At 43.9% G+C, this 72,089-nt stretch overlaps 2 protein-coding genes across 4 annotated transcripts in view; both read left to right on the top strand.

The window, feature by feature from the left end:
* The first annotated feature begins 24,440 nt into the window (after positions 1-24,440).
* slc6a20 (solute carrier family 6 member 20) lies at positions 24,441-52,982 on the top strand. Its single transcript, XM_042489881.2, has 11 exons — positions 24,441-24,670; positions 29,531-29,671; positions 30,895-30,986; positions 31,132-31,359; positions 33,519-33,629; positions 39,075-39,316; positions 40,135-40,297; positions 44,281-44,482; positions 45,212-45,371; positions 45,526-45,691; positions 51,507-52,982. The coding sequence occupies exons 1-11, from the start codon at positions 24,547-24,549 to the stop codon at positions 51,678-51,680; spliced, it is 1,803 nt and encodes a 600-aa protein (XP_042345815.2). The 5' UTR covers positions 24,441-24,546; the 3' UTR covers positions 51,681-52,982.
* A 17,232-nt stretch (positions 52,983-70,214) lies between these two features.
* Positions 70,215-72,089, top strand: part of LOC121945491 (importin subunit alpha-6) — a 14,603-nt gene continuing 12,728 nt past the window's right edge. Inside the window, exons 1-2 of one of the 3 annotated variants that reach the window (XM_042489690.2) lie at positions 70,224-70,373; positions 70,642-70,748. The gene's annotated coding sequence lies outside the window, so the exon portion shown is untranslated. Of the gene's footprint in view, positions 70,378-70,641; positions 70,749-72,089 lie in introns of all 3 variants that reach the window. The other 2 variants (XM_042489689.2, XM_088084940.1) reach the window with 2 other exon arrangements.

The raw sequence follows: 72,089 nt of genomic DNA, 5'->3' as shown, positions 1-72,089 counted from the left end.
GTGTTATTCAGGGACTATTTTCGTGCGTATGTTTACATGCGCATTGATCGGGTTTCACAGTAGGTGTTACAGAGAGCCGTTAGAAAAGTAGTTCTAGGCAATATAGCTGTACTGTAAGGTTGCTTTCACGGGAGCTAAAATAAAAGAGCATTGACAAGAAGCTATGCTGTCCGTTATTCAACACAAGGAATAACTTCCACATGGTGTCAGAAGTAAAGCGACTTGGACGTGGATCATGGCCAAGTTTAATCCTCCCGAAAACTTGGACTTCACTCGACCGGAGCAGTGGCCAGAGTGGCAGCAACGGTTTCAACGGTACCATATGGCTACGAAGCTAAACCTGGAGGCTGGGAATGTACAGGTTAGCACGCTGCTCTATGTGCTTGGCAAGGAGGCTGAGCAAGTTTTCAACACTTTTGTCTTCGCGGAAGGTGAAGCTGATGATGACTATGAGACTGTGCTGGGAAAATTAAACACCTACTTCATACCGAAAGTTAACGTTATCCACAGAAGGGCTCGTTTCTATCTCCGAGCGCAAAAGCACGGCGAATCGGCGGAGGAATATATTCGCACCCTCTACGAGCTAGCCGAGACCTGTCAGTTTGGTCCGGCAAAAATAGAGAATGTTCGGGATAGACTGGTCATCAGGATTGTGGACAAGGAGTTATCGGAAAAGCTACAGTTGACAGCGGACCTGACATTGGAAAGAGCAGTGGATATTGTGAGACAGTCGGAGCAGGTTAAGGGGCAAATTAGCCAGCAGGCTAAAGCTGGCTCGGCCGATGCTAACTACCTCAGCGAAGTGGCTCGGGCACATGCACACGCAGCTCCCCCTCATCAACACAGAGGAAGAGGGAAAAGACACGGCAGTCATCACACCGCGGGCCTGGGGCACCGCGACGGAGGGGGGAAACAGACCAAATGCTTCAGGTGCGGTAAGGATCACCCCAAACATGCAGCCTGTGCAGCCAGAAATGCACAGTGCAGGAACCGTCAAAAGACTGGACACTTTGCTGTCGTGTGTCGCTCTGCTAGAGTGAATGAGATAACCACAGTGGAGGAAGAGGCTGATTACAGTGGCAGACATTTTCTAGGTTAGATCAAAACAAAGTACACATACATTACAGACTCCAATACACCGTGGACTATAAAACTAACCATCAGAGACACTCCTGTGACCTTTAAGATTGACACGGGTGCTATTACCAGCGTGATATCGGATGAAACTTACCACAAGCTCAAACACCTGCCCCAGCTAGCAAGTGACGACATGGACTTTGACAGTCCCGGAGGAAAACTAGACGGTCTAGGACAGTTCACGGCTTTAACGAAGTATAAAGGCCAGCAATATAAGTTCAACATCCACGTGGTCAAAACAGCTAGCTGCAGCAACCTCTTAGGCCGAGCTGTCGCAATGGCCATGGGACTGGTGAAAAGAGTGGATGAAATCCAAGGCACGTTTGGTCCAGATGTGGGCCTCTTGAAGATAAAGCCTGTAAAAATATGCCTGCGAGATGACGCTGTACCATACAGTGTTAATACGGCAAGGAGAGTATCTGCTCCCATGCTCCTCAAAGTCAAAGCAGAACTGGAGAGAATGGTGAAGTGTGGCGTCATCAAGGAAGTCACAGAACCAACAGAGTGGTGTGCTCCGATGGTCCCAGTCCCTAAAAGAACAGCTGATGTGAGAATCTGTGTCGACCTCAAGAGACTCAATATGGCCGTAAAGAGGGAAAGGTTTGTCTTACCCACTATAGACGACACACTGCCACGGCTGGCAGAATCCCGTGTGTTCTCCCTGCTCGACGCGGCTAGTGGCTTCTGGCAAATCCCGCTGGAGAGGGAAACAGCCAAGCTGACCACATTCATCACACCCACGGGGAGATACTTCTTCAAGCGGCTCCCGTTTGGAATCTCCAGTGCACCGGAAATTTTCCAGAGGGAAATGTCGGTGCTGTTCAGAGGCCAGAATGGGGTTGAGGTGTACATGGACGACATTCTCGTCCACGGCAGGGATGAGAAGGAACACGAGGAGAGACTCCAGAACGTCCTGCAGATCCTGAAGAGTGCAGGCTTGAAGCTGAACGACAGAAAGTGTCGCCTGCACCAAAAGCAGCTGAACTACTTGGGGCACCGCATTGATGGAGACGGCATCCGGCCTGACCCCTCAAAAGTAAGCGCCATCACCAAGCTGCAGCCACCAAGCGACGTGCCAGGTCTTCGGAGGTTCCTGGGCATGGTTCATTATCTGGGGAGCTACCTGCCCAACCTGTCGGAGGTGATAAATCCCCTCAATGACCTGCTGAAAAGTGACGCTGCATGGATCTGGGACGCAGCACAAATCGAAGCCTTCAACAAGGTAAAACAACTCATCTCCACAGCACCCACACTTGCATTCTACGACGTAAACAAACCCACAATAGTGAGCGCAGATGCAAGCAGCTACGGGCTGGGTGGTGTACTGCTACAGCGCCATGTCGAGGGTCTGAAACCAGTAGCCTTCTGCTCCAGAACGCTGACTGATGCAGAAAGGCACTACGCGCATATAGAGAAGGAGTGTTTGGCAGTCGTTTGGGCCTGTGACAGATTCTCCACTTACCTGTACGGGCTGGACAGCTTCACAGTGCACACAGACCACAAACCACTGGCCCCACTGATCAATAACAAAGACCTTGACACGGTTCCCCCAAGGTGCCAACGTCTGCTCATGCGTCTGATGAGATACAACCCTGCTGCAGAGTACATGCCGGGGAAAACACTGACAGTAGCTGACACGCTGTCCAGACAGCCACTACCTGCAATACAGAGTGAAATATCAGAACTGACCTGCGATGTTTCAGTGTTCGAGGATGCAGCTCACACAGCATGGCCTGTGTCACCCTCCAAACTGGAGCAGATCAAGCAGGAGACAAGCACAGACTACGACCTGCAGGTGGTGAGCAGACTGGTGACCCAGGGGTGGCCAAAGCATGTGAGGAGCGTTCCAGTACAGGCCAAAGCATACCACCAATGGGGCAACAGCCTGTCAACCTCAAAGGGACTCGTGTTGTATGGAGACCGTATCGTCGTCCCACACAGTATGAGAGGTGACATACTCCACTGTTTGCATGATGGGCACCAGGGCATCACCAAGTGTCGCGAGAGGGCACGCACGAGTGTGTGGTGGCCCGGGCTGGAGAGTGAGATCCAAGAGCTGGTGACCAAGTGCCCTGAATGCATGCAAACCAGACCAACACAGAGGAAGGAGCCTCTGATGACGACACCGCTACCACAAAGGCCCTGGCAAAAGATCGGAGCAGACATCTGTGAATATGCAAAGAAAAACTATCTGATTGTCATTGACTATTTCTCTTGCTATCTGGAAATAGCCCACCTACCTGACATGACTAGCGGGACCACCTGTGCACGACTGAAGAACATCTTCGCCAGGTGGGGGTGTCCAGATGAGCTACACACAGACAATGGGCGACAGTTTTCAAGTAAGGAGTTTCAAAGCTTTTCTGTGGCATTTGATTTCAAACACATCACCTCCAGCCCTCACTATCCCCAGTCCAACGGTGAGGCTGAGAGAGCTGTCCAGACGGCGAAAAGGATTCTCCAGCAGGCTGACCCGTTCCTGGCCCTCATGAGCTACAGGGCCACACCGCTACAAGCCACGGGTGCCAGTCCTGCACAGCTGATGTTGGGCCGTCAAATCAAGACAACTGTGCCCACAATCGACAAAGTCCTCTGTCCTCAGTGGCCCGACTTCACTAAGGTGCGTAAAGCTGATGAAAAGGCGAAAGAGAACTACAGACGCACTTACAACAACCGCCATGGCGTCAGAGCACTCCCACCTCTCAGTCAAGGAGAGAGCGTGGTGGTGAAACTTGACGGGGAGTCAGGATGGAAGACAGCACGGACAGTCCAACAGCCACACACAACACCGAAGTCCTACCTGATCCAGACGGACCGTGGAACACTGCGGAGGAACAGGCGTCACCTTCGCCCAACCTTCCTTCCTGTTCAACAGCCAGATAAAACAGAGAGCACACAGGCGAGTGAGCAACCTTCATCACCTTTGTGCTCACCTCCAGATTCACCTGTCAGAGAGACTGTTCCAGCAGAGCCTGGGAGACACCCCCATGATCAGGCTCAGGTGACTTCCAGAGGAAGAGTCATCCGTCCTCCTGACCGATTTAAAGACTTTGTGTTAACTTAACATATAGCTTGCCAACAATGGAGCAGAATAATCTCCGGTAGCTATGGAGGTGAATGGGCAGTCTACCCCATAACCTCAGGAAAAAAAAAAAAAAAACACCAAAGAAGGAAATGAATGCTGATGTGCACTGCTAATGTTATTCTTCTTGTGGTGTTATAGTATTTTCCTGCTTTGTTTACAAGAAGCTGACAAGTGAAGCATCATTTTATGTGTTGTTTAAGTTACTGAGTGTAATACCAACCTACACAGTTAGTACATCAGACCTATGGGTTAATTGCTATTTTCTCTTATTGTTACCTGCTTCTGTTATGTAGCTACTTGAAGAAGAGACACTGCAGGTTTTGGTTATTGTTTACATATGTTTATGTCTTCAACTCAAAAGAGGGGAGATGTCACGTGAGTGTGTTATTCAGGGACTATTTTCGTGCGTATGTTTACATGCGCATTGATTGGGTTTCACAGTAGGTGTTACAGAGAGCCGTTAGAAAAGTAGTTCTAGGCATAGCTGTACTGTACGGTTGCTTTCACGGGAGCTAAAATAAAAGAGCATCGACAAGAAGCTATGCAGTCTGTTATTCAACACAAGGAATAACTTCCACAGTTAGCTAAATTAACATGTGCTTTAAAGCATATATTAAATTTGTAGATTTACAAAGCAATAACAGATATGCTAACAGAGTAAGCTAACGTTAGTGCACTGTACTCTATATACTGAACACCATATTGTTAGCCGCTAACAGCCTGTTAATTTAAAATGTCCTGCTCTTGAGTAATTTCATCTAACATTAAGGAGTTAAAGGGGAGAAAAGGCTTGTGTGATTTATTTTACAGCTGAGTGTGAGTTACATGTTTGCTTTGTTAAAGATAACATGGTGCTTGATAGCAGAGTGGTATTTTATAGTACATAAGTTTTGATATGGACTAAGAGTGCATATTTGAGACTAATAAACAATGTAAAAAAAACTTTACCGTAAACAGAAACATAATTTAAGGGTGACTGTTTTTAGCTTTGGGATTCTGTTGGCTCCATTTGTCTATATTATGTTTCTGCTTAGCTGATTTTCCATTGATGGCAAAGGGAGGGAAGCTGGAGGACCTGAATGAGATCACAGGGTAAATCATTTAGAAAAATGAAAGGTACTAGGCTTAATGGGGAATTATTCTAAACACTGAAATTGTTACACTACTGCATTATATTATTTGTTATTATGTTGTTATATATCTAATCATGTTATTGTATATTGGTAACTTACAATAGGAGCACTGGTTGCTCGAGGAACTATTTTGAAGCGGGTTATAAAAACACAGAAGTCTCTAGTTTAGTGCAGTTCATTAACGTATAAATCCAGTAGAGGGCAATATTACACAGCCTGATGAAGGCTCTCCTCTAGAGCACAGATCTGACTAATTCATGCATTCACATGCAGTGGTTTACACTTTGTATCAAAATAACTCACTTATATTCACAGTAGCGTAACGACATAGAACAGTGAAGTAGCCTAGACTTTTTTAAACAAAGGAAAAAGCTTGGACACAGGGACGGGCAGGCTGACAGAGGATCAAAGGCTGATAAATTATTAAAAAAGGATCAATATTTGTAGACCTTTCATATGAAACACCATAGACAAATGCTGAGGTTAGCACAGCAAAAGCTAATTTCCAAGTGAGTATTTCACTATGAGAAGCGCAAACTTAACACAACTAACAAAGTTCCATAACTGAAGTTGGGGAACAAACACGCCTCATCTCCCAAAGTGGTTTCCCACCCAGGCCTATAAAGGTATGTCTAACCCTCCTGTCCTTTTCTCCCTCCCTCTTTCAGCAAAAGAGCTACACAGGATTCAATAGAGCCTGGAGACTCCCTGCACTAAGACAGCACCCTCATCCTGAGTATCAGCTCCCTGTCTTCTGCAAGCCTTTCCCTTTTCCTTATTTTTACTAAACCATATACAAGGCTTCCCAATGGTGTGCTCTTTGTTTGGGTAAAATGTTCTAATGCAGTTTTTGAAAATGATTACCTCATATTTTTTTGTAGTTGTAATCTTTGGTGAGTGTAAGACTACTTCTGCTGGCATTTATCAACAACATTTTCCTCATCTGCGTGTCAGCTTGCCTTTCTCTTCATGCCTGGATCGTCCCTGTGCAGCACAACAAAGCATGGTGGAGACTATCTGAGAGGACACCACAAAAGAACAAAAGAAGGACATATACCAACTGCTTGATGTGCTATTTATGTTTTATTGTTTATTAATTAAATTAATTAATTGCAGTAAGTAAGTCAGTAGAAAGACAAAGATAAATAAATTACACATGTTTATATATAAAAGCAATAAACAGTAACCTGCTCCTTTACCATGGTAAGTCTAAAATATGTCAGCATAACCATATATGTTCTATCCACATCACTCATATTTATGCTATGTAATTATACATTTTATATTTAAAAGTACGATACATATATATATTATATATTTTGTGTTTTACAATATAGTTTATTTTTTGTATTTTAATCATATTTTAACCCTTATTTAGCACTCGCTTTTCTTCTACTGCCTCTGACTCTTGAGAGGCTGAAATGTGTGAATCTCCTGAGTGTGAGATGTCTAATCTAACCCTAGCTGTTAACATTAATCTTCAAATATTAGCACATTTTATTTAAAAAAAAAACCCATATAATAATGAAACTACATAAAATGCGCTCCGTGTATATTGTAAATCAATGCAAATCTATTTAGCGAAAGTCTGAGTTTTGTCTCTCCATATAATGTCCGGGGACTTTTCGAAGCCTCCATGTGTAACGGGTGTGGTGTGGACCCAGATGCAGTACACCGGTAAACAGGAATAGTTGGTAATGACGTTTATTTAACCCAGCACAAATAATGCACGAAGCAAGGTAAAGCAGCAATGCACAAAGTTCGTTCTTCGAATGGGAATCCCAAACAAAGTCTCTGGAGGGTGAGCGGTGCGAAGAAACGAAGCTTACTGCACTCGGCGGCGATGACGAGGAAACCCGTGAGACGGGTCGGGTCGGCGGCCTGCGTGGAGGTACCGTCGAGGAGAGAGCGGAAGAATGGTCGGGAACAGGAGGTTTCGAAGCCAGCAGAGCAGTCCGTGAATGCAGCGGTACCAGTGGGGATCAGGCAGCAGAGTCGTCGGAGCCAGGCGGAGGAGTCTTTACCAGCGGAGCAGATCAGGAACGCCGAAGCAGAACACGTGGTCGGGGACAGAAGGCGGGTAGGTTTACCGGGGATCAGAACTCCTCGGAGAATTCCGAAACACTCCCTCCATCCTCGGAGAGGGAACCATCGGCCCCCGAGGCAGACCCCACGTCATCATCCCCGGGCGGCGTGGAAACAGGGGCAGGACGGGGGACAGAATCGGAACCCCCCCTGTGCCAAGGTGAGTCTGGAGGGCTGGTCGGGGTGCAGACGGTGAAACTCCTCCACGAGTTGGTCATCCAGAATTTGGCGTGCCGGAACCCATGACCGCTCCTCCGGTCCGTACCCCTCCCAATCCACGAGGTACTGGAGCCCCCTCCCACGGGCGGGCGAGGCCGTGCAGGCGGTGCACTGTAGTGGCAGAAGTCCCATCAATGATGCGGGGAGGAGGAGGTGGCCGGGACGCCGGTTGTAGGGGGCTCTCTCTGAATGGCTTGAGTCGGGAGACGTGAAAGGTGGGGTGGACCCGCATAGTTCGGGGCAGCCGTAGTCGGACCGCCACCGGGTTGATCACCTTGTCGATGGGGAACGGACCGACGAACTTGGGAGCCAATTTCTTGGAGTCCTCTCTCAGGGGAAGGTCCCGGGTCGACAGCCAAACCTTCTGCCCCACCTGGTAGGCGGGGGCTCGGGAACGGCGACGGTTGGCAGCTGCAGCGTACCGTTCTGCGGACCCCAGCAGTGCGGACCTGGCCTGGGTCCAAGTCCGACGACAGCGACGGATGAAGGCCTCAACTGAAGGATAGGCAGTCTCTCTCTCTCTTGGTCTGGGAACAGGGGGGGTTGAAACCCATAAGCACACTGAAATGGGGACAGGCCAGTGGCAGAGCTGGTGAGAGTGTTGTGGGCGTATTCCACCCACAACAGTTGTGAGGACCAGGAGGCAGGGTGTTTAGACGCCATACATCGGAGTGCTGTCTCCATCTGCTGGTTCTTTCTCTCTGTCTGGCCGTTGGACTGTGGATGGTAACCGGAGGACAGGCTGGTAGAAGCACCCAGGAGACGGCAGAATTCCTCCAAACGAAGGGGAGTGAACTGAGGACCCCGGTCCGAGACCACATCAGAAGGAAGGCCATGGAGTCGGAACACGTGCTCCAGGAGCACCTCAGCAGTTTCTTTAGCAGACGGGAGTTTGGGCAGGGGCACGAAGTGGGCCATCTTACTGAACCGATCTACCACTGTCAGGATTGTGGTGTTGCCTCCTGACAGTGGCAGACCGGTTACAAAGTCCAATGAGATGTGGGACCAGGGGCGATGAGGCACAGGTAGTGGCTGAAGATGACCGGCAGGAGCCCCCCGTGGTGTCTTATTCTGATTACAGACCGGGCAGGCGTTTACAAAGTCTGTGGTGTCTCCGTCCATGGTAGCCCACCAAAATCGCCGTTGCAGGACCTCCTTGGTTCGAGCAATTCCTGGATGACAGGTGAGACGGGAACTGTGAGCCCACTGCAGGACCTTGGATCTTAGTCCCTGAGGAACGAAGAGTCGGTCCGGAGGGCATGAGCTGGGCCCCGGCTGGTCCTCCACCGCAGCCTTAACTCGTTCCTCAATCTCCCAGGTGAGGGCGGCCAGGAGACGAGAGGCAGGAATTATACTGTCCTGGTTGGAGGAGTCCTCCTCCCCAACCAGAAACTGACGGGAAAGAGCGTCAGGTTTGATATTGCAGGAACCAGGTCGGTACGACAGGGTGAATGTGAATCTTGCAAAGAACAGGGCCCACCGGGCTTGACGGGAGTTGAGTCTCTTGGCTGAGCGGATGTACTTGAGGTTTTTATGATCTGTCCAGACGAGGAAGGGGGCCTTGGTTCCTTCTAACCAGTGCCTCCATTCCTCCAACGCCAACTTTACCGCCAACAGTTCACGGTTGCCAATATCATAGTTTCTTTCTGCTGGGGATAAACGTCGAGAGAAGAAAGCACAGGGATGAAGTTTCTGGTCCTCAGCGGAGCGTTGAGAGAGGACAGCCCCCACCCCCACATCAGAGGCGTCCACCTCCACCACGAATTGTCTTTCAGGGTCCGGGATCAGGAGGATGGGGGCCGAACTGAAGCGTCGTTTGAGGAGTTGGAACGCTTCCTCCGCGGCCGGAGACCAACGGAAGGGGATCTTACAGGAGGTGAGGGCCGTGAGGGGTGCCGCCACCGCACTGTAGCCCCGGATGAACCGCCTGTAGAAATTAGCGAACCCCAGGAAGCGTTGCAGCTGCTTGCGGGAGTCAGGAACAGGCCATGAGGTAACCGCTGAGACTTTGGCAGGGTCCATCTCCATATGATTATGGCCGATGATGTAGCCCAGGAAGGAGACAGATGAGGCATGGAACTCACATTTCTCAGCCTTGACGAAGAGGGAGTTCTTTAGCAGGCGTTGCAGGACAGTCTGGACGTGGTGTACGTGCTCTTGCTTCGAGCGGGAGAAGATCAATATATCATCCAGGTACACGAACACGTATGGTGATGTCATTAAGACCCCGATAATCAATGCAGGGCCTCAGGGAACCATCCTTTTTTCCAACGAAGAAGAACCCCGCGCCGGCGGGAGACGAGAGGGACGAATGATGCCGGATGCCAAGGCGTCCTTAATGTATGTGTCCATCGCCTCCCTCTCAGGTGCCGACAGGGAGTACAGGCGCCCCTTAGGAGGAACAGAGCCTGGAAGGAGGTCAATGGCGCAGTCGTAGGGCCGATGCGGAGGCAGCGACGTGGCCCTCGTCTTGTTGAACACCTCCTGGAAGTCATGATATTCAGGACGTACCATGGAGAGATCTGGAGTAGAGCAGGAACTGGCAGGCGGCAAGGGCGTGACAGTCTGTTGAAGGCAGATCTGGCGACAAGAGGGGCTCCAACCCAAAATGGACCCCGTGGACCAGTCAATGTGGGGGTTGTGACGGCGCAGCCAGGGATAACTAAGGATCAGAGGAAGGTTTGGAGACCTTAGAACATGAAATCTGATGGTCTCGAGGTGTGTGCCAGACAGGAGCATCGAGATGGGCGTGGTCTGGTGAGTGACCCTTCCCAGGAGGTGACCATCCAGAGCGCTGGCCGGTATGGGACGGGGAAGAGGGTCCAACTCGATCTCCAGCTGCCGAGCGAGTTCCTCATCAATGAGATTAACATCAGCTCCAGAGTCAATGAAGGTGGCGAGGGTGTGAGATCCCTCAGCCAACAGGAGCTGGACATGAAACAGAGGCCGTTGAGCAGGGGCAGAGTTCAATGATCGGCTCAGCAGGATGCCCCCGTCTACCGCTGAGCCCTCCCTTTTGCTGGACACCGTGATACAAAATGGCCGGCCTGGCCACAGTAGAGACAGAGATTCCCTCAACGTCGTCTCTCCCGTTCCTCGGGTGGCAGACCGGTGCGACCCACCTGCATGGGCTCAGCTCCCGGGGTGGTTTCAGAATGGAGACTGGGGTTAGCAGGTGGTCCATGCTGATGGAGGGAGGCCCGATGATCAGCTCCCTCCAACCGTTGCTCTCTCCTTCTGGCCTGAATTCGTCTGTCCAACCTTGTAGTCAGTTCAATGAGCCCATCCAAAGAACTGGGAAGGTCGAACGAGACCAACTCGTCCTAAAAGTACGGGGCCAGCCCATTGAGGAAGGCGTCACACTGAGCTGCCATGTTCCAATCGCTCAGCCGGGCCCGGGTTCTGAAGTCGATGGCAAAGTCTGCTACTGTCCGGCTCCCCTGTCTTTGGCTCAGGAGACCCCCAGTGGCGTCAGGTCCTGCTGGAACAGGTCCGAAAACCTTTCGTAGCTCCTCTGCGAAGGTCTGGAAGGAGGCGCAAGCTGGCGTGCCTCTCTCCCACTCCGCTGTCCCCCACAAGCGTGCCCTGCCGGTGAGGTGATTAATGGTGAAGGCGACTCTGGCTCCCTCTGTGGCGAAGGTATGTGGCTGCAGGGCAAACAGAATTGAACAGTTCGTCAAAAACGGATTACAGCCCTCAGGATCCCCGGCGTATCGTTCAGGAACCCCCACCCGGGGTTCGGATACCGGGCTAGGCGTTAGCATCTGTGGTGGAGCAGGTGAGGCGGGGGCCGGTGTCGGCGAAATGTGCTGGGTCAGCGAGGAAGCCATCTGCTGCACTTGGGTGGCTAACAGAGTTAGCGCTCGTTCCAGCGCCGAAGCTGATTGGCAAGCTTCGGCTGCGTTAGAGGTGAGCTGAGCCTCATGTTGCTGTAACATTCCCTCAACGCGGGCAAGACGGGACTGGAGAGCGGTGTTATCTGCTGGGTCCATGTTTGGCCAGATTGTACTGTAACGGGTGTGGTGTGGACCCAGATGCAGTACACCGGTAAACAGGAATAGTTGGTAATGACGTTTATTTAACCCAGCAAAAATCATGCACGAAGCAAGGTAAAGCAGCAATGCACAAAGTTCGTTCTTCGAATGGGAATCCCAAACAAAGTCTCTGGAGGGTGAGCGGTGCGAAGAAACGAAGCTTACTGCACTCGGCGGCGATGACGAGGAAACCCCGTAGTCCGACGGGTCGGCGGCTCGTGTGGAGGTACCGTCGAGGAGAGAGCGGAAGAATGGTCGGGAACAGGCGGAGGTTTCGAAGCCAGCAGAGCAGTCCGTGAATGCAGCGGTAATGCAGCCAGGCGGAGGAGTCTTTACCAGCGGAGCAGATCAGGAACGCCGAAGCAGAACACGTGGTCGGGGACAGAAGGCGGGTAGGTTTACCGGGGATCAGGCGATGAGAGCAGGTCGGGGACAGGCAGGGTCGGCTTTGGAAGATCAGGCAGGAAAACGCTGGAAAGTCTTGCATGACGCGGAAGAACAATCTGGCGACGAGTGTGTGTGTGGAGGAGGCTTATATCCTGGGTTGATTACTGATGAGCTGCAGCTGGGAGGTGAGAGAGCAGAGCAGGCAGAGTAGGTGGGCGTGGCCAGTAGGTAGAGTGAGCAGAGGGAGAGTGAGTGGAAAAGTACTGGAGGGAGGAGAAAGGCAGGGATCGTGACACCATGAGTCACGTGATGTCAGAGCATTTTGAACTTCCGTTGTCATTACTCTGTTTATTCCAGTGCACTAATTAAAATCAGAAACTTCTATGAAGATTCCATCCGGTTGTTTAGTGATGTTGCTGCTGATGGCATCATTCAATTCCTGCTGTGCATTTTTTGAACTTGCATCAGAGTACCGTGTCCAAATGGCCCCCTCAAGGTCAGCCCATCCACTGCAACAACTTGGTCCGGGATGTCAGGTGTTAACCATGTCGCTGTGAAAATGTGCGCAGAACAGTCCCAGATCTCCCTTTGCTGATTGAGCCAAAATCACATCTCATCCACTTCACTTTCCTGCGATCAGACACTTCACAAAAGACATGAAAGCTTGGTAGAGGAACAGCTCCTGCTCCGAGTCAGGCCAGCCTCACCGTGATACCAACACTTCTCCCTTTTCGTCTGGCACTTTCAGTTTCGTTTCTCCCCTTCGGTCTGACAGGCTTGTTGGCATATGCCATTGGTGGGGACCCTTTTGTGGTCCACTGCATTCAGTCCAAGCCCCACACAACTTTTACTGATGCTGATAAATGCCACTCTATTTTAGAAAAGTCGTGCTTCAGCAGAAGGAGCCATGGTGTTGAAAACCGTTGCTGAATGAGCCTTAATTGCATCTCATACACTTTTTTCTACCGCAAGCAGACATTAGACAGAAGAAAGTTTGGAAGAGGAACAGTTCTCGGTCCAAGCCTCTCCCTGATACCGACTCTCCTCTCTCTCTTTTTCTGGCGCCTATGGTTTCGTTTCTCCCCTTTGGTTTGACTCGCTGTTCGGCACAGACCACTGGTGAAGATCCTCCCGTGGTCTGTTGCATTCAGTCCACACCCCACACAACTTCTCTGGATGTTGAAAAGTGCCACTCTATTGTAGAAAAATCGTGCCTCAGCAGAAGGGGCCATGGTATCAAAAAATAGACAAATATAACAAAAAAGTAGCAAGGATTTGCAGAGCTACTGACTCTACATACATCTACATGCGCTGCCATCATCATAGCAAGTATGAGACAGTGTCCCAACTTTTTCAGAATTGGGGTTGAAACTGAGGCACATACCTCTTGTACCATTCTTTGTTTATACTCCTCTGAAGATAGTGATGGGATGTGGCTTGCTGAAAGATGGGAGAGAGTTAGGGTCTGGCCCAATGGTCTTGAGTGCTGATGCGGCATCAGGTAGTAGGCAAGTAAGTCCAATGTTAAAAAAAAAATTACAAGCACAGTATACCTTTAAATCAAGAAAGCCTCACGACACCCAAGGAAGCTTTGGCCACCTACAGTGGGGTCAGGACCCCCAGGTCGGGAACGCATTGTTGTGGTCCATACACAATACACTTAATGTTAGACACCGTCACTGTCAAGGGGGCTGCTTTCTCTGGAGCTGTATTAACACATCCTCATCCTGTGACCGGTGGAGGCTGTCGCCTTTTGGCTGCTATCAGAGCCAAGCTCCACTGATGGCAATCGTTTGTGGACTGCCTTATTGCCACTCATTAACAAACTGAGATTTCTGTCATTGCAGCAGCACCTGGTCCAACACTGCAATACATAATATTCTGTTTCAGTCAGTGTCTGATTTTCTTCCTATGTTTCTAATGGAAGCGCCACCTGTTCTGACACTGTAACACGTATCGCCTTGAATTCAGCAAATGCACCTTAGTTTTTAGCAGATATTTAACTAACTTTGATTTATCATGTTCTAACATTTCCTTGCGGAGTTCTGGTACCTGTAGATCTCTGATGTTACCAACAAGCAGGATAAGCTAAATGTTGAGATTCAACAACAGCATTGAACCAGCAGCCTGAACAGATTGTTTCTGAAATAGAATAGAATAGAATAGAATAGAATAGAATAGAATAGAATAGAATAGAATATATCTTTATTGTCCACCAGGGTGGAAATTTGTCTATTAGTCTCTTTGTCAAACAGTTTACATCACTGACATTCAGAGAGGAACAGGTTACCACCACAGACTATATACAGTCTGTGGCTGTCATCCATACTGTGTAATGCTAATACCAGATGGTTATGTGATGACATATTAAATGCACTGTCCCTGACTGGATCAAAACAGAACATGTTGTATTTTTATAGTGTAGAGTGGAGAAGTATTAATTAAATTTCTCAAAGAGAATGACACCCAGAATTATAGATCTATCACCAAATGCTAGCATATGATATCCCTGTCTGTCCCTAGGAAATGAAACATTTTTTAAAAAATATGTTATAGTTTCTGGTCTTTCCCTGTCTTGCTGCAATCTCAACCCACATTATAAAATTGCCCGTTATAAAATTGACGCTATAGCAGACCTTATATTACAAGTATAGTCTTCTAGGTGGAGTAATGCAACATTAGGCAAATGATTTACCAGACTTATTTCTATTCATATAAAATGAAAACATAAAGTTATGGATTTAACTATGTTATATTACTGATATTACTGAAGTCTGCTGCTAAACTTGGCTTTATATTTCAGTCAGCAGAAAGTAAAAATTTATAAACTGCCATTAAGGCAGACAAGGGGAGCATTTTACATGGAGCTAGAATCATCTCAAAAATAATAGAAAACGTCTGCCATGAAACAATAAAAGAAGAGGGAGTGCCAGACATTCTAACACTCCTATCAAACCAGAGTGGAACACATCGATGACTGTAACAAGTGCTTTATGTGTTGAAACTCAAAAACTTCACATCTTAAGTTGTAGAAAATCTAGGCGATGTATTAACATGACCATTTTTTTTTCATGATAAGATGTAAAGATATTGTGTGTTAATACTACCAAAATGTATGTGTTAGCATTTTAGTGAAGTGTTATTATATAATTTCCTCAAGTAATTAAACTGGGGCTGCTGTGGCTCAGGAGAGAGTGGGTGGTCCAATAATTGGAAGATCTGTCATGGTTCCTGCATCTCCTCCCCCTCACTGCCAGTAAAATTCCACTCACCTTCCTCTGACCTGTTCTACCTGCAAGCCCCGCCCACTGCTGCAGCCTGCTCTCCCCACAGCTGCAGCTCATCAGCAATCAACCCGGTATTTAAGACACTCCAGCCCACGCACACATTGCCAGATCGTCCTCTGCAGCATGCATGTCTTTCCAGCACTCTCCAAACAGATCATCCGTTGCCGACTCTGCCTGTCCCCGACCTGCTCTCCTCGCCTGACTCCTCGTGAACCTACCTGCCTTCTGTCCCCGACCACGTGCTCAGTTTCGGCATTCCGGAAATCTGACGGATTCCCTGGTAAAGACCTCTCTGCTCTGCTTCGACGATTCTCCTGCCTGATCCCTGCTGGTACTGTTGTTTCCGTGGACGGACTTCCCGGTAACCGAACCCCTGCCTGCCCTCGACCACCTCTCCGCTCGATCCCCGACAACGCTCACACACGTGTTGTCGGCTCACGGAGCTACAGGGTTTCCTCGTCACCAGCCACAGTGGGTACAAGCTTCGTGTCTTCGCTTCGTGTGATTCCCAGAGACATTGCTAGGGCTCACAGTTCAAAGAACGAACTCTCAGTCTATATCGTGTTTTCCATTCGTGTTGGTTTTAATAAAAGTTATTACCAACTGCCAGTGAAGTGTACTATACTGCATTTGGGTCCTCCATACACCCGTTACAGTACGATTTGGCCAGAAATGGACCCAGCAGACTCTGGTGCTCTTCAGTCCCGCCTAGCCCGAGTTGAGGGAATGCTTCAACAGCACGAAGCTCAACTCACCTCGAACGCGGCGGAGGCTCGCCAGTCTGCTTCAGCGTTGGAACGGGCGCTAACTCAGCTAGCCACGCAGGTACAACAGATGGCAACCACGCTGACTCACCACGCCGCTCCAGCTCCGGTTCCTGCCCAGCCCGTTCAAGCACCTACGTCATCATCCAGCGCCGCTCCAGAACCCCGGGTGGGGGCTCCTGAACGCTACGCTGGAGATCCTGAGGGTTGCAATCCGTTCCTAACTAACTGTTCAATCCTGTTCGCATTGCAACCCCACACCTTCGCCTCAGAAGCAGCCAGAGTCGCCTTTGCCATTAACCACCTCACGGGTCGATCTCACCTATGGGGAACGGCAGAATGGGAGAGGGGCACACCAGCCTGCTTGTCGTTTCCTGCCTTCGCTGAGGAATTACGCAAGGTTTTTGGTCCGATTCCTGTGGGTCCAGACGCCACTGGGGGGCTCCTGAATCAACGCCAGGGTAATCGATCCGTCGCTGACTTCGCCATTGAGTTCCGTACGACGGCTCGCCTGAGTGATTGGAACCCAGCTGCCCAGTGTGACGCTTACCTGAACGGTCTCGCCCCATACATCAAAGATGAATTGGTTTCGTTTGATCTTCCGCCTTCCCTGGACGGCTTGATCGAACTCACCATTCGTTTGGACAGACGAATCCTGGCAAGGAGAAGAGAACGGCTCCGGGAGGGGGAGACTCGTCGGACTCTCGCCATTCAGCCTGGTCCTTCCTCCAGCCCTTCCTCGAACTCTGTACAGGGGACTGAACCCATGCAGGTGGGTTGCACCCGGCTGACAGCCGAGGAGCGGGAGAGACGACGTCGGGGCAACTTATGTCTGTACTGTGGTCAAGCCGGACACTTCGTATCCAGTTGCTCGGTAAAAGGGCGGGCTCAGCAGTAAGAGGGGCATTCTGCTGAGCCGATCCCGGAACTCTGCCTCCAATCCACGTCCTCTGTTCCATGTCCAGCTCCAGCTCAAGGAGGGACTCCACACCCTCGCCACATTCATTGACTCTGGGGCCGATGTTAACCTGATTGACGAGGAGCTCGCTCGTCAGTTAGGGGTGCAACAGGTTCCCCTTCCTCGTCCTGTGCCAGCCAGCGCCTTGGATGGTCATCTGTTGGGGACCGTCACTCATCAAACCACTCCCATCGCCATGCAATTAGCGGGGAGACATCACGAGACTATTCAATTTCACATTTCACTCCGAATCTGCCCCTAATCCTGGGGTATCCCTGGCTTCGCCGACATAACCCTCGCATAGACTGGTCCACTGGCTCGATCCTGAACTGGAGTCCATCGTGTCAACAGCTCTGCCTCAAACGACCGAGCGAACCCGCTCCATCCCTCAGTTCCGGCTCTCCCCCGGATGTTTCCATGGTGCCGCCAGAATACCAAGACTTCAGGGAGGTATTCAACAAGGCACGGGCTACTTCTCTCCCTCCTCACCGAGCCTATGATTGTGCCATCGACCTCCTTCCGGGTTCTACTCCACCCAAGGGGCGTCTCTACTCCCTCTCCGGGCCAGAGAGGGAGGCCATGGAGACCTACATCAAAGACTCTCTGGCTTCTGGCATCATCCGGCCTTCCTCGTCTCCGGCTGGGGCAGGGTTTTTCTTCGTGGGGAAGAAGGATGGCTCTCTCCGCTCCTGTATTGATTACTGGGGCCTGAATGACATTACGGTAAAAAACTGTTATCCTCTCCCTCTCATTGCCTCCGCCTTTGAACTGTTGCAAGGTGCCACCATCTTTACCAAGTTGGACCTCCGTAATGCATTTCACCTGGTCCGGATCAGAGAGGGAGACGAGTGGAAGACGGCGTTCAACACACCCAACGGGCATTACGAATACCTGGTAATGCCGTTTGGACTCACCAACGCCCCAGCAGTCTTCCAGGCGTTAATCAACGATGTGCTGAGAGACTTCCTGAACAAGTCTGTTTTTGTGTACCATGACGACATCTTGATTTTCTCTCAGTCCCGGCAAGACCATGTTCATCATGTCCTGACAGTCCTGCAACACCTGCTACAGAATTAATTGTTCGTCAAGGCAGAGAAATGTGAATTCCACGCCGCCTCCGTCTCCTTCCTGGGCTACATCATTGGGCACAACCGGATGGAGATGGACCCCGCCAAAGTTTCTGCCATCTCCGCCTGGCCGGTTCCTGACTCACGGAAACAACTCCAGCGCTTCCTGGGCTTCGCGAACTTCTACCGGAGATTCATCCGGGGCTACAGCACTGTGGCAGCGCCTCTCTCTGCACTCACCTCACCCAAGATCCCGTTTTGCTGGTCCCCGGCCGCTAACGAAGCTTTCCTGCATCTGAAAAAACGCTTCAGCTCGGCACCTATCCTCCTCATCCCTGACCCTGAGAAGCAGTTCGTGGTGGAAGTCGACGCCTCAGACGTTGGTGTGAGGGCCGTCCTTTCTCAACGCTTGGCCGACGACGGGAAGTTGCATCCCTGTGTCTTCTTCTCAAGACGTCTATCTCCGGCTGAGCGGAACTATGACATCGGGAACTGGGAGCTGCTGGCGGTGAAGCTGGCCCTGGAGGAATGGCGCCACTGGCTGGAGGGTACCCAGGTTCCGTTCTTGGTTTGGACTGACCACAAGAACCTGGAATACATCAAGTCGGCCAAGAGACTGAATTCCTGCCAGGCCCAGTGGGCCCTGTTCTTTGCCCGGTTCCTCTTCACGCTCTCCTACAGACCTGGTTCCCGGAACGTCAAACTGGATGCACTGTCCCGGCAGTTCCTGGTGGGGGAGGATGAGGAGGTTTCCTGTTCCGACAGCATTCTCCCTGCTTCCCGTCTCCTGGCCGCTCTCACCTGGGAGTTGGAGGAGCGGATCAAGACAGCACTGGAAGAACAGCCGGGTCCCAGCTCCTGTCCACAGAACCGGCTGTTTGTGCCACAGGAATTCAGGTCTGAGGTTCTGCAGTGGGCCCACACATCCCGTCTGACCTGTCACCCAGGGGTCGCTCGGACTAGGGAGGTCCTGCAGCGACGCTTTTGGTGGGCAACTCTGGATCAAGACACCAAGGACTTTGTATATGCCTGCCCGGTCTGCAACCAGAGCAAAACGCCTCGCCAAGCTCCTGCAGGCCTCCTGAAACCTCTCCCGGTCCCTCATCGCCCCTGGTCCCATCTCTCCTTGGACTTTGTCACCGGTCTGCCACTGTCAGACGGCAATACTGCCATCCTGACGGTGGTGGACCGCTTTAGCAAGATGGCTCACTTCATCGCTCTGCCCAAGCTCCCCTCCGCTAAAGAGACTGCAGAATTGATGCTGCTCCACGTCTTCCGTCTGCATGGCCTGCCTACTGACGTGGTGTCGGATCGAGGGCCTCAGTGTATGTCTGCATTCTGGAAGGAGTTCTGCCGCCTACTGGGGGCGTCCACCAGCCTGTCATCCGGATACCACCCCCAGTCCAACGGCCAGACAGAGCGAATGAACCAGCATATGGAGACCACTCTTCGCTGCATGGCATCCAGCCAACCCACTTCCTGGTCCTCCCAGCTCCTTTGGGTGGAATACGCCCACAACTCGTTGGTCAGTTCTGCCACTGGACTCACACCATTCCAGTGTGCTTATGGCTTCCAGCCTCCCCTGTTCCCGGCCCAAGAAAGCCCGTCAGTGGAGAACTTCATCCGCCGCTGTCGCCGAACCTGGTCCCAAGCCCGGTCTGCACTCCTGAAAATCGCCGCCCGTTACACCTCCTCTGCCAACCATCGCCGCTCCCAGGCACCTCCATATCAGGTGGGACAGAAAGCATGGCTCTCCACCAAGGATCTTCTCCTGAGGGTGGAGTCCCGGAAGCTGGCTCCCAAGTTTGTTGGTCCCTTCCCGGTCGAGAAGGTGGTGAACGAGGTCGCGGTCCGCCTCAAGCTGCCCCACTCCATGCGCATTCACCCGACCTTCCACGTCTCCAAGCTCAAGCCTGTCAGGGAGAGCCCTCTGCAGCCCGCCGCCCGGCCTCCTCCTCCTCCTCACCTGATCGATGGCGCCCCAGCATACACCGTTCGGCGCCTTCTTCGCTCTCGTCGCCGGGGACGTGGTCTGCAATACCTGGTGGACTGGGAGGGATACGGTCCGGAGGAGCGGTCCTGGGTCCCGGCTTGGCAGATCCTGGACCACCAGCTGATTGAGGACTTCCACCGTCGCCATCCTGATCAGCCCTCCCGTGCCGCCCCTGGAGGTGGGTCTTCTGTCTCTTCTCCTCCTCCTTCTCCAGTTCCCGGTCCATCTGGTTTGGGGTCCGGCACGAGGGGTCCCGACTCGCCGATGAGGGTTGTTCCGTCCTCGGATGATGACGACGGCGACGTTGTTTCCATGGGGTCCGAGGAGTTCTAGCCCTCCTCCTGGCCCCCTCTGCCCGCCCGGTTTCGGTGACCTTGGTTTGGGACGTCATGGGCCGTCCCTTGAGGGGGGGGTTCTGTCATGGTTCCTGCATCTCCTCCCCCTCACTGCCAGTAAAATTCCACTCAGCTTCCTCTGACCTGTTCTACCTGCAAGCCCCGCCCACTGCTGCAGCCTGCTCTCCCCACAGCTGCAGCTCATCAGCAATCAACCCGGTATTTAAGACACTCCAGCCCACACACACATTGCCAGATCCTCCTCTGCAGCATGCATGTCTTTCCAGCACTCTCCAAACAGATCATCTGTTGCCAACTCCGCCTGTCCCCGACCTGCTCTCCTCGCCTGACTCCTCGTGAACCTACCTGCCTTCTGTCCCTGACCACGTGCTCAGTTTCGGCATTCCGGTTTCCCTGGTAAAGACCTCTCTGCTCTGCTTCGACGATTCTCCTGCCTGATCCTTGCTGGTACTGTTGTTTCCGTGGACGGACTTCCCGGTAACCGAACCCCTGCCTGCCCTCGACCACCTCTCCGCTCGATCCCCGACAACGCTCACACACGTGTTGTCGGCTCACGGAGCTACGGGGTTTCCTCGTCACCAGCCACAGTGGGTACAAGCTTCGTGTCTTCGCTTCATGTGATTCCCAGAGACATTGCTAGGGCTCACAGCTCGAAGAACGAACTCTCAGTCTGTATCCTGTTTTCCATTCGTGTTGGTTTTAATAAAAGTTATTACCAACTGCCAGTGAAGTGTACTGTACTGCATTTGGGTCCTCCATACACCCGTTACAAGATCGTCCAATCTCTGGCTCCTCTAGACTGCATGTTTAAGTGTCCTTGGGCAAGACACTGAACCCCAAATTGCTCTCAATAGCTATTCCATCTTTGGTGAGTGTGTTTGTTAATGTTGAAGCTGAGCAGCAGGTGGTACCTTTAACGGTGGCCTTGGTCACCTTTGTGTGTGTTTGAATGAGTGAATGTGACTGTGTTGTGAAAGAGAGCTTTAAGTGGTCAGAAGCCTAGAAAGGCGCTGTACATTTACCGACTCCATAAACATTTTATGATAGAGGAACCATTTAAAATTAACCATGTAATCTCTCTTTTGTACAGTAGATATGCTATGAGCTTTGAGATAATTCAGTTTAGTTGCTTTAGTAACTGGATCACTCCTCCCAGCTCCTGAATGTTTTTTACTGTTATCTTATATTTAATGATGTGGCAACTGTCTTATCTGGTTTTGCAAAGTGTCCTTGGGTGACTTGAAAGGCCCTTATGAATGTAATTTATTATTATTATTATTATTATTATTATTATTATTATTATTATTATCTGATTGTAACTGTAATTTATGGTCAATCCTAGTTATCTGGTGTGAGTTTCATGGTGCCATGTACAGTAAGTATTTGTATTTTTCCTTATTAGGTGTGCCCCAGGGAGCTCTTTTACAATTCACAGACTCGTGGGCACTGTGGCAGCCACTGTTGAACATTGAAAGCACGGATATTGAGAAAGCACGGATCCTGAGAGGGAAAACATACTGCCAATTGATACTGAAATGGCCCACTGCAAACATGATATTTAAAAGGCCAATACCACAGAACCAGCAGTACTTTAGGAAAAGACCGCTGTTGAGGCAAAAATTTAGTATATCACAAATACACCCGATAATTTTCTACACAGTTCTGTTTGAGTAATGTTATATGAAAGTCTAACACCACAGAACCAGCAGTATTTTAGGACAAGGTCGCTATTCATATGAAGGCAGATACAAGTTTGTATACTTTACAGATACCCCCCATTATTTTTATTTGAGTATCCAGTAATATTACATATGGGAGATGGACAGCTGTTTTCTTCACCATGTCAATTACGTACTGTTGTTAGGAGCTCTATCTATCTATCGGTATCTATCTATCTATCTTTCTATATACACAAATGAATGGAGTCACTCAGTTCACTCAGCTTGATTGTGCCATTGTAATTAAGAGATTGAAAAATTTAATTTTGTTTGATACTGTCAACTATTTGGGGACAACATTTTTTTTCTTTACTCTTACTGAAAGGCGTAATGGGTAGCCTAATGTCTAATGTCTACTTAATCTTCATCATCACAGTAACACTCAGACAAATTAAGTGTAAACATATAAATGTATATGTATTACATGATCATACTGACCAATTAAAAAGTTTCATTACAATTTTTCTCTGAGGTCCACCCTGAATACAGCCCTCTGCTGGGATCGGGACAATTCAGTTCAGTGTTTTTTTTCCGGATCAAATGTATCCTTATCTTACTAAAAAGGTTTGAACAACACAAACTGAAGGTTTGATCCAGATCAAAACCAAGCTTGGTTAATGTGATCTAGTCCAATTTCAGAATCCTTTTCTTTCTTTTGAATAACTCATTTTCAAGATTTGATCTAATCCAATAGCTGAAATTGGATCTGATTATTCTGATTTTTCAACCACTGGGCCCTGAGGCTCAGTATGAGAGATGGCTCCCAGACAGGAGCTTATACACACAATACTCATCGTGTACTGGTTTATATTCAACCTGCTGTTTGTTATCTCTGCAGAGGTCTGCAGGGTCATCACAATCTACCTTAAAGAAGGTACCACCAGGAAGTATTAACTATTTCATTAATGGTTAACCAATGGAGCAAAAATTGGCCCTGGTAATGAATCCTGTTAGATATCTTGTTATCTTGGAAAAAAACAGGACTCATCAAACAGTTGTGCAATTGAATTGTTGGTGGGACAAAGAGAAGAGAAAACTGCTCTGCTGTGAATAATGGGGTAAACCTTAATGATGTGCTTCTGTAAAAGGACCATGTACCTTTTAACACAACTCATTAGCACATTAGGTCCAAGAAAATCAGGCCAATCAGAGCTCCTGCTATCGGCTCTGGGGGCTGGAAAACAACATGGTTAACCTTATGAAACCTGGATCGACATCACTTTCCTTGTGCTGAGTACAGACACCTTTTCAAACACTTAAACATATGAAACATAATCACATTGGTTACATTTCTTTTAAAAACATGGGGGGAAAGGCAGTGGGCAAACTGGCATGAAGTCCCCTGCAAATTGCAAAAAATGAGTAAAAGATGACAGGAAAATAAGTCAGAGAGAGAGAATGATATAATATTATATTATATAACATTTCAGTGAGATTGCTACTGTAATTCTTACTGAATTACAGTAGCAATCTCACTGCACATATGAATCTATTTGACTAGTCTGTGTTGCACTTTAATTGGAGGTTGTGCTTGCTCTTTGTATTATGTGAAAGTTATATTTGTTTGTTTGTATTTATTGTTGAAACAATGTTTCATGCTGCCCTCTTGGTCATGGAGCTATGGAATATATATATGGATAATAATATAGTTGTTTACAGATAATAACATATTTAATATCATCATTTGAATTTTGTATTTTAATTTATCGGGTAATTTCTTTCTTTCTTTCAAGTAATTTTCTCGCAGCTTTTCATTCATTCTTGTTAGCTGCTTGTTGACTTCTTTCCATGTTATTGGAAGAAATCAAGCCAATTTGCCAAAGGTTAATTATCAATTGGAAAATGTAAATCTATTATTCATTTTATTATTTTACTTTGAGTTGCATGAAACATAGAAATATAACTTTGATCAATCAATCCTTATAATGATCAATTACTTGACTTCATTTAACACTATAACTGTTTATAATTATTCCAGTGGCATGCTTCAAGCTCCACACCATGATGGTTACATGACCATGAAATTATAATGAGTTCATGAAAATAGTGGTTTTCTGTCAGCTCAGGTCCAGGTATGGAGGGCAGACACAGCACAGCTGGGTTAATGTGTACAATTAAACATTCACCGAGGTCTCAAGTCAAAGGCTCATGGGAGGAGTGGTTATGTAATAAGAGAAAATAAGTGTGTGACCACATCATAATCACAGCAAGCTTATAAAAAGCAGCCAGGGTGCACCACCGCACGCACTGATCCACTTGTTATTGTTCCGCTGACTGGCTGAGGCTTGGAGCACTAAGCTGGGGACCTTCTCAGGACGCAGACATGGAGAAAGAAGCAAGACCCAACTGGGACAACCCCATACAGTTTGTTCTGGCATGCGTCTCATATGCGGTCGGACTTGGAAATGTTTGGCGTTTTCCATACCTCTGTCAAATGCACGGTGGAGGTAAGTGACTGACTCCTGCCTGGAGACCAGTTATGTAATAATATTTCATTTCTTAACAAGGGCTGTGCTTCTCAGTAGCCTGGTCAACTGTTATATACAGATACCAGGTTCACTTTCAGCTAGACAGATTGTCATGAGAAACACAGCTTGAGCTGAATAACCAGCTTTTTTCATTCCACTAAGACACAGCACTCATCCAGTTTGATCTCATTATAGCATATACACTATTATGTGTTTTGTCAGTGTCAGTAATTTACAGTACTGTATTATCCTTGTCTGAACCATGGACTTTGCACCACAAGGTACTTCTGTCTTTACATATTGCACAAAATTTTAAATAAATAGTTATAAGTGGTACAGGGGAACATATTATTCACCACTTTATTGACTTGTTGCCAGTAATCTGAGTTATGCAGAGGGGCTGTTTCTGGCCTAAATATCCAAAAGACTGAATGAGTTATAAACAGTTAGTTGACCCAAAGTTGAGACCAGCAGTGAACTTATTGCAGGTCATAAAGGAGGGTAGAACCGGAATTAGTTGACATACAGCATGCAGTGTTATCTACAGACTTTACACTCTAATTGCTGCTGTAGCACCACAGTCAAGTGATAAGAAACAATAATAAAATAACATGAGTGAGTAAAAGTACAGATTTCTCACCAGAAAAGGACTTCTGTAAAAGTTAAAATAACCTCTTTGACTATTACTTGAGTAAAAGTGTCTGATATTTACTCTACATTTACTTTTCCTAAGTAAAATGTTGAAAGTAAAAGTACAAGTTAATTCTGTTAATAAAAAAACACTCAGAATTTTGAGAATTATTATTTATTTCTTCATAACATAGACCACCTTAAAATGGAGTGTAGAAAAACAACTTTAATTCAGTCTATATAAAACCCTGTATTACAGTACAATATAACACTGTGGTACTGTGAGTAGTACAGTAAAGCCATATAAGCCACTTTTGTCACTTACAACAAGTGTGTTTTTCCGAGCCTATTGCAAATAGTGCAGAATCCTCAAATCAAATGAGTGCTAAGGATATCTGAGCGTCTGAGCGATGGATTGTGAGCAGCACAAGGAGCAAAGTGAAGGAATAGCACTCAATTAATTATTCATAGGTGCTTGTTATATACGAGTCTTAAATCAAGACTGTTTTTTTCCAAGTGCACCTCTGCCTTTAATTTTTTATTTTCTTTATTAAAATACAAAAAAGTTAAACAAAAATACAGGATGCAGATCCATTTATTTGGTTAAAGGTTTGGACGTTTTATCTTCAAGGAGGTCCTTGTGTCCTTAAGTGTGTTGCTGCCATGCTAGAAAAAGAAAAACATTGTTTCTTGTTAAAATAACTTGTATCAACTTATCATCAACAAAAGAAGGATAAGGTGACTGAGGGGAATTCTTAAAAATTGTAATGGACATTTTTTTCCCACAAAATAAAAACCATAGATTTAACAATTTCCTCAGAAGGCTAAATAACAATAACATAATACTACTGAGGGGGCTACTAATTGTCAAAAAAAAAAACCCCAAAAAAACAGTACACAGAAATATTGAACTGAACTGTTTGGAAAAACAGTAAGGAACTGTACTTTATTTATCAGAGTAGGGGTATGGCTGGGGCAAAATGCCGCCCCTCCCTTCACCATAAATTACCACATTTCTCAGTTTCAGACTGTGATAAAGAAACCTTTTAAACCCAGTTCTGAGTACAAGGCCAACACAAAATGTAGATTTTTTGGTGAGACATTTTGACTTAGCTAACAGAGTCTGGCTGCAGTTTGCTTAACATCTTTACATCAGCAGCGCATGTGACTTCTGTGCATTTCTGGCCCATGCTGTCAGATGGACTGCTCCATTTCACAATAAGTGAAGGGGGTGGGGTAACAGATGAAGAAGTTGAAATGTGCTTAATTGAAAAAAATCCTAAACAATATTGCCAGTGATATAAGTCAGTAAATAAATTGCTTCACTTGGGCCCACTTAAAGGTTATACATATAACCCCCCACCCCCACCCCTTGGCCTTGGGGGGCCCAGGGTCATCTGTATCCTTTAACCCCCACTGTTGGCAGGCCTGCTCATTAGGTTCTTAAGTGTCCTGAGGAGACAGAATGTGTGCAGATGACAGAGTTGGTGTGTTTTTATTGGACCACTGCACAATGAGCACACATCTGCTGTAATTACTGATGAATTAGCCTAATGTGTAACTTCTGAGCAGGAACCAGCAAGACATGCGGCTGTCTGCTCTCAAGGTTGGATGAGGATGTTTAAATACATTACTTTGGTTCAGCAACACCACAAAATGTACTTACAGTATTTTGGGTGCAGAAATTGCAAAAAAGCAATAATAAATCCAGTTTGCATTTCCTGAAGAAAGTCTGTGTGGAAGCTGGAGGCTGCTTGCTGCTGCTGTGTTCAACTGTGGCTGCTGCCAGCTGCAAACTGCGGCTACAAAGGCAAAATCTTTTAGCGCCACCTACAGGTGACGTACCAAATGCTACAGACCTGATTAGCATTTCTATCTGTACAGCTCTGCTGGAATCTAGTAATAATGTCATGAATAACATTATGAATACCAAATTACATTCATGTATATTTTTGCAGAAAAACTGTTGGAGGTCAATGTGTGCTCTGTTGCTTACTAAAGCCAATAATATGGTTGTATGCAATTAATATATGTCTGTGTATCAGATCTCAAGAATTTTGGTCCAGACCAAAATGTGTATGTGGCAGAGTACCTTAGCTGCATCCCATAAAATCGCAACTTCCAGGGTTTGATTCCAGCCTGCAGATTTTTGTTGCATTTCAACTCTCTTTCTCTATCTCTCTGCCTCCCTGTCAAGCTCTCTCTCTCTCTCTCTCTCTCTCTCTCTCTCTCTGTAGTATGGATGCCACTGGACTCTTTGAGTGGGAAAATACTAAGTCAAAGAGCTAAATAAGAGGAAACTTAAAGACAGAGTAGACACACCATTGAGAGGTAATTTAAAGGTCTAGCATGATGAAAACCCTGTATGGTGCATGCTATACAAACCACCATTAACCAAAAAGACTGGTGATTTATTAAATTCAATCAATTCAGTTTTATTTATAAAGCACATTATCACAATTTACAATTTGGCTCAGAGGGCTTTACAGCATACCACATCCCTCTGTCCTCAGACCCTCACATTGACTAATGGAAAAACTCCCCCAAAATAACCTTTAACGGGGGAAAAATGGCAGAAACCTCAGAAAGCGCAACTGATTAGGATCCCTGATTTATAATGGTGTGTTTTACATGGGACGGTGAGTGCTTTTGTGTCTGTGTTCAATGCTTTGGTTTCAGGTGGCTGCCCATTTTGCTCAGTTAGACTATTTTTCATTGCTTTATACAATATTCTCGATTAATATCCTCATTTGGAACACTTAGTGCTTTATTGTTGTCCTTCAGAGAGAAGTTAACTGAACAGATGTTTATATTTGTTTTTTCTTATGGTATAAAAAAAAGGAAAAAAGGTCAACTGCTGAACTTCCGTTTTGGTCAAGACAAATTTGTAATTAACCTAAGTAGAGACGACAGAGGGCAGAGGTGATGCCAATTTCGTTACTTTTTGATTAATGGTGGATAGTGGTTTTTGACCAATCTTGCGTAATTTAACAGAGATGAAAAGAACTGTGTATCTCAGGCTAACAGTGTTGTGTACAAATTGTAGTATTAATAGAGTCCAAAACCAAAGACATTACTGTTTTTCACATCATGCAAATTAGCAAAAAATGCATCATGATGGACTTCTATGACCCAAGAGGCTGTCTGGAAGAGCACATTGAGCTGTGTGTGCCAAATCTCAAGTCAGTTATTCAGGGGGTGAGGGGCATGGCCTTACCAAAATTGCAGTTTTGGGGCGGTCATTCTAGCTCCAGCATTAGGCTGATAGGGGTCATATGTCTTGGGAAGCATTTTTACTTAATTTTCAATTATTGAACCAGCTTACATGTTTTTAGCTCATTCCAGTTCAGAGCAATCTGAGCCATGACAGATGCCACCACCTCAAACTCAGTGGGGTTCCATCACTGTGGGGCTCTAACCCTCATGATTGGGGTCCGTGCAGATTTTTGAGCATTTGGATACTCCAGTTCTCATGTAATGAGAAACAAAACTCTTAATTTTCTCGCAAATAATTTATCATGGTTCTGCTGTTTTTGTTTTGTTCAGATCTGGAATAAATCCCATGTCTATCATTGTCTGTCACATAAATGGTGCTAATAAACCAGACATGTCAAAATGCAAAGATCCAGATCACCTACAGCATGACAAAAGTGGAATTTCAACTCTAATCTTTGCATTATAAGACCTGGGGCGTCTGGTGGCTCAGTGGATACAGCAGCGCCCCATATACAGAAGTTGTATCCTCGCTGCAGCGACCGCTGGATTTGACTCCAGCCTCGGCCATTTGCTGCATGTCAACCCCCCCCCCCTTCACACTCACACTAAAATTTAAAACTGGTTGTAACGGTGTTCTCGATTTAAGCTTTATTTATATGCTGTTGCTATAGCACAGATATATATTGAAACTCAGGAACTTTACTGGCACCAGTATTTCAACATTTTGACAACATTTTTAACAATTACAGATGATTCAAGTGCCAGTCATGACACAACCCATTAAACGTACCAAAAATTCACTATGCTGCCTAATAAGCATAAAAACAACCTCAGCGTCACCACCCCATCCATCTTCATGCACATCGGTTTTCTTGGAGCCAGAACAGGAATCACCACACAATAACGTACAATAAATTGAGTAGTTATAAGCTACCATTATGACTGCTATTGATGGAATATTATGTTTTATGTTGTTTATATTTCTTCCTTTAGGGGGGTTTTTGATTCCATATTTCGTCATGCTGATTCTGGAGGGTGTTCCCTTATTCTACTTGGAGCTTGCCATTGGTCAGAAGATGAGTAAAGGCAGCATCGGGGCATGGACGGCCATCAGCCCTTATTTGGGAGGAGTAGGTGAGAGCTGACTAAACTAACTGATGCAGCTGTGCATCATTGCAACTTTGGGACTCTGAATCCAGATAGGGCAATGATGACAGAGCCTCCTCACCTCTCTGGGGGCAAACAAAACCCCAGCATATTGGATTTTATGAAGCTTAGAATTGCAGCAAACATGGTAGAAAAGTGGGACACAAAGTGTTACCACTTCATACTGATCTGTCAGTGAACTGCCAATGCTTCTGGTAATTTGTATGGTTACAATTTCTGCCTGAAACCCAGTTTTGTCTTTTCGGTTAACTAAGCTGGCTTGATTTTATTGTACCATTGCAAATGGTCACTAGGCGAGCTTTCGTTAACCCTCACCCTTAACCCTTGTGCAAAGTGAAATTGCAAATATAAAATATGTCTAATGGAAACATGTCGATTTAGAAAAATCATCCCATTTATTGCAAAAAAGTTTTTACCCTTGTATGAGGTGGTATTTCAGGTGATTAGAAAAATCCATATTTTGCAAAACTGCAATGGAAAGACTTGAGCTTTTCTAGGTTACATGATGGTATGGCTATGTACTTGTCAGTAGGGACTGGCTTGACGGGCATGATGCTGCAGGTGCTAGAAGAAGTGTTACTACATCAAATAACTCTTCAATAGTTTAGCGGATCATCCAGAAGTTTTGAATCCACAATTCCTCTTTGAAATCATGAACTATCACCTCTCAGAAATCCCTCATACATGGCCGCAAGGGGCTTGCCTTTCCATTGTCGCTCCATAACATGCTGATGTGGCCTTGGATAGGATATAATGATGGCTAGTGCGGTGGCTGCAATAGAAATAAAGGTGCTAATGTTTTGAACATCCATCAACAAGCTTCTCAGATTGTTATCACCAGAGGAGAAGTCACAGAACATCAGTCAGTGAAAACGCAGTCATCTCACAATTGTGTTACATTGACATTTAGAAAATATTGCTTATGTTTTGCGCAAATCTGTAAAGGAAACCTGCCTTTACAACATCTATTGCACGTCTGTCCATCCTGTAAGAGGGACAAACTATGGAAACTTCTGACTTTCTTGGGCTGTGCTCAGGACTTTGTTTCTTCACCACTGACCTCTGACTCCATTATAGACTCAAATGGATAACTTCAACTGCTAGAAATAGGAGTTAATATAACTTGTTGTCAATTAATTAAAATGGGAAACAAAAAATCCTTTGTAATAATTGTTTTTCTCTCATTTTAGGCCTCGCTAGTGTTGTGACATCCCTGTATCTGTGTCTCTATTACAACATCATCAATGCATGGAGTTTCTGGTACCTCTTTCATTCATTTCAAGTGAGCTGCTAATTAACCAACTACTGTCATTTTTCAGTAGTTGATACTATGTATATATGTACATATATATTTATATGAAGTATTAGATCTGATTTCCACAGTATGATAACATGCCTATACTGTTGTGTGCTCACTCCTATGCCAGTCAGTCCTGCCATGGGCAGACTGCCCCATCAATGCCAACCGGACAGGACCTATAGAGGAGTGTGAAACGGCCACGGCCACGCAGTACTTCTTCTACAGGGAAACACTAGACATCTCTGCGTCTATTGAAGAGAACGGAGGCGTTCATACAGGCCAGGCACTGTGCCTCTTGCTTGCCTGGATGATCACCTACCTGTTCATTGTCCGAGGAGTCAAATCAACTGGAAAGGTAAGAGAACTTTATGTTCCTACATACTATACACACTGATGGGTATTCCTTATTGTACATGCTCAGGTCTAGTCTGCTAATGCAAACCGACAACTGTTAAAAAAACTCTTCAAAAAATCAAGGACTGTCCATCCATCCATCCATTTTCTTGCGCTTATCCTGGACCGGGTTGCAGGGGCAACATGCGGAGCAGAACATTCCAGACGTCCCTCTACCCAGCAATGCTTTCCAGCTCATCCTGGGGGACCCCAAGGCATTCCCAGACGAGATATGTAATCCCTCCAGCATGTTCTGGGTCCGGGGCCTCCTACCAGTAGGACATGCCCGGAACACCTCCAACGGGAGGCGCCCAGGAGGCATCCTGATCAGATGCCCAAACCACCTCAACTGGCCCCTTTCTACACAAGCTCTACGCGGCTCCACTCCTCCCGGATGTCTGAGCTCCTCACCCTATCTCTAAGGCTGAGCCCAGCCACCCTGCAGAGGAAACTCATTTTGGCCGCTTGTATCCGTGATCTCATTCTTTCGGTCACTACCAGGAGCTTATGACCATAGGTGAGGGATCAAACATAGATGGACTGGTAAATCGAGAGCTTTACCTTCCGGCTCAACTCCTTCTTCACCACAACAGTCCGGTGGAGCACCCGCATTACTGCAGATGCTGCACCAAACTGCCTGTTCATCTCACACTCCTTTGTACCCTCACTCATGAACAAGACCTCGAGATGCTTGAACACCTTTGCTTGAAGCAACAACTTTCCCCCCACCCAGAAGGGACAATCCACCGTTTCCCAGAGAACCATGGCCTCAGATTTGAAGGTGCTGACTTTTATCCTGACCGCTTCACACTCGGCCGCAAACCGCCCCAGTGCATGCTGAGGGTCATGGTATGATGAAGCCAACAGAACCACATCATCTGCGAAAAGCAGACATCCAATTCTGAGGTCCCCAAACCAACCCCCTTTCTCCTCCCCGGCTGCGCCTTTAGATCCTGTCCATTAAAAATCACGAACAGGATCAGAGACAAGGGGCAACCCTGGCGGAGGTCAACACTAACTGGGAACGTGTTTGACTTCACTCCAAGTATGCGGACACAGCTCTCACTTTGATGATACAGGAGCCGGATGGCATGCAGCAGTGAGGATGACGGTACCCCATACTCCCGCAGTACCCCCCACAGGACTCCCTGAGGGACATGGTCATAAGCCTTCTCCAAATCCACAAAACACGTGTAGATTGGATAGACAAACCCCCATGCCCCCTTCAGCAGCCTTGCAAGGGTAAGGAGCTGATCCGTTGTTCCACGACCAGGACGGAATCCACATAGTTCCTCCTGAATCCGAGGTTCGACAATCAGTCGGAGCCTCCTTTCTAGCACCCTGGAGTAAACTTTACCAGGAAGGCTGAGCAGTGTGATACCCCAATAATTGGAGCACACTCTCCGGTCCCCTTTTTTAAAAATGGGAACCACCGTTGACAGCTCCGCTCCAAGACATATGGCCGCAGATCCACGTCCCCAGAGCTAGCCTACGAAGCCAGGGGTCAGCACGTCTGGGGCCCCACCCCTGCCTGCTGCCCAGCACACAATGCACCCGGCCCTAATTTCCAATCCCACAGGTGGTGGGCCCACAGGGTGGTTCCAGGGCGGTGGTGGGGTGGGGGGGTGACCCTTTACTGGGCAAGGTGAACTCTGCTTGATTTGGCCCTATCATCAGGGTCTTCAAAAAATCAAGGACTGGGAATACATTATATCCAATGTAAAAAAGAAATACATCAAAACAAATTAATAATACATTCCAGTACATTAACTAAATTCTACATTAGGGAAGTAATAACTGTCATAGCATTTAGTTTATAGAAGTGACATTTATGGAATGGAACTTAAGGCATATTCATGTTACCAGTATCAACTGTCTAAAATACTGCACATTAACATTAGTTAATAGAATAAAACAACTATGAGTACACCCAACAGACTAACTACAAAATATGTGCATTTTAAAAAATGGTGTAGGAACAAGTGTTTTCTTTTGACCAGATGAGAAGAATGAATGATTGTTGGGACTGATGAACTGTCCAACATATAGCACCCCCCACACACAGATTTACTCACATATTTGAACGTTTCCCCACACTTTGCTGTTTGGCTCCATCTCTAGGTGGTGTACTTCACAGCCACTTTTCCATATGTAGTCCTCCTCATCTACCTGATCCGCGGTGTGACACTTCATGGTGCCATCAATGGTGTCAAATACATGTTCACACCAAAGGTAAGATTGTGTTTGAAAAAATAAAGGTCTCTTTTGATAGTAAAGTGTGCCAGTCTCTGGCTGAGAGGTTAACTAACAAATGACTGTATTAATGATAGAATTACAAGACATTTGTGCCTTATTTGGTTTAATACCATGGACAAGTAAATATCAGTACTGGCCAGACATTGTTTTTAGGTGACAGGTTGCTTTTAGATGTTGTCCAGGGCCCTATGTATTCTGTTTAGATTTTTTTCAAGGTTCCGTTTGAGCACATTTAGTCATCCGAAAGAGTGTCTTATCATATAGTGGATAAAATGAATTTGAACAATTCAGAAAGAAAATATTCACATTTTAATGAGTATCAATGGATTTGATCACTTATGTTCCAATTAATTAATTAATTTACAGGTCAGAATACAGCGGCACTTTGCAAGGGCTGGTTTGACCATGGAGATAAAGTAATGGCAATGTCACTGCCATCACTCATGTCTCTTTGGTCACACCAGACAACATTAAAATTTAAAACAGACACAGAGCAGAATGAAGCATCAGAGAGAAGACCACTACAGAGTTAGATCAGTCTCTGTAGCACTGCCGCCAGCCCTGACTGATGTGCTCTCTCTAGATGTGGTTGGGGCAGAAGACAGCTCTCGGGCCAATAACTGGACAAAAGTCCGGGCTGCTACCTCAGCTTGAGGCGACAGTCAAACAGTCATTATATTTACTATAACTTCAACTTAATTGCAAGATGTTAACGTAACCTTATTAGCATGTGGAAACGCTAGCATAGCCCGTTGGCATAGTGCGTTAGCATACAATGCTAGCTGACGCTATTATAGCTCGTTAGCTCATGACGCTAGATACACAGTTAAACCGCGTAACTATATGCACATTTCATACAATTCTCTAACTATCTGAGCAAACCTCACAACTTAGGAAAATGAAGTAAACCTGTATAATGTTTCACATATGCTAAGCGCATCATCACCACCGGATGCCATGTTCACATTGAACGGCAACCTGTCTGTCGAAGCAAAATTTACATAGTGGCCAAAAGTGGAACTACAGCGTCACGTGATGCACACTGGCCCAGAAAGACTTTTCCCCGTTTGTTAACATTGGGAAAGAGACCTCCTTAAATCACTGGATAATTTTTTTTGGGACATGTTGACTTTTCAGAAAGCATTTTTTTATAGCCATTATTAAAAACATTAAGTCCTAAAGACCTAAAATGCGCTATTTTCCGAATCAAGATTTGGAATTCGGTCTTTCTTACACAGGACAGGCTTCGTACTGGCAGTAGTAATGGATATTTTTGCTGTAATTCATCAGTTTTTAATCACAATTCATCATTTTTACCATTTTACAACACATCCATACGCTGTTGGCTGTAAAGCCTGTAATATGGACATCTTACCGTGTCTGTATCAGAGACCGTATATAGAGTCTACGGTCTGTATTCAAACTGAGCCATGGATGTATTATGAGGAAGTCTGGATACAGCCGTCGGGGCAAGGCCTCGTTCATTCCATTGAGAGCTGCTCAGTGGCGCATGAAGCAGAGAAAACTCTTTTTCCGGGTTTAGAAAAGTGTAAAATACCCGGATCTACTGGCCCATAGAGCATGCGTGGAAGTGATTAACGACAGCCAAACGCATCCGAGTCTCCCCGAGCAGTGACTCCAACTCACTGGCTCGCTCACACAGATTACCCGAGTGCTTGAAGCGAACAGCGCCGGTGCACGAGCATTCCTCTCGTAGTAGCTTAGCTTATTAGCAACAGCAGCTAATCGGCGGTATGACGACAGCCCTGTTGGTTTTAATATTTACATGATTATCAGAGAATGGTATATTTCTCTACACATACACTCTCTCTCTACACATACACACACACATATACATACAACATCAGGGAATCATATCGTAATCCATCCATCCATCCATCCATTTTCCATCCTCCGCTTATCCGGGGTCGGGTTGTGGGAGCAGCAGCCTAAGCAGGGAAGCCCAGACTTCCCTCTCCCCGGCCACTTCATCCAGCTCTTCCCGGGGGACCCCGAGGCGTTCCCAGGCCAGCTGTGAGACGTAGTCTAGCATGTCCTGGGTCTTCCCCGGGGCCTCCTACCGGTGGGACGTGCCCTGAACACCTCACCAGGGAGGCGTCCTGGAGGCATCCTAATTAGATGCTCGAGCCACCTCATCTGGCTCTTCTCAACGTGGAGGTGCAGCGGCTCTACTCCAAGCTCCTCCCGGATGACCGAGCTTCTCACCCTATCTCTAAGGGAGAGAAACTTATTTCGGCCGCTTGTACCCGTGATCTTGTTCTTTCGGTCACTACCCAAAGCTCGTGACCATAGGTGAGGGTAGGAACGAAGATCGACCGGTAAATCGAGAGCTTTGCCTTTCGGCTCAGCTCCCTCTTCACCACGACAGACCGGTGCAGAGTCCGCATTACTGCAGATACTGCACTGATCCACCTGTTGATCTCCCGTTCCATCCTTCCCTCACTCGTGAACAAGACCCCGAGGTCACCATTTTCCGGCTGAGAACCATGGTCTCGGATTTGGAAGTGCTGATTCTCATCCCAGCCGCTTCACACTCGGCTGCGAACCAATCCAGTGAGAGCTGAAGGTCAAGGCCCGATGAAGCCAACAGGACATCATCTGCAAAGAGCAGAGACCCAATTCCCAATTCTGAGGTCACCAAACCGGACTCCCTCAACACCCTGGCTGCACCTAGAAATTCTGTCCATAAAAGTTATGAACAGAATCGGTGACAAAGGGCAGCCCTGGCGGAGTCCAACCCTAATAGTAAACGAGTTCGACTTACTGCCGGCAATGCGGACCAAGCTCTGGCACCGGTCATACAGGGAACGGACAGCCCGTATCAGGGAGTCCGAAACCCCATATTCCCGGAGAACCCCCCACAGGACTCCCCGAGGGACACGGTCGAATGCCTTCTCCAAGTCCACAAAGCACATGTGGACTGGTTGGGCAAACTCCCACGCACCTTCGAGGACCCTGCCAAGGGTCCAGAGCTGATCCACAGTTCCATGACCGGGGCGAAAACCGCATTGCTCCTCCTGAATCCGGGGTTCGACTATCCGGCGGACCCTCCTCTCTAGTACCCCCGAATAGACCTTACCAGGGAGGCTAAGGAGTGTGATCCCCCCGTAGTTGGAACACACCCTCCGGTCCCCCTTCTTAAAAAGAGGGACCACCACCCCAGTCTGCCAGTCCAAGGGCACTGCCCCCGACGTCCACGCAAAGTTGCAGAGTCGCGTCAGCCACGACAGCCCCACAACATCCAGGGCCTTGAGGAACTCCGGGCGGACCTCGTCCACCCCCGGGGCCCTGCCACCGAGGAGCTTTTTGACCACCTCATATCGTAATCACGGAGAAATTAAATTAACAGAATCGGAATGTGTCTTGCCCATAAAAATGTAACAAAAGGTGGTGCTTGTAATATTGCCCCGTGTTTTATCACACAGCTCAACTTTAAAAAATACTACGTTCAGTACCTTTTAGTAACTGTCACTAATGCTCTGCGCTGCTCACTGATAACCGGTAGTTTGAATACAGATCGTATACTGTATATACGGTCTCTGATACAGACACGGTAAGACAACCATAGTACAGGCTTTACAGCCAACAGCGTATGGATGTGTTGTAAAATGGTAAAAATTGTGAATTGTGATTAAAAAATGATGAATTACAGCAAAAATATCCATTACTACAGCCAGTACGAAGCCTGTGTAAGAAACTCTTAGAGTTACATGCGCGCTCTCACGGTAGAGTCCCGCGGGTCCGATGCGCGTTCATTTTATGTCTGGAGAAAGACCGAATTCCAAACCTTGACTCGGAAAATAGCGCATTTTAGGTCTTTAGGACTTAATGTTTTTAATAATGGCTATAAAAAATGTGTCCTGAAAGTCAACATGTCTGAAAAAAAATTATCCAGTGATTTAAGGAGGTCTCTTTCCCAATGTTAACAAATGGGGAAAAGTCTTTCTGGGCCAGTGTGCATCACGTGACACTGTAGTTCCACTTTCGGCCACTATGTAAATTTTGCTTCAGAGGGTGGCGCACTTCCTGAGGGCTTGAGCAGCTCTCATAGGAGTGAATGAGGCCCCGCCCCCACGGCTGTATCCAGACTTCCTTATAATACATCCATGATGTATAGTGCTGTGCGGACGCATTCATATGATTGGCTGAAACCCCCCCCCCACGTGGGGTACATTCGTGTGATTGGCTGAAAGGAGGGCAACATCTGATTCCTGTTGAAAAAAATGCATTTGTGGATTGAGACATGGCAAGGAAGTCTCAAAAAGATTCTCACAAATCCAGTGAAGTTCACAAATCGCAACCAGTTTGTAAATGCAGATTCAACAATTTGTAAATAAATGTCACAACATACATATATGATTTAGATGAAAATTGCAAATTCTTTAAAATAGAGATATTTGGGGATTTATATAGAATGAGAAATTTGTGTGTGCATCAAAAAATATTTGTGTGTTGAGAGACATTTATATATAAATCCCAATATACATTTGTGAATCCTTCTGTGTGCATTTATTCATTATGAGACTGATCTAACTCCATAGAGCACAGGCTTGTATTTACTGGTGTGAGTTAACTTTAAAAAGTTGTGTGTGGAGGAGCTGAGGAAGCAGCGTGCCCAGAAATGACATCAAAACATACCAGCATAGTTTTCTTCTGTAGCTTGGGCGTTAAATTACACAATATTCTGTATTTTGTATTTTATTCATTTCATTATTAAATTCCACAATGTTTTGCACACCACAAAAATCTTAGGGCCCTAGTTGTGTTAGTTTGTTGTGTCAGAACTTTGACGCTTTCACAGTGTTTTTTCATATCAAAAGTAACTGTATCATTTTGTTCATTCATTCATTGTCCATAACTGCTTGTCCTGTATCATTTTGGTCACCTAATAATGTCTTGTTCACCATTTGGTTGTACTAAAAGACACAAGTCGGCTGTTAGTTTTTTCCAGCAAAGACAATTTGTTTTAAGCCTTTTCTCGGCTAGCATCCCAAATAGAATCACAGTTAACATGAATTATGGATGCACCTTGTTGCTGGTAGAGGTGAGTGTGCATTGTGCCCTCAGGTTCTTAGTCGGATAAACCCCTCCCCCCTCCACAGCTCCATTCTCTCGTCTAAATTTGCTCAGTGCTGACAGCAAAAACACCAAGATGGCGACGGCCAAAATACCAAATTCTAGGTTTCAGAACAGTAGTCCACAAACCAATGGGTGACATCACAATAGCTATGTCCATTATTTATACAGTCTATTATAGCCAGACAGTAATGTACCTGCGAGGCCTCTGCAGAACTATACAAAATATTTAATGAATTCTTAAAATGTGTTTTGTAATGTTTTGTGCTTGTGTGTCTGTCTGTACCTGTGCCCATATGTACATGTGTGTTTGTCTGCATTCAGATGGAACAGCTTGCTGACCCTACTACATGGATCAATGCGGCCACTCAGATCTTTTTCTCTTTGGGTTTGGGTTTTGGGACACTCATAGCTTTTGCCAGTTACAACCACTACAACAACAACTTTGAGAGGCAGGCCATTGTTGTGTCCTTCATCAACAGTGGAACCTCCATCTTTGCCAGCATTGTCACCTTCTCCATCTATGGGTTCAAGGCAACCGTCAACTACGAGAACTGCCTGGAGAGGTGCGTGATTGTTTTGTACTAATGTGTATCTGTCATTGTATTCTTACACCGGTGTACATGTGTGCGGACAGATACTGTATATATGTGTAATCTATAGCAGCAAGGGTTTCTTTTAAAGATGACATAAGCTAAAAATACAGAACAAGGCGAGGCAGATACATGACATTAAAACAAAATAAGAGAATACAATATGAGGTTGTAAACAGAGGAGCATCTGTAAGGAAGTGGCATGTTTAGAGGTGTAAGCCTAACTGTCTGTGTATGTGTTATCTATGAATATGTAGTTGTGTGTTTGGTTGCAAATATGTGATCTAGATTTTAAAAAAGAAGGATAAGAATTTTGGAAGGGCTGGATAAATTAAATTCCTTATTTTTCAAAAATAAAAAGAAGGAATATATCCAGTTTACATTAAATTAGACAAAAATAACAAATCCATAGACATACTTTAATTAGCTCAAAATAACTGTTTCTATGGCCCCATATGACTTTGTATAACATATCACATTTTAAGGTTAATGTATTTACAACTGCTTGTACATTTTATCTTTTTATTCTCAACACAATCTGTAAGTATTTTCAAATCATCTCCTGAACAAACTAATTACATATTTTGCCTGGTACAAGTAAGCAAGTGGATATTGAATCAAGAGATTATTGTTATTGTTTACCCCAAAATGTACAGAAAGGCCAAGGTTTATGTTTAAGCCTAATTTCTATATAATGCAATAATGAACAATATTCGGGAGGTAGTGAAGGACACTGCTGTGTGAAAGTCAGTGTACTCTTCATCTAACAGACCGTTTTTCCCCTCTTCCAGGACACGCTTACTGCTGCTAAATGCTTTTAATCTAGCAGAGGACACCATCAACATAGACAATGTCTGTGATTGGATTGTGAAACTCAACACAACATTCCCGGAGCAGTTTGCCAAAATCGCCAACAAACTGGAAGACTGTAACCTGGAGAGTGAACTAGACACTGTATGTTTCACACCATTACACCAGTCTCATATGTAGAATAATCAAAATATTAAGATAGAATAAGATAAGATTAATATTTATAGAACAGGAATACAGTTGATTCACACAGATTGTAAGAAACACAAAAACATTTAAAAAGAAACAGTGCAGAAACTTAATAATAAATTGCCAATTATTGGAGAAGCTCCACTGCCTGCCATAGTAGTAATATGGTATGAGCTTTCAGTTGTAACTTAAAAGACAGAGAGTTAAAACAAACACTGCCTTTGATAAAGGAGTACTTTGGTAAACTGGACTACACAAGACCTGAACTACACCAGCCATTTTGCAGAATGTACTGGTTCTTATATGAAGAGTACTAAAAATATCTAGTAAGAGTGAAGCAATGTGGAATGTCTTTCTGAAGGCAGTACAAGCTCCAGAAAGTTTTTTTTTGTTTGTTTGTTTGTTTTGTCTGAATAGGTGCTTCATATCTCATAGTATAATACAAGGGGACAGAGACATCAGGAATAACAAGTAATACAAGTCCTGATTGAATCGGGAACATCAGTGTCTTAAGCCCATGGGCCACCACAGTTTAGAGACGGACCTGAATCTGAATATGTTATATGGGAAAGAAATAATGCAATGAAAACATATATTACTTCTACCTGAAGTTGAAAACAGAGAGCCACAGCGCACTGCCTCTCTGGTTCCTTTGAGACTTCGCTGTCTCATTTTGTTTCCAGACAGGGTGTGCAGCGACAGAGAAAGAGAGCACAAGTGACAACAAGCATGAGCGGAGAGAGCAAATGTGTATCTGCCATGGATCTATTAGGTATGTGCCTGTGATGGTGACAGTGAGAGGAGCAGAGAGTATGACGTTAAACCAGCCAGTTGCTGTTTTAAGTGACAGAAGTTAGCCCTGAAATTAGCTAGCTGGGTTAGCTTCCCACTGGAAACTGACAGGCTGCCTTAAGCTGGACTGGTAAGGTCGACCAGCTTTTCTCATTATAGTGACACTTCCAGCTGCTTCTATGCAGATAATGGAGAACTGTCTGTCTGCTGAGTCTCTCCTGAGTTAGTGAAACAATCATTGATCTGAACTCAAATGTATTTTGCTGTTATTGATACAGTAACTGTTATGTATTGTGTTACACAGTGATGGCTGCACCACAAAGCTTTCATTGTTTTTCAGTTCACTTGTATTTAAAGTTAAAGGTCATTCAGCGTTAAACATAAACACCAGCGTTATTGTTCAATAACTACATGACATTCTAAAGGCCAATGAATAATCATGTTAAATAATCGTGATTTCCTCTAAATTGCCCTTAGGTGTGAATGTGTGCGTGTATGGTTGTCTGTCTATATGTGTCGGCCCTGCGATGGTCTGGCGAACTGTCCAGGGTGTACCCCGCCTTCCGCCCGATGACAGCCCCCCACCCCGTGACCCTTACGAGGACAATAGGTTACAGAAAATGACTGACTGACTGACTGACTAATCGTGATTTCAATATCAATCAAAATAATCAGGATTATTATTTTTGCCATAATCGAGCAGCCCTATTATTCACTGAAAACAATTATGATTAACATGTCTGTATGCCAGCGATTATGTTTCTCCAAACTTATTCATGTCATCATGGAAGACAAAAAACATAAAAATGCCCATCCTGTTCACAACAAAGGACTTAAATTTCACAGACCCTTCACAGCAGGAAGTAGGCTGAGAGCTGACTGTATGTATTTTATTAACCCGTTAGATCTGGCCCCCCTTCAGGTCTCGAGTCAAAAACTCTCTTTATTTAAATATGGAGAAGATCTCAGCAACCACAAGGCCCATATTAATCATGACCATAATAATAATACACCAGAGAGTTGATGTTCAATTTCTCTAGTAATTCTTAAGTACACAAACTGCATAAAGACAATACAAGAGTTGATACATTTCTTTAATATTTATTTTATCTAGCTTCTGCTGCCAGTGGTTCATTTGATATCGTGAAGAGTGAGGGAAAGAGACGAGCCATCTTTAAAAATGGGCACATACAAAAAGATATTGATTTTTTGTATTGAAAGTAGGGGTGTGCAATATGATGATATTAGATTGTGAAGAATTACAATGTGTCCACGATCAGCCATCACAGAGAGACTGTTGTATCGTGCTGCAGTGCACATTCTATCTGTTGTATTTCTATGCTCATACATGCGATGCTTTGAAACTTTTTGGCTGGACCACAGAATGTGGTTTGGCTCTGAGAGCGGGCGTGGGCAGCGCAGCCTCTGCCAGTCACACAGGGACGTCCATTCCCGGGTCTGAGCAGAACTGCAGAGGGAGGATGTGTTAATGATCAGGGAAAGCAGCTTCCCTTCGTTGTGTGACTGTATTTAACATTATACGTGTATTGTTCTGCATTTCAACATATCTTAGGGTTGCCAACTCTCACGCTCCTGGCGTGTAACACACTCTTTTAGCGTCAGCCTCACGCTCTCATGACGCCAAGGCAAATCTCACACCACAACACTACTACAGCAGAAGTGTTGAACAATCATGTAATGCAGTGAAGGACTGACTGTAGAATACAGCTGATTATTTGACAACTGAGCAGTGTTTCATCATCACTGATCAAACAGCTGATTGTCTAACAGCGCAGTGCCTAAGACCAACAGGCAGAGCGGAGCTTCTCCTCACAGCACCAAAATGTCTGAATGAACCAACAGACAAATATTCAGAGGTGGAAAGTGAGTTATTTAGACTTCTAAAGACTATTTTGTGTTAGTTTCAGGTTTAGTCAGACTTTGGATGAAGTATTTAGAGCGCATCGCTCTGTGTCTAATCCAGCTGCTGGCACTGAGCACTCATTATTATTACCAGGGCCAGACGTAGTGATTTGGGGGCCTGGGGCCACAGGCACATTGCCTTATTTTCAACCTTTCTCTTAATTTATTATGAAATATCCCTAAAATGTGTCTTCAGTATACTAAGTGATAGTAAATAAGTCCCTGAAGGAAAAAGTTTGGGAACCACTGTACACGGTCCAGCCATATACTAGGTTTTAACTTAGTCTTGCTTTTTCTCATCTGAAGCACACTATTTGCTAGTCCGTTTCATGTCTTCCCTACAGATACACAGATAAACCAATCATAGCAAACCCCCTCCCCCTTTATTTCACCAGTGGGAAGTCATGGATGAAAATGAAAACAGTTTGTCCACCCCAAAAATTCAACATATAATAATAATATTTTACCTGACAAAAGATATGGTTCCCATTAAAACAGTGGGAAGTAAAATTACACACACAGATTAAAATCTGTTAAAAAAGGTACTTTGGCCTAAATGTTCTGTTATTCTTTTTTATTTTAGGGCTAAATTTTCTAAATTGGGAAATTAGCTTGGTTGTAATGTTCAGTAACATGCACAATAGCCTTAAAATCCTAAATAAAAAGAATTGTGATCAAATCGTGATCGTGAGTCAACCTTAAAAAAATCATGAAATGATTTTTCTGATAGTTGAGTAGTTAACTATTATGTGTGTGTGAATGGGTGAATGTGCTTTGAGTGGTCAAAAGACTAGAAAAGTGCTATACAAGTGCAGTCCATTTACCATTTAAAAGAGTTACAGTCCCAGTGAGCTTTAGACAAAGAGCCACAGGCGTATTACAGTTTACCTCCAACATCAAGGTAAACAGTGCATCAAGGTAAACAGTACCTTATGCCAAACTGTCCCGACGAATGCAAAATCATTTGCACTGTGTGCACAGTAGGGATTTTTGAAAGGGAAATTGAGAAATGTAAAACAAGAGGCAGTGAGACAAATTAGTTACCATGGACAAAATGTAACGCAGCCACAAGAACTGTAGTGTTTTGATTGATGTGTCCTTCCCTCAAGACCCCATCACTTCTACCTGGTAGAGCAAAAAAACGTCTGAATGCAGCAAATATATTCCTGTACAGATTCCATTCCAGTCATAAAGTATTTGTCTCTCTCTTTCATCTGTTTCAGGCAGTAGAGGGGACAGGTTTGGCCTTCATTGTGTACAGCGAGGCCATTAAGAATATGCCATTGTCTCAGCTATGGTCAGTACTCTACTTCATCATGCTCCTGCTGTTGGGAATGGGCAGCATGCTGGGCAACGTCACTGCCATCATCACCCCACTACGAGACTTCAAAATTGTGTCCCACATAAGTGTCGAGTTGCTCAATGGTGAGATCATAATTGGAAAATGTTGCCATCATCATCTGCAGAGATTTGCAGAAGTCCTGTGTCATCTATTTTTCACACATATTTATTTCCCATTAAATAGATCAAACAGAGGTTGCTTATACATGTAGTCATTCCCACACCCCAAAAATGTGCTAAAAATCCAAGCAAATCTCTCTGTGTTGTTGCTGCTTGAATCGTTTGAAATTAGCATTTTTTCCTTTATGAGCGATTATCTGCACTGCACACTGTGAATGGCATCACAGTCGAGAAGTGCTGCTGATTGGTTGGTTTTAATGTGAATCCTGGACAAACAAGTTGGTCACTGATCCAGGGACAACACTTACTTGATGATTTGGTGATTTCAGATTGTACCTGTTAGACATACAAACATGCTCATTGAGCTCACTGCTTTGAGTAAAAACAACAATATCAGCAAAAATGTTGTCATGTTTGTGTGAGCTGCCCTACTCCACATCTCTTTTATCTTCCCTCATCAGGACCATGGTGGATGGACAGTACGAGCAAAATGTTAAAAAAAAAACTTGCTGACAAAAAAACCATCTGAAACAATTGTGTATATACTCCCTCTCACACACATAAAATCTTGTTCCATGACTTCATATATACATGTCTGCTGGAACTCATCATGTGTTACTACGCAGCCAGTATCAAACATACTAAGTGGAAATGAATGGGTATCAGCAACTGAATGCTGTGTTTTGCTTTCAGGTTTGGTGTGTTTGTTTTGTTTGCTGCTCGGCCTGGGCTTTACCACCACCTCAGGAAATTACTGGTTCACCATGTTCAACGACTATGGAGCTAATTTCTCCCTACTGTTCATTGTCCTCATCGAGGTTGTAACTGTCAGTTACATCTATGGAATTAGAAGGTTTGTGTATTTGTGAGTGGTATGCCTTCAGTTCAGCTTCTGTTTTGGCTCAACAGGTGGCTAGTACCATGTGTTAAGTGCAAAATAATCAGCAATGCTCTTGCAAACTATATAGATTAATACTGTATTTTAATACATTATCAACTCATTTTAGGTTTGAAAAAGACATAGAAGACATGCTCGGCCATCGTCCCAACTGGTACTGGAAGTTGATGTGGGCAATAGTCAGTCCCCTTCTCCTTATCACCCTCTTCGTCGTATACATTGTCAACTACATCAGAGGAGGGACACCCACCTACCAAGCATGGAACAAAGAGTTGGTGAGCTGAGGCTTTTTTCTTTGCCATTACTCAGGTCTTGTACATACTGCATTTTAATCTCCATGCCAGTGCAAATGTGTGCATGCACAGAGGGTTACTTTTTGCCAGAACCTAGTTCCAAATTTCCAAATTGCATCCGTGCAGCCTTAATATCATATCCAGGGCTGCCAACTCTCACATTTTTAGTGAGATGCCTGCTTTCAGCTTCTGTCATGTTGTCACACTACCCAAACTAATGCCATTCCAAAAAACGGGGTGCCACAAAGCCACTCTTTAATGAAAAATACAGTTATGAAGATTGTGTAGGCTATTCTTGCAAACAGATATTATAGCTCTCAAGTAATAAAATTGTTAAAATCATGATTATTCTCTAAATTTCAATAGTTAATAAGCTTTAATTGCGTTTTTAATTGCATGTTTACAATTCCATTATTTCGCATTTTAAAATACTTTTGAAGTCAATATTAACAAAGTAAAGCAATTCTCGCCAGATTATCTTTATTGGGACTAATGTTGCTGACTGCTGTTAGCTGGTGTCTAGTCAGTTTCCACCCATTTCGCAGCACTGTAGTGAATTTCTTCCATTCGGTTTCATCTACAGGTCTGTGAAGATTCTTTCATGGCTTAAGTGATGCAGTTGTCCACTGACATTAGTCTGATAAGCTACACCTGTGTGCTCAGCTTGTAGGTGGGCGCTATCTCAATTTTTTTAGGGACCCCTATATTCAAACATATTCAAATACAATAGGAGAAAATAACCCATTTATACTGCATGCAATAAACTGCATGGGACTAGCATAAAGTGGCTGTGTCTGTAAAGGGGAGACTCATGGGTACCCATAGGACCCATTTTCATTCAGATATTATGAGGTCAGAGGTCAAGGGACCCCTGTGAAATGGCCTTGCCAGTTTTCCATTGCCAAAATTTATCTTACGTGTTTATTTGACAGAGACAAATGCATAAAACAATGCTTCATAAGAAATACAAAGTAGATGCTATGCATACAGGTTTCTGGCCAAGGCTAATTTGCAACCCCGTCCCTGGTTAGGCTTCCAAAATTTAAAAATTTGTGTTTGTGTGTGGTCAAGGATTTTTAACTGCACACTCAGTGTTCACAGACTTGCTTCAGTTTCAGCCACTTCTTCGTATGTGAGTTAAAAACCTCGAGTTCTGTCAGTTTCTTGAGTTCAGATGGTAATGCATTCCATAGTTTTATACCTCTCACTGAAAAAAGATGATTGGCCAAAGGTTGTTCTACATTTTGATGGAAACAAACAGTTTCTACTTACTGCACCTCTAGGTCTGATTCCACTGTTGTGTTTTTTTTACCAGTTCAAAGAATATTTCTGGTGCAAGGTTGTTCACACACTTAAAAATCAGTTTTATGAATGAAAAATTAACAAACTGTCAAAACTTAATAAATTATATTTCTGTCGGATGAGGCAGTGATGCCTGAATCTGACAGATATCTGTTCCATTATTTTTAATGCCTGTTTATATAAAGACTTTATATAAAGACTTTTATTTAGCCTAACTTTGGAGCGTTATCCAGCCCACTAACTGACAAGCTAGCATGACATGGTACCATTGGATTCCTCAGATCTTCTAGTTTCATATGACATCAGAATCATCACTCTAGCATTAAAATCCTAGTACAGCTTTTTAAAGACAGAAATGTCGGCCAGGATTGCCCACTTTTAATGCGACTAAAAAATAATGAATACATTATGTACAAACTTTAATCTTACCAGGATGAACATGTTAATCCTGGTAGCCCTAATATACAGATGTAATATTTTTTGGCAGTGTCTGGCTGGACCACGTTACCAGGGGTCTCATTTATATCTGTACAAAATGAGGCCTGAAAGAGGTGTACGCCACTTCCCAAACAAAAGTTGTGGTCTCCTTAAAATCATTTGACGGGAGGGTTAGGGTAAGGGTTAGGGAATGTGCACACCTGTTTGGAAATTCTGACCTATGCATACGTACCTTTTGGAGACAAGGATTGGGCAACACTGATAATGAGGTGGGGAATTGAAGCCGGATAATCACCTCCCTGGCTCGAGAGACTTTGAAGTCCTCCGTAAGGGTGCTGGTGGGGAGTAGCAGCTTCGTGGTATGCCCATACAGAGAAATGCTGCATAAGGACTGGGGAAGCCCCAACTGTTTGCGGAGGTACTGGATGATGGTCTTTTCCAATGCCTCCACTGCTGTCAACGGTATCTCATACACAAGCAGTGGCCAGAGTAGCCCAAGCAAAACTCCATGTTGGTAGATCCATGTCTTGATCTTCCCTGGGAGCCCTTATTTGTGGTTTGCAGTGAGCCATGCTGACAGTTAGCTCCTGGTGTGTTGGAGTGCAGCTATGTCTTTCAGGGAGCTGTTGAAGATCTGGGTCCCTCCCAGAGTGAAGTGGAACAGGCTGATCACGCTCCCCCTTTTCAGGACCACAGACCTGGACTTAGCTGGCTTGCCCATAGCATGAGTCATTCTAGACCTTGAGGGAATGGATGGCACCCAGGAATGGATGTTGCTGTCACTGTAAGGTCATATATGAATGCTATTATGGGTGGTTGTCAGGTACCAGATCAGGACTTTAGGCCTCTGCACTCCAGCTCTGCTGATTTGACAATCATGTTCATAACTAAAGAGAAGAGGGACACTGAGACCATACAGCCAGTTATTATGCAGTTCTCCAACTGTTGCCAGGAGGATGTCAGTGGCCCTGATGAGACTGTCAACCTGAAATAGTTGTGATATTCGAGGATGACATTAAGGATTTTCTCCGAAACATGATATCTTATCAGTGCTACCTCCATGTGCTTGTGTGTGATGGATCCATAAGCATTGGCTGGATCAAACCAGACTGCCGCAAGGTCTCCTCCGTTTCCTCTTGCCTCTTGGATCAACTGAGTCCCCTGTCCAATGTGTTCCAGGAATCTGGGTACTCCTGAGACTCCTCCCTTTTGTACTGAGGTGTCTATGTCCTTCAGGATGTTCCAGAGACGTGCTAGGAGCTTTTGGCACTGTTTGTATACTTTGTATGGAATTTTGCTTGGGCCAGGGATGGAATTTGCTCTTGCAGCCTTTACTGCTTCTTTTACCTCCTTCAGGGTGGGCTTGTAGATGTTGAATTGGATCTCTGGTTCTGGTTCTAAGAGGTACATTGAAATAATTTTTTAGTGTTTCTGTATAAGTTGCAATATACAGTCCATGCAAGGCCGTTTTGGCTTAGATATAAAGTCAAATGCTAATAAAACATGATATGACAATTTGAAAATGTCAGTGTGAGGACCAAAAGTAAAAGCAGAGAATGTTTTACTCTTACCTATAACTCATTCAATAAGCCAATAGTCAACGGCCAAAGCCAAATTATGTGAGTAAGTATGTGCAGGAGAAATCAACTGACTGGGACTTAAAGAGGCTGTTGTCAGACAAGACTTTTTCTCAGTTAGGAATGTAAGAGCCTTAGGTCAGTCTTAATGTTACACAACACAAGTCCCCCCCAGGCTATATAATGAGTGTGAGGTAATCTCAGGTAAAAGAGGGCAATTTTGTACTTGAAATGGAGAAGAGACTGGCAGTGATTGCTTCTGTGGCCCTTGAAGCAGCTTTAAAAAAAATGTTAAGCGTAATTATTTTTCAGTGTGTCTTGATGAAGATTGGCTAAAAACAAAGCCAATGTGCAAGTACCAGAAACTGCAGTTCTGCTAATGGCCACTTGAGGCTGACTTCAGAACAGAGTCAACCCCCATAGACCCCCATGTTAAAATGTCCAACTTTACAGAAGAAATAAACATGTTTCCAGCCTGGTACAAAAATGGTTTTGGTCTCTATAGCTAATTTCAATAGTCATGACAACTGTACAGGGAGTGAATTCTTCAAATCCATTTACATTGCATAAAGACCCAAAGTTACGCATAATTAAGGGCAGGGCCACTTTGAGTGACAGGTTGTCTGTGAGCCGTCGCTGCAGCCTATGAGTCAGATCCAGCCCTCACTCCACCACAGCTCTACCTTCTCATCTGAGTCTGACCTCTTCTGTCTTCTGTCTCCAAAAAAACGAGATGACTGCAATGCCGAACTCAAGGCTTCAAAACAGCAGCTAATTGTATGAGGGCCTAAAGTACATTAACATTTTCTAAAAAGCAACCTCTTGTGGTTGAGTAAATACAAATGTCCTCCCCTAGTGCGTCCTTATGGCACTGCAGAGACTTTAAAGAGAGGAGGTTGAGGTGGATGGTTGGAATGCAAGTTTTCTGATTATTTTAACCTTGACAAAGAAATTTCCTAAATTATAAAAGAAGTTTTTGCTCCCCAGACTTCCTTCTTCCATCTCTCTGTCTGTCCATCCATCCATCCATCCATCCATCCATCCATCCGTCCATCCATACATGAATCTGGGTCACAGGGGCAACAGGTTTAGCAAAGTTCTCCAGACATCCATCTCCCGAGCAGTACTTTCCAGCTCCTCCCAGAGGACCCTGAGTTGTTTCTAGGCCAGATGAGACATATAATCCCTCCAGCATGTTGTTGGTCTGCCCTGGGCCTCCTACCAGTTGAATGTGCCTGGAGAACCTGGGACAGGAGATGCTGAGGTTGAATCCTCATCAGATGTCTAAATCACCCCCTTTTTAACATGAAAGAGCAGCAGCTTTACTCCAAACTCCCTTTGGATGTCTTCACTTTTATCCGCAATCTCCTTCTCTCTGTCACTTCCAAAGCTCATGACCATATGTGAGGGTTGGGACACGGATGAATTGGTTAAAAAAAGCTTTTTGTACCGGTTCCATTCCCTCTACACTTCAGACAGTCTGGTGCAACACTTCATCACTGTGGATGCCACACCAAACCACCCACCTCAACAAGAATTGGACCCCTGAGATACTTGAATTCCTTCCCATGAGGCAGTAACTCTATCCAGCCTGTTGTCATTTGGAAGTCGTCAAATACGTAAGCGCTGTCAGTGCTTTCACTGTACAAGCGTGACGCCAAAAGCCACCTTCCGCATCCTGGGTGGTGTCAGATAAGAACGTGCCAGGGCACAACCGGTGGCATTGATCTACATAGGCAAATACCAGGTGTGTCCACATGCAACCCGCACGGGTGACGTCACTTCACGTGTGCATGCAGTGCAGAAAAATGGCATCAGGTAAAAATAATGACATAATATAAGAAGTGTGAGAGTGCGAGAGGGCTTGTAGCGGACGGATGGGGTGGCTTTTCTTTTTTTCTGTTTTTCTTTTTTTCTACACCTTATGGTGTACTTCTTTTGCCTAAACCTAACCATCTGTGACTTTGTTGCCTAATCCTAACCACGATGACAGTACGCGTTGGTTGCCATGTGCTCGTTGTGTGAACTTAAGGACCGTCCAGTGTCATCCAACTATGTGCATTTGTTGACACAGTAACAGCCTCTCGGAGCTTAAACAGCTGATGCTGAATGATACCTAAAACATCACAAGGAGATGCAGAAGGTCACTGACAGAGCAGCACCATTTGACAAATTAGGATGAGAATGTGTTGCTCTATCCTAACCTCTGGCAGGGAACTTGGGAGAGATTTCTCCAGAGTTAACCAGACTTAATAAACAATAAAAGTGGAAAAGTCTTGCTTTTGTAATAACCATAGGAGTCTGTTTGGAGCCCATTTGTGGTCTAGGTATGAGGGCTTGATACATATATACACCACACAGGTGGTGTGAGCAAACTGCACTGCGCTGGCTGACAGATGATTGTTTGAATATCTGCTAAAATGTCTGAGTAATGAACTAACCTGTGAAGAAAGGTGTTAACTGTACCTGTTGTTCCTCAGGGTAAGACAGTGGTGACGAATTATCCTGTCTTTGGTCAAGTCTTCATCGGGCTGCTGCTAGTGTCGTCAGTCAGCTGTGTTCCCCTCACAGCTCTGTATGCTTACTACAGGAAGAGGAAGCATGGAAATCAACTGAAGAGGGAGCATACTGTCAGCACAGTGTCTGGTCATTAACCAGAGGATGAAAGGGACTGGCCATCCACCATCACCTGCCTTCCTACAGACCTGAATGTCTCTGTCCTTTGGCTAAATGCAGCAAAAAAACAGACTTTGTCAGAGTTAGATATTTTCAGGGGAATGTACAATTTTCTCAGTATTAAAGTCACACTTATGATTCCAATCAATAACCTCTACACTGAAAGAAATTCAAGATCAAGTTACCTATGAAATATGATATTAATATAGATATAGTTAGTTCAACTGCTAAACATTAAGATCAAATATAGCAGAAATTCAGTATTTCACATTATGTTAGTTGACTAAATGATCATATACGATGAATGTTTGAGGATATGTAGCTTTGAGGATATGTAGCTTACTTGGTTGGTGGTTTATGTTTGAATATGTAAGTCATTTTTTCCATTTCTTATACACTCTGAAAATGTATTTTTGTTTCATACTCAGCCTTAAATATGAATTTCTCTTATTAATGGAGTGAGCTAATTCAGGTTCAAATCAAGTTTATTTGTAGAGAAATGAAATCCCAAATGGGATTATAGTCCAGCATTAGGATTACAGAGGGTCCAGCACTACTGCCACCAGTAATATTTGTTCTCACAGTTTCCCTTGTTTCAGGAAGTTTCTAAAAGTGAAAGCAAGTATTTTAGAATCTACGAGAAGTGGAAGTTTACATCACTAATACCAAAACAATTTCAAGAAGATCAGATGTTGAACTCAATAATAGACTGATTGAGGTGCAGATCTTCTAAAAGTCTAGCTATCTAATCACAGCTTGTAATGAGTTGTCTGGTAAGATTTATATATGTGCTCTTTTGTAAGAAGGCTGTACAAATGATCTGTTTTCCTCCATATGATGTTTTTTATAGAACTACTTTTATATCTGTTTTAAAGGGCATCTGCTATCATACTTTATCTATGAGAGATATAGGCTATATTGAACAACAAACACATCATGTCACTTGTATTAACCAGTAATAGATCTGCTGGGGCAAATATTATTATAATACTGACTGACTCTTTGCTTTGTACACCCTCAAATATGTAAAATGTGTACATACTGTAGATATGTGTCTCATCTAATGATCTAATAATTAGAATACTCAAGAAATGTGTTTTGTTTTTCTTTTTGTGACATTGGTTTATAGAGATATTAGTAAGAGAAGAACAGAAGAACTGCCATCAAATCAAAAGTTACATTAACATATGACATCACACAAGTCTTTTGTTGTTGTTCAGCTTTTCATTTTCATGCTGTGCTGATCCATTTTTATTAAAGAAAAAAACGTTATTAATGGGCATGGTGTGTGTGTGTGTGTGTGTGTGTGTGTGTGTTTGTGTGTATGTATCTGCATGTGCGCGTGTGCATGCATTTTATGCAAACAATTATCACCATACAATATTCCAGTAATACCAATATTTGTTTTTTTCTTTTAGAGTTTGATGGGAGAATAAATTTGCCAAGTAGTTAATTTGCCATTAACTACTTTGAGCAACCAAAACCACTGTCATGGTGCCTGCCTTCCTCCTCCTCCCCCACTGCCAGTACTTTTCCACTCACCCTCCCTCTGCTCCGCTCTACCTGCAAACCACGCCCACCTCTGCAGCCTGCTCACCTCACAGCTGCAGCTCATCACCAATCAACCCTGCATATAAGCCACTCCAGCACACTCACTCACTGCCAGATTGTTCTTCTGCACCATGCGAGACTTTCCAGCGTTCTTCTGCCAGATCTTCCGAAGCCGACTCTACCTGCCTTCTGTCCCCGACCACGTGCTCTGTTTTGGTGTCTCGGAAATCTGACTGCTCTTCTGGTAACGTCTCCTCTGCCTGGCTTCGACAATCCTCCTGCTCTCTCCTCATTGGTACTGCTGCATTCGCGGACTGCTTTCCTGGTAACGGAACTCCTGCCTGCCCCCGACCATCCCTCTGCTCAACCGGCGACGATTCCTCCCCACATGTTGTCGGCTCGACGGGCTACGGGGCTTCCTGCTCACCAGCCACAGTTGCTGTAAGGTTCGTCTCTTCTCCTCGTGGGGTTCCCAGAGACTGTGCTTGGGCTCTCAGTCCGAAGAACGAACTTTTCACACAACTGACTCTGTGCATATTGAACATTAACTGCGTTGGTTTAAATAAAGTTTATTACCAACCGTTGCTGAGCGGCAGAGTACTGCATTTGGGTCCTAAACACACCCGTTTCAACCACAGTGAATTACATGTTGCTTCTTACATTGCTGGTCATACATGAATATAGCATCAGTAAAATTGCCATAGAAGTGTAGAAAAAATGTTGAGCCTAAATGTTGACTCTTGACCACGGGAACAGCAGCTTGACAATATAACTACCAATGTGCTTCTGAAATGTTCAAGCACAGCTCTTGGCCCCTTCAGCAGATGGAGTGGCTCATCATGGAGGTGGTTCAGTAGGTGGTTTTATATGAGAGGATTCTTTTTTCAGACATAGACTAAGCTTGTTTCCTCATCATTGATCCCCATTGCATTAAATAAGCCAGAAAAAAACATTATAGTATCTCCAGTGGTAACAGTAGTAAAATCCTACACACAAGTACCTGCCATCCAAGAGGCCTCATCACTTTTATCAACCTGCTTAAGAGTCACAGACTTGAAACCCTTGGTGGGTGCGGACCCTTAAGCCTCATTCCCACTGCACAAATAACCCAGTAACACTCACTAACATCTGGCTTTTTAATGCAATGGGAATGCGTATGATCGGCATTCACACTCAGGTCAAATGACTCTGCAGTAGACATGGATTTTTATTCCCTTTGGCTCTGATCGACATTGATGAGTCACTAAATCCTGTCCGTCTCCTCCCAAGCTGAGCGCACACATTATTCCAAGTTAATCTGCACCAAGTTTGAAACAGACTGAATAAGTAAGAGATATATAAAGAGAAAAACCACTGAAAAGTTTTCAAAGACCTCTGTTTCTGCTGCCGTTTACTGTTTACCTGTTCTCTTGCCTGTCCATGACATCACCAAACCCCCAGTGGACTCTGGCTGTGTTTGAAATAGTGTACTGCATACTACAGTTGAACTCAGTATGCAGTATGTAGTACATACTGCATACTGAGTTCAACTGTAGTATGCAGTGTAGCTGTTTAGTTTGATCCGTTTTGCAGTTTGCTGAGCCAGGCATGGCTGGTTTCCGTTTTTTGAAAGCGGAAGCAAACAATAGCAAAACCGCTACCGTGTAACATCCATTTACGGTTTGAAATACAGTAAACAAGTGATATATAAAAGCGATAGCGATGAAGGCTTACTTGTGAGATGAATAATGCCTTTGTAACAACTGGAAGTGACCAGATGTACCGCCGTTACCTTCGCATTACTGCCAAGTTCCCCCAGTATTAGTTTAGCTTTGCTTGGGACACGCACTATTATCCTCTTTATTCTGCTGCAATCATACGGGGTGCCCTTTTAAACTTTCTGATTGTATCTTGTTCATGTGAAAGTCCAAGCTGGTTTGGTCATATCATGAACCACATTCCCTTTACAGTAGCCGAATATTTTTAATAAAATACATTCAAATTCGCTCATATTTACTGTATAATTGGCACTCTTAATAGCTAAGCTGGTATGTGGTTTACCTGGTAAAAGTAATTTAAACAACCTTAAAAGATAAAAATATAATTTTGGTGAGGTCTAATTCATAAAGTGTAACATAAGGACTCTATCTGGTGGCTTGGGTCTGCCTGGCTGTGTGATGGCTGGGCTTGAGCCACTGGTGGCACGACAACAATAGTTGAGCTCTCCGCCATTGTTCCCTCGGACTGGTAAACGTTAGCGCAATGCATTGTGGGAAACAGTAGGCGAGGCAGACTAGTCCAATGCATACTGAAGATTTTTACCAAATCAGTGTGACATCTGGGTATTTCTGGCACACTGTGGATTTCGCTTTTGTTTGCATACTGCATAATACATTTTGATCAAGTTAGTAAGTACTGCTAGTATAGTAGGCGGTTTCAAACATAGCCTCTGAGTTTCAGAGTCATTAGGATTGTTGAGGTGACATGTTAGTTGTTCAGTCACCTCTTCAAAAAACTTAAGCTAGTCCAGTTGTCTATGATATAGCACTGAGAATATACAGCAAAATCAGGGGAAGGCAGGTTTGAAGAGGCGGGTTATGTGGGCCGGAGAGTGTGGGGGCATTTCTGATGTGGTTTAGTAGACAAACGACCAGAAAATACGGAACTATCCAAGGTCGGATATGTTTGTATATGTCAGAGATGCAGACAATATCCACAAGAGCATTACACATTGCATCTTTGGTGGATCCTATCTTGACATATCTCCATAAATGGACAAATTTGGACCCTGAAAAATCTGGAATCTGGATACCCATCTGTGAAATATACATGAAATATCCTACAATGTAATCTGCTGAAAATCGGATCTCTTTTTTTAAATAAACATATTATATATATATATATATAATGTAGCAGTATCATATATAGCATATATCAGTGAAAAATAAGAATAATGACCAACATAAGTTAAAGCAAAATAGAAAGAAAAAATAGAATAAAATAAGTAAGGATCATTTAATTAAGGTAAAAAACTTTTTTAAAAAAAATAGGGGTGACCTCTAGCTCATCAGCATCATGCGCCCCATATGCCTGAGGCTAATGCAGTGGCCCAGGTACAAGTCTGACCTGTGGCACTTTGCTGTTTGTCATTCTCCCCTCTCTCTCCCACCTTTCCTGTCTCTCTGTAACTGTCCTATAAATAAAGGAAAAATGCCCTGAAAAAATAAACTTTAAAAAAATAAATAATAATAATAATGAAAAATAAAAAAAACTGAGAGAGAGGAAAGTCTATATATTTGGGTAAAGTGCGCTACATATTTGAAGTTCTGCCAGAGTGGAGATGACCACTGCTACATGAACGATCATCTTGCCCAGATGGTCATTCTGGGGAAAGTGAGGTCAGGTTCCTTACATAGAGGCTGCCAGTTACTGTAAAATTTGTCGGTCAAACCCCTCAAAGAGAATGTGATCTTTCCCAGCTCCAAAAAAGACATTTTGTCACGCAGCCATGAAGTAAGTGATGGGGGGCCGGTCTCTTCTGCAATAAAAGTATTCTGTGCCAAAAGAGGTGAATGAGATAACATTTGCTTGCCTTTTGGATTTTTTCAAACTTCAGGTATACCAAGTATAGCACTCTGTGGGGAAGGTTCTATTTCTTGTTCTAATATCACTGAAAATATTCTAAAGTAAGACTTCCAGTACTCCCCCAATCCTGCACATGACCAAAACATATGAGTAAGATTGCAAGGAGACTGGGAACGTCTGTCACAAGTGTCAGCCATATTCTTGTATATCTTGGCATGTCCACTAATCTTCGGACATGAGAATGCCAAGTTCTGTTTCCCATTCAGTTTTAATTTTTTTTGCAAAGCCGAAGGTGTATCTGAAGCCAGGAGGTCATATGGAAATTTGCCTTCTAGTCATTTTTGTTACCGGTCGTGGTTGACAATACCAGAAGAGGGTGGGGCATCTGGAAACGAGAATGTATTTGATTTAAGGAAATGCCATATTTGAAAGTACCTGAAGAGATCAGATTGTTGTGGATTGAAGGCAGTGCATTACTGAGAAAAGCTGGAGAATGTACCTTCACTATGGACATCACCCATTGTGCCAAGACCTTTTCTGTCCCAAAGAAAGAATCTGGCATTGGTCTTAGCAGGTTTAAATAGTTCATTATTGAGGCTTCCTGTTCCGGCACCGAGGGGATGGCAGTGCGAGAAAAGGTCTCTCAACAAAAGTGAAAAATATTTGCTCAAAGGTGCAGTAAAACAGTTTGAATTAACACATACTTTAATTTTTTTTAAAAAAGAAAAAGGGTAGCGAGGATGATATCTTAATACAAGAGTTGAAAGCCAGGTCTGAATATCGACAAAAACAACAAGTTGCAGCAACATGAACGTGCTAGCGCTAGCTTCTCCTCGGCTAGCCAAGACAGGGAACAAGATGGATGGCGATGAGGGGCCGGTTAACCTGACTCTGATCCTCAGAGAGATACGCGACTTCAGGCAAGAAAACAAAATACAGTTTGAAGATATTAAAGGTGATAGAGAAAACCAACTCGAGGTTGGATGAAGCTGAGGCTAGAATTGTGAAGAATGAGGAAAGGCTTCAAACACAGAAGAGACATTAGCAGAAATGCTAAAGCTACAGGAGCTGTTACAGTCGAAGCTAAGTGACCAAGAAGGGCAGCTAAGGAGGGAAAATGTGAGGATATAAGGGGTACCTGAAGCAGCCGAGGATGGACCCAGGTCAGTGATTCCTTTCGTGGAGAAGCTGCTAAGAGAGAATCTGGATATTCCTGACACAAAGGAATTACAGATACAGAGAGCCCACCAGCCCCCAGTGGGCGCCCAGCCCAGATTGATTTTGGTCAAATTTTTCAGCTTCAGAATGAAGGAAGAAGTGCTTAAACTGGTGTGGCAAAAGAAAGGCTTAACGTGGAAAAACTGTAAAATAAGCCTTGTCCATGATTATGCACCGGGAATCCTAACCAGGTGGAGTGAATCTGAGACATGGAGGGTCCTGGCTGAGGGTTTTTCATGAAGACGGGACAAGAACCTACAAGACAGCGGAGGAGGCAATGGCAGATTTAGCGGGGGGTTTACCGGTAACCCCCGGTGAAAGTAATCACACAGCCGGAGTCGCTTTGGGAGAGGTTTAAACGGCGGTCATGGCAGTGGGGGAGGGCGCAGCGCACAGCTCGGGCCAGCGGAGCTCCAGACGAGGAAAAGCTGCAGACTGGCACATTTATTAATGCATGGATAAAGTCTGTCTGGAAAGACTGACTTGGCTGAGGTAAAAGCAAACAATAAGAATAAAAAACATATATATTATAGAGACGAAATAATTAAAATCGTTAATGTCACTGTCGAGACACGGTTGAGACATTTTTTTCTATGGCTGTCTTCACAGTGGAGACTGACTCTGGACAACATAAGAAGTACTTTACACATACTAGAACAGACAACCAAGTATAAAATGAGTCAATGTTGGTAGGACTGGCTGCAGAAAAAGCATTTGATAGTTAGTCAGTTAGGTGGGTATTTTTTGTATTAAGTTTTGGGAAAATTTGGTTTTCAGGACAAATTTTTTAGGGTAATTCAGACATTATTAAACATACAGCTTGTATAAAGATTAATGGAGATCTTTCAGACTCCTTTGTTTTTGGAGAGAGGAGTAAGGCAGGGCTGCCCTGTTTCTCCCCTCCTCTTCACTTTATTCATAGAGCCTTTAGGCCAATTCATAAGACAGAGCGAGAATATCAAAGAAATCAAGGTGGCAGGATATAAAGGGAAGGTAGCACTATTTGCTGATGATGTTTTGATTGTCTTAGTGGAGCCAGAAGTTTCATTTATAGGACTAATGACATTGCTGGCTGATTTTGGTAAACTATCAGGCTATAAGCTAAACATATCGAAAACACAGGTCATGAATCAGGACTGAACTTTTCTCCGTCAAAGTCTGCAGGATAAATACAATCTTAAATGGGGAGCTGAAGCATTAAAATACTTGGGAATAACTCTGACAAAGGACCCTACAAAATGGTCACAAGCAAATTACGGGCCATAGTCTATAAGTATAAAATCTGATATGCACAGATGGAACCTAGTTCCCTTTTTGAGTTTAAATTCAAGGATAAACGCAGTCAAAATGAGTATCCCCCCTCGGTTGGTATACATTTTCCGGACCCTACTTGAGGTAATTAAAATAAATTTCAGGAGTGGGACAAATGGATTTCTTGGTTTATCTGGCAAGGAAAGAAGCCGAGAAACCACTTAAATGTTTTACAATTAGGAAAATTAAGAAATTACTATGCATCACAGTTAACCCCTCTACTATATTGGTGCAGTTCAGAGTACAAAGCCAAATGGAAGGAACTGGAATTGGGAATTGCTATTGAGTTTCCCCCAATAGCCCAGTTGGAAAAAAATCCATGGATAAATCACACATTGACGATATGGCAGAATGTAGTTTAGTCGAGTGGAATTTGCAATATGTGAAAGTTTTTCAGATGGTGTGCCTATGATACAGAATTTGTTCCCAACTGGGGGGATAAAAGATTTAAATCATGGATAAGAAAAGGATTAACAACTTACTTATCATTTACACACAAAAATGTATTTCAAAGTTTTTAAATATCTGCAGGATAGACATGATCTAGAAAAGAACAATTTCTATAGATACCTTCAAGTATGCCATTTTTTAATCAGAAGTGCTGTCTAACAGACTCAGCAGCAGAATCTGAGTTCTTTAAAATCCTGTGTGGAATCCTGCAGTTCCATACCAAAAAAAAATGCAGATTTAGATCTGGATTGTATGATGCTCTTTTTTTTACACTACCAATGAAAACACCTTGTATGTTAAAGAAAGGTGGGAAAAGAGCAGGGAATAAGGTTTTCTTATGAGACTCTGGAGATATTTGCAGTTTTCAGTGGACCTCAACTTCCTCCGTGGATTGGAGAAAACATTGCTGGAAAACATTATAAGATATTCAGAATCAGAATCAGAATCCAGTTTTATTGCCAAGTACATTTACATATACAAGGAATATGACTTGGTGTTTTGGTGCAAAACAATGAACATAAAGGAAGAATAAAAAATATTGAATTAAAATAGTATAAGAGATAAAAAATATAGAAGTAATTTAGAAATATAAAATGAAAAAAAATATATAAAGAACACAAAATGTATGTACAAAAGGTCCAATGGAGGAAGTACAGATGTGCAGAAGTTGGTTTTACAGTGAAAAGTATCTACAGTCTAACTAAATAAGTTAACTAACAGTGTGCATGTAAAGGAATCCGGTCCAGCGTGCATTAATGTAATGCACAAAAACATATTTAGCCTGACATTAATGTAATGTTTTCAGACTTTGGGGCTGATTAGAGCCTGTATCATGTGGGAGGTGGAGGAGTATTGTTCATGATGGTGACAGCAGAGGGGAAGAAACTGTTCTTGAGTCTTGAGGTTTTGGTCCTGATGGACCACAGCTTCTTGCCAGGGGGGAGGGTCTGTGTCCATGGTGAGTGGGGTTAGCCACAATTCTACCTGCATGCCTCAGGGCCCTGGAGGTGTACAGATCATGGAGAGATGGCAGGTGGCAACCATTCACCCTCTCTGCTGCACGGATGATATGTTGCAGCCGCAGCCCACATCAGGAAAAAACACAAAAACACAAGCCTGACATGCTGGAAGCAATGCGGCTGAGTGGAAGCAAACCATTTTTTACATATTTTGGGATTGTCCCAAACTGAACCTGTATTGGTAGGGAATTCACAACACCTCAAGTACACTATTTGGGAATTTGAGTCCCAAATTTTAACTTGGAGACTCTCTATCTGGGTCATGTGATGTTTCTGAAACAGAGGAGTGATATAAAGCTGCTGTAGGCCCTTTTGGTGGAAAGTAAAAAAAAATCAATCACTAGAAAGTGGTTAAACCTAGTACCACCCACCTTGGAGGACTGGTATGGAATAATTTTGGAAATATTTAAAATTGAAAGGCTGACATTCTCCTTGAGGATTAAAATAAATACATTTTATCAAATCTGGAATAAATGGATCAAATGTATAACCCCAATAAGAGCAGAGTTTGTATGACCCCACTACAGTTTCAACTTCTTTTTTTTGTGAAGATCTGTAGCAATTTACACTCCCTTAGTTAGAGTGTTGATAGTTTAGTTTGTTTGCATAGTTTGAGATGGACAAATGTATATGAGTATGTTTGTTTTATTGTCCTGTAAATGTCACAAATACTAAAAACTAAAAATAGTTCATAATTACAAATTGCTGTGTTGAGTGGGAGTGTGTGGAAAGAGGAAATAACCACTGGATTATCTGCATACTGTTTGGGTTTAAGTTGAGTGGCTCAGTGCACTATTTTTTGCATGTCAACCAAATAGCCCAATAGTAACATCGCAGATTTGGTAACCCCAAACCTTTGTAATAAAGATTTTTGAAGCCTTGGGGATTTATTGCCCCATATAAAAGAGGAAAACATACTGTCAATGTTACGGAAGAAGGAATTGGGGAGGAAAAGCGTCAAACATTGAAATAGGTATAGATATTGTGGGACAATATTGACTTTAATACACTGTATTCTTCCTGCCAGTGTGAGCTGCAAGCTTCTCGCACCTTTGTTGTTAGTACAGAAAAATTATTATCAATTGAAAGTGGCATGGTTTAGGAAATATTAATTTACAAATATTTTAAAAAATTATTGGGGAAAGACTGAATGGCAAATCAGACTGTGTAATAATTGCTGCTGATTGATGGAGAAGAAATCACTTTTTTCACTTTTTTTTTTAACTTAAGACATTCTTATTAGCATTTGGTCACAGAGAGAACAGAACACCATCGGCTTACCGCATGAGTTCACCATATTTTCAAACATGAACAGCATATTCAGCTTGATATTCACAGGGTAACCAACTCAGCAATAGGCTTCCTTTAATACTTATAAAATCAAAGAACTGTTGAACATAGAATTTAAGTTTTAAGAGTTCTTGAATGTAAAGTTTAAAGTGTATTCCAGTACCAGAATTAAGTTAATTTTACTCTGCATTGACTTATTGGTAAATTTGCCACACATTCATACTTACATGAGGCCCTTGGAATATGTTTTGATGGCACATAAGAGTCAAAACAAAGGATTTTGAGGTAATATAGAGGGATAGTCATGGCACAGCGGCCAAAAACATAACACAGACGTAAGGCCCAGTCGCACCGGACTAAGTGATGGCTATGTTTTACCTAAATTTACTGACAATAAAATACTAAATTTGTAACATAGTAAATACATAATCCTAAATTCATGGCTGATTATGAGGTTGGGTTTTTTTTCTTTCAAAATGAGACAACAAATGATAAAGAAGTACTTATTAAACATTTATTAATATAACACACAAAATGTGTCTATTTAAAACTCTATGTACATGTATCCCCCCACCACGTCAGCTGAACACAAAAACAAAAAGGCAATATAAACTAAATACATATCTAAAAACAAAACATTAAAACAAAATAATGTGATTTGTTTTAATGGACAGGACAGGTTAAAAAATAAATAAATAAATAAATAAATAAATAAAATAAATAAAAAAATAATAACATAAAACATATTCCATTACTAATTTTTTGGGTAGTAGCCTCCACTGCCAGATCATCCACAAGCAGGTTACAGGTGAGCTGCCACTGTATGGGAAAGATTTATTTACAACATTTTAATACCAATTAAGGCCTTATTTTGAGATTAATTAATCCAATGCCTTTTAAGTCTTTTCTTTCCTGGCACGCCGTGGCAATATGCCTGTTCATGAGCAGGTTCTAGTATTTCTTCCATCATGTTATATAGCCTCCTGAATAATATCTTTTTGTCTTCTTTTTTTTTTTTGTTGTTTTTAACCTGTCCTGTTCGGCAGCTTAGGCGTGCAGTATGAGAGGTCTGGATGCCTTGAGGTGCCATAACAGATTTGCTCTGCAAAGGAGGAGTCTGACATACTTTCATACATTCCTGTTGCAGTCCGTACTGAGATTTATTGGCAAGGCTACCGGACAGCACAACGTTAGAGTGGATAGGGAGAGAGAAAAGAGAGAGGTTGGGGGACACAGAGGGAGGGAAGACACAAGAGACAACAAAAACAACAGCAACAATCACAACAACAACGACAATGAAAACCATGACAACAATGCTAACTACAATAATGACAGCTGCAAGTATTTACAACAGTATTAACGGTGGAAGCAGGCAGGAAATGAGTAAAAAAAGAGAAAAAGAAAAAATAAATGAGTAATTAGAGAAAAATAAAATAAAATAAAATAAAATAGAATAAAGTAAATGATAAATAAAAAAATAAACAAACAAACAAAAGAACCCCCCACAAAAAAAAAACAGACTGTATAAATACTTACCCAGCATAACCTTGACATGGATAACATCCATATTTGTAACTGTTGTACGTGTGTGATTGTATAACAGTTGTGTGCTGTGTGTGTTTGTGTGTGTGTGTGTGTGTGTGTGTGTGTGTGAGGGTTTGTCATTGGATGTGGTTTGTAGTTGACGGGGGCCGTAACAACACCCCCCAAACTCCCAGGGGCAAGCAGGCCAAGACCCAAGCCACCAGAGCACCCAACAGCCCCCCAGAACATGACAGATCCACCACCAGAGACAGCCACGTGCCCCACCCAAGGGGGAACAAGCAAGGGAACACAGAGGCAACAACCCCCAGCCGGCGGAGTCTCCCAAAATGCCCCACCCGCCCCCCATGCCCTCAGTGTCTCCTGTGCAATTAAAATTAAGGGGCGGTGCAATGACCAGAGCAGGGAGGAGGGCCAGGCCGCCATAATGCAGCCCCACCCACTGGCCCCACTGGTCCCACCCCTCAAGGCCCTAGTGTCTTATGAGGTGGGATGTAATGGGATAGGGGGTCGACAAGGAGGTGAAGTGGGGGCTGTCCCCATGTGGCCAGCTTCCTGACTGGCCCTGAAACTTACCCCCATCATTGTCCCCACCTGGCCAACAGGGAGTCAGGCCTACCGGCCCAGGGGCCGCACCAGAGGACCCAAGGGAGCCACCAGAGGACCCGAGAAGGAGGCCCACCACCCATGCGGGAGCAGGCCAGGAGGACACCGAACCCCCGTGCACAGCAAGCCCCCAGCCAGGGGCCCGGAGCCAGGACATCATAGACCCACCCACGCCCGGGCGGCCAGCCCGACCAAGCAGGGGGCCCACCATCCCCAGACACCCAACATGCCCCCCCACCCCCATGCCCATCCCTCGGAGCACCCGGGGGCACGCCTGTCCCGAGACGCCACAGCAGGCACCGACCCGCCTATCCAGGGCCGGGCCCGGGCAGGCCCCCCCACATGCGCATGGCCCCCCCGCTGGAGGACAGCACGGGCCCCAGACCCACCCGCACCAGTGAGGCAGCCCAGGCAGGGCCACCAACCCCCAACCCCCCAGAGTACTCCCTCACACCGAGGAGGCAGAGGCCCCTCACCCCCTGACGTGTCCATATTGATGTTAGTGAGATCACCTAGCAAACAAAGTGAGGGGGAGGCAGGGATGGGGTGTCATAGACATGTCGATCGGTCTTCACAAATTTTTTGCCAAAATATGTTGACCGGTGTACAAAGCCAAACAGCATGCATATACGTATCTAATGGGCCACCCGTGCAGTTCAAACAGACGTTTCTATGTGTAAGGCCCATCTTGAACATCCTTTGTCCTGTGTAGTGTGTTCTGTGAAGAACCTTGTACTGTATGAGTTGTAAGTTGGCGCATTGGGTCATTTTGAAGGTATTTGAACAAATTTGCATCCAAAAATTTGGGTCTGTGTTGATGGATAAATCTTTCTCCCATTTGGAGATTGGAAGAGAAACTGTTAGATCTTTTTTAAATAATAATAAATTAATTTTGGAAAGTAATTTTGGAGGCGAGAGCTTTAGAAAATCTGTTATTATTGGTGGTAGCTCTAAATCCAATTGGCTAAGGTTAAACCTTGCCTGAATTATGGATTTAAGTTGAAGATATTCCAGAAATTTGTTCTTGTTAATACCATATAGTGCTACCAGCTCATTAAATGGAATGAAGTTACTGCCTTGGAGGATATGCTCCAGATGTCTTATCCCTTTATCGTACCATGTTGTGAAGTTTATTGTTTTTTTATTTCGCAGGATATCGGGATTGTTCCAGATGGGCGTATGTCTGCATGGCATGGGTGAAGACCTATTTATTTTAAGAAATTCCCACCAGGCTGTCAGAGAAGTGCTGATATTAATGCTCTTAAAGCAGGTATGTCCTTTGATAATGGGACTGATAAATGGCAGGTCAGCGATTTGGGTTTCTTTACAAAATGTCTGTTCAGTATCTAATCATGCTTGAGCTAGTGGACTTTTTGTAATCCATTTTAAGATATATTGTAGTCTATTGGCAAGGTAGTAATTATAAAAATCTGGTAGCTCCAAACCACCGTGATCTTTAGCCTTTTGAAGAGTTTTTAAACTTATACGTGGTGGTTTAGTTTTCCATAGAAATTTGGAAATGCTCGAGTCTAATGATTTGTACCAAGTGAGGGGGGGTTGAGATGGAACCATTAAGAAGATAGAATTTATTTTCGGCAGGACCATCATTTTAACTGTTGCCACTCTTCCCATAAGCGATATGGGCAGATTCCTCCACCGAGTGAGATCATCCTCTATTGTTTTAAGTAGGGGAATGTGATTTAGCCGTGTCAGGTCAGACAGCCTGGCGGAAATGTTGATACCTAAGTATCTAATGTGTCCCAATTGTAGTGGGGCGGTTGACCCACCCTTGAAGTTAGAGTTTATAGGTAGGACTGTTGATTTGTTCCAATTAATAGAGTAGTCTGAAATAGAGGAAAATTTGTCTATAAGTGCTGTTGTCTCAGAGAGAGAGGCTTGTGCATTTTGAAGGAAAAGTAGTACATCATCAGCATAAAGGCTTATCTTATGGTTCACATTTGCTGTTTGAATCCCTTTGATATTATTATTTTGCCGAATTGCAGCTGCAAGTGGTTCGATAAATATGTCTTCTTTTTTCTAATGGCTGTTGTTCCCCTTTAAGGCAGAATTTGTGCAGAGCTGTTGTTGTACTGGATAGCATTAGATTGTAGGTGTGGCTAATTAAGTGACCATGCAGCTTGCATCCTCATGTACACTGAAATTTCAGTACTTACAGCCACTAGATTGCCAATAACAGATTTCATCTGCAGACTGAAATAAAAAACATTGGTCCAAGATGTCCGTTTAAAAAGACTGTGAATTTCTGTGTCATTTAAATATATATTTATATATGTAGTGTGATTGACCTGCACTTAGAACAGCTTGTTGCCATCACATGTTGACAACAGCTTATGTTACATTGCAACCAGAAGACTCATGTTCTTTCTATGGGCAGGCTGATGAAACTTTAATCCTTTTTTCTCAGTGTAAAATAACAATGAATTTTTGGTCTAATTTAAATTCTCATATTTTCAATAACTGTAATGTCACTCATGATTTTACCCTTAAATATACAATCTGTTGTAATGATTTGAACTTTTTTTTTTATTTAATAGAGAGATTCTTTATCCATAAACCATTATGTTTAGGTTCACACCCCTCTTTCAGTCTTTACTGGATGGATTTAAACTCAACACTTTACACTCTTGCTCTACACACTCTTTATCACTAAATTTTATCTGGTGAAACCCTGTGATGTGATATGAGTGTGAATTTTTTGTTTGTTTGTTTTGTTTCTGTCAGTGTCCATTATTTTTTTTTTATTTTATTGTAAGACTTTTATTGATTTATGTATTGATGTTATTGATACTATTGATATTATGATTATTCATTTATTCCTCAGCCTTCTTGCTCACCAAAATAACCTCCATTAGCTAATGTTATTGAATTAGTTAGCCAGCGATGTAATTTGCAAAAGCTTCTTTAACACAATATTTATAATATCTTCATGACGAGGCTTATTCCCCTACCACCTTAACAGCTTTGATGAAAACAGCTAACATTAGCTAACTGTTAAGAAGCTTTACACAGACAGGTGTCATTTTGAAACAAAGGCTTGGTAGCATTTACGTTAAATTGGTTAACCTTAAATTTAAAAAAAAAATACAACATCAGTTTGTCACCAATTTTAAGGGAACCAATAAATGTTTAATTTACAGTTGAGTGTATGGAAGTTGAGAGTGATTCTGGTTCTATAGCATGATAACAGTAGCCTACCTTGTGGAAGACCTTCTAAAAACCGAGTGTTTCTTTGTGAATACATGACCATAAAAATTATAAAATCATCTCTGTTTGATGTTACAGTTGGACATGAGATCTCCTTTAAGTTTATTAAAAGGGTTATGGAAAATATTATGTTCACAAACAACTTTTTAGGTTATGGCTAACCAACAAGTGAGGAGAGGCTCTCAACGCCAGCTGACAGGAACAAGCATTTGGCACGCTGAACGTGAACATCCCCAGGTGAAACCCCACTTCTTTTAGAGAGTTCCCTTCTTTTGTTCCACCATTCCCTAATGCTACTTTAAAGTTACGTTCTTGCTCGTTAGGTGGCTATCTACCCTTAGCTTAACCATGGCGCAGCACCACATCAAGCACGCCCATGTCAATGATACTGATCCTGATAGCTTCAAATACATCAGTAATATATATAAAAGAAAAAAATAATTCTGCCTTTTTTTTTAACCACAACTATGACACCGAAAAAAGTTGGAAGATTTCTGAAATTCTCACCAAATGAGAAGGGTTCCTTTAGAATGTTAGCGATCCAGAAAGTTCCAGAAAGTTCCAAAAAGGTAAGGGTCGGCTGAGCTAAGGGTCCAAAAAGTTCCAGAAAGTTAAGGGTCAGAACGTTCAAAATCTGCCGAACTATAGCCCGGTATGACCATGTTTGTATTTTAGTGAAGTCGTGACGCTATCCCTCTCTCACAGACATGCACAGTAGGGGGGGGGGCTTAGTCTGAGTTACTGGGCAGTTAACATTTGTCCCATTAAAAAAAAACACACATACATCTGGATATAAATGTATAACATTGGAATTGACCTAAAAGGAGCTATAGTGGTCATCCAAAGAATGTCTATAGCTACAGTGTGTATATTTCTATTCTACATCTAAGTATTTAAACAGCAATCAAAATGTTCAGAAAACTTCCACATATGCTGTATGAGACCATATTTTCACTGCTGTATTTAAATTAGGACAAAAACAGAAAGTCTAAACACAGCCCAGTTTTTAATGTCTATTTTTGGGCTACACAAGGACTAAGTCAGATGGCCTAACCATAGACCAACTTTAAACTTTTTTGGGTGGGGCTAAATTAGGACCAAGTATCAAAGTATTGTAATTTATTGTATTCCCTTCTGTTGGGTATTTTTACAAGCCAAACTGAGTTTCTAACAGTTTTTAATGGTGTGAATAAAAAAATAAATAAAATAAATGTCAGATATTCTAAACACAGCCCAACTGTCAACGTTCAATTTTAGGCTAAATTAGGACCAAGTCAGACCAGTTTTTAAAGTCTTTCTGGGGGCTAGGTTATGCTGACCAGATTTAGCCAAAAAAAAAAAAAAAAAATCAACAACGTCTAAATGACATCTGGAAAAATAACTTCTATAAATGCAACAGCTTGAAATTGTTTGGTTGTAGGTTGTACCAAACTGTGAGTCCTGAACTAGACAGTGGTGGGCATGCTGATGTATCGCACAAAAGGGCCAACACAGTTAATGCAGCGTCTGTGTATATATGTCTATGTTTGAAACTGTCTGAGTTTGAATTCGAAAAGCAGCCATTTTGATTGTTCCTGTTAACTTTTTTTTTTTTTTTAAATACTACCTTCGGTGCATTCTTGGGTTCAATTTATCTCCCTGCAAGATAGATAGAAGTGATGCTGTGGCAAAAAACTAGGCAGTCCTGACTCCTCTTCTGCAGCTATACCCTACTTGTTAAGTCTTTCTTTAGGACTTGGAAAATAAAGAACTGATAGAGGACTGTGAAATGGGGGGAGGTGATTGCTGTTATTTTACTGAGTATGTGAAGTCAGTGCTGGATGTAGAACCATTTCGTGCACTAGCTGATGGCAATACAACATTTGGATTCGAAAAACTACAGAAGACGAAGCTAGCTGACGCAGAGCATGATGCAGAGCATGATGCAGAGCCGCTTTATTTATAATAGATCATGGATCTATTATAAATCTGGATACAGCTGTGGCGGCGGGGCCTCATTCATTTCTATGGGAGCTGCTAAGTGGCGCATGAAGCCAGGCCCCCAGGAAGTGCGCCACCCTCTGACGCAAAATGTACATAGTGGTCGAAAGTGGAACTACAGCAGCAGGTGATGCACACTGGCCAATTTGCTTAACATTGGGAAAGAGACCTCCTTAAATCACTGGATAATTTTTTTGACATTGATGTTGACTTTTCAGAACGCATTTTTTAAAAAGCCATTATCAAAAAAACATTAAGTCCTAATGATGTAAAATGCGCCATTTTCCGAATCAAGATTTGGAATTCGGTATTTCTCCAGACATAAAATGAACGAACATAGGACCCGCGGGACTCTACCGCGTGAACGTGCATGTAACTCTTGGAGTCCCTGACACAGCACAGGCTTCCTGAATTATAATTCATCATTTTTACATTAATTTATTTTTACAACACATCCATACGCTGTTAGCTGTAAAGCTTGTAATATTGACGTTTTACCGTGTCTGTATCAGAGACTGTATATACAGTCTGCGGTCTGTATTCAAACAACCGGTTGTCAGAGAGCAGCGCGGAACAATTATCCAGTGATTTAAGGAGGTCTCTTTCCCATTGTTAAGCAAATGGGGAAAAGTCTTTCTGGGCCAGTGTGCACCACGTGACGCTGTAGTTCCACTTTCGGCCACTATGTAAATTTTGCTTCAGAGGGTGGCGCACTTCCTGGGGGCCTTTAATAGATCCATGCTTTATTGTAGTGCACTAAGCTGACGGAAGTGGTGTAGGTTGTTGACGCAAGGGGCCTGCTGGGAAAGTTTTAACAGGACGCCATTTTGCTCCCGGAAAGAGAGGGACTGCAGAAAAGGTTGTAGCTTCTAAGCACACCAACGCATCTCCAAGTGCATTACCGTAAGACCTTTGGTAGGTAAGAATTAGTGTTACGGGAGTGTTGCATGAACTGACGCTGTTGTCACTGCAGCTGAAGACGCAGGCTACACGATAGAACTGACGCAACGCATCGTTAGCTCAGGAGTTAGCCGCAATGCTAGTTTAGTAACTAACCAAGAATGAGACGAAAACATGTTGTTTTGTTGAACGGAGAAATCTGACAAAAGCTCGGTCAATCAAAGTGTAGCTGGATGCATTAGCATCAGATGTGCTCACATAGCTTAACGTTCGATTTGAACAGGTTCGGTGCAGGTCGGACTCTGTAAGCTGTGTGCGGCGGTGGCTACAGCTTACGGTAGCTAAGGTAGCTTTTGGAGGGGAGTTTGCTGCGACCTCCCACCGGTAACGGTAAGGATGAAACAGCTGTTATTCAGCTGCGTAACACAGCATACACCGGAGACATCTCCCAACTACTTCAGTCAGTTTTCTGTTATAGTGTTCAATCCTACTAACTCTTCAAATGAAAGGACTAACGCCATACAATAGTATAATAGTGCCATAAGTAAATACTTATTTTCAAGTTGTGCTGCATGTCAGAGATCCTTAATTATTCGTAAATATTCTGATGGTATCGTATTGAAATCCATACGAGTGTAAGTGGAGAATCAATCATGGCACTATCTCACCTCATAGCTTTGGTTTCAGTGTTGTAACGTTAGCCTCTCGTTTAGACAACATCCATCTCCATTTATCAATCAGTTATCAATAGCCAGTTAATCAATTTGTTTTCATTTTTCTGTATTATTATCCTCACTCAGCTTGAATGGGTTGCAGGGTTGCTTGTCAGACAGCCTAGAGATGGATGTGACTGAGGGTCGATTAAAGGGCGGCAGGGATCCACATTGAGCCCAGTCCTTGCTGTATTATACGCTTTAAATGTTACAATTAACTTAACCGTATTGTCATAACCATTTGAAACTTGGAGTGACATCCCTTTTCTAAAGCTGCTTTCAGATGCCTATCACAAGCATTTGAAAGTTTGAACCCAAGGCAAAGTGATGCCATGTATTTCTAAAATATGGGGTGAAAAGGCAATGAGCAACATTGTGAGTAATGTTCCACAGATTGCAAGAAATTAGTAGTAGTAGTAGTAGTAGTAGTAGAAGCTGTTCCTAGAAAAGCTAGTGAAAAGTGTATTACAGAGAGAAGAAAAAAGCTTGAAAAAACCCCCCAATATCATTATCATTATTACATATTTGAAATTAAGTACAGTTTTTAAGCATATTCATATACTTTCAAATACACTGAGTTTGATATAAAATCGGCTGATCTTCTCTGCCAGACAAACATGCATTTATTTATGTAAAAAGTCATAGTTTCAAGATTGCCATCTTTGCTTCTCTAGAACTTTGATTAATTTCCTCAGGGCTGCGATTGGCTAATGCTTCAAACCTTGAATTAGACCTGATCCATGAAGGACAGCTTTGAATAGGCTCATGATGCATGTTGTTCGGTGTATCATATAACTATTGGACTCATGTTCATCTCACTTAGTGTTGTATTTGTACTTTATATAGTAATTGTGTCAACCTACCAAAGACAGTAGCTAGTGGGTGAATCTATTCCATTTTCCCCCTCTCTTGTTTGAGATGATTATTTTTAGTACATGGTTCCTAATATATAAATGCTATTATAATGTAATTCTAATAATTTAATTATCTGCAGAATTACCTACAAGTCTCAACACTC

This window comes from Plectropomus leopardus, chromosome 11 (assembly GCF_026936395.1).
Source record: "Plectropomus leopardus strain MGB_pleo_1.0 chromosome 11, ASM2693639v1, whole genome shotgun sequence".
NCBI classification, from domain to species: Eukaryota; Metazoa; Chordata; class Actinopteri; order Perciformes; family Serranidae; genus Plectropomus; species Plectropomus leopardus.
The sequence above is the reverse complement of the archived record's forward strand: the minus strand, read 5'-3'. Positions and strand labels throughout refer to the sequence as shown.

Coding starts and splice junctions, on each gene's coding strand:
- slc6a20 (XM_042489881.2), top strand. CDS start 24,547: ATGGAGAAAGAAGCAAGACCCAACTGGGACAACCCCATACAGTTTGTT. Junction 29,672..30,894: donor CCCTTATTTGGGAGGAGTAG/GTGAGAGCTGAC, acceptor CTCTCATTTTAG/GCCTCGCTAGTGTTGTGACA. Junction 45,692..51,506: donor AAGCATGGAACAAAGAGTTG/GTGAGCTGAGGC, acceptor GTTGTTCCTCAG/GGTAAGACAGTGGTGACGAA.